The following is a 72,089-nucleotide window of genomic DNA, read 5'->3' as shown; positions in this document are numbered from 1 at the left end:
CCTTGTTTTATTACCAGGAGGAAAGAACCATACTTTATTTTTATCTCCTTCATAAAAGCACAGATTTTTCAAATAATCAAGTGAATCCCATATGGTTCTGAAGTCCAAGGAAATCATGTGTCTTTTCAGAGAATTATGCAATTAGTGACCACTCTCCACAGTAATCAGGAGTCAGGGTACTCATGATTCATACTTTTCATGAATTTCTGGTCCATATTTCATTTATAATGACATCTTTACCTGTCAATAAACAGTCCATTGGACCTTTCATACTCTAGTCTAAAAACAAATTTGTTTTTTTTCTCAATAATCAGAGGCATTTACAGCCGAGAAAATAAATTTTTAAATATAAATTTGAAATTAGGATTGGAATTAAAAGAATTCAGAAACTCAAGGAAAAGAAATTAAGTCAAAGCCATTACTCTTTAGAAGGCAAAAAATAAATCTCCATTTCACAAACTTCTTTTGTGTTATTTAACATCAGTACTTGGTTCCTGAATTTCTACAGTGGTTGATAATATCTACTCAACTACTTCAATGCCAATCCTTATTTTCTTAAAAGGCCTGAGCTGTTAATACTTATTTTCTGGTTCACATTTCACATTGCTGCAGGAAACAGGAGACGAATATGAATATTAACATTTCACTAATTTTACAAAACTACTGGGATAGTGACACAATTATACAACCACTAGTGATTGGATCTCAAATAACCCTTGGAAAATTCTCTGTTGCTTTATGCATCAGTCACTATTAATAGAATTACAAAGTCTTATAAATTTAGAGTCCATAGTTATCAATTGTAGTTATTCAAATGTACCTGGAAATGATGTTAAGCTACCAGGACATACCTAACCATAAGGAGATATGGATATAATGTAAAACTAGACTTGACAAAAATTATATATAAAGATACAGATATAGATATATATCTCACTTATTTACTCAACAAGTATCTATTATGTAAGCACTCAATTTCAAGCATCATTTTAGATTATTAGGTTACATAAGTTGACCAAATTTTGCCCTGAAGGAGATCTTATTTTCTAGATAGAGACAGACAGTAAAAAACATATAATAAACAAATATATAGTATCTTAGACGTTTTTAAGTATTTAAGTGCAATGAAAATTGGGCTACAGATATGGCTCACTTGCCCTGGGTCCAACCCCCAGAACCCACCCATCCCCTGCCACACACACACAAGAGGAAGGAGAAGCGGGAGGAGGAGATGAAGATCAAGATGGTGGCATAGAGAAAAATACTTGTATCTTGTCAATATATTTTTCACCAGAAAACAAATAACGCTTAAAAACCACTGGTACATGTATCATTTGCTTCTCTTAAATATCCATGTACTTTTACACTACAAAATTTTCCATTTTTATTGACATCCCTTAATTGTATTTGTAGTTGGAGTTCATATAATATACAGCTAAAAGAAGAGTAAGAAAGAGAAGCATGTTATCTTAAATCTGATGGTATCTATTTAGTTCCAAAGATGATATCATGTCAGTCATATCAATAAAATTGTGTTCTGACATTGTACACTAAAAAACAATATCTGTAATTACTCTAGGAAAAGCAGCTGCTGCCTCCGAACAGCTGTCAATCTAGTACAGGACCAATTTATTTCAGTGGATGTCATAACTATGATAGGCTTGATAAGGTTTCAACATAGCTATACAACCATATATATTTGTAGGTCACTGTTGCTTTCACTGCTTTCATTTTGTTTTACATGCCTCTAATGACTGCATTGTTATAAAAAAAATGGGTATTAGCAACACCTGGAAAAAGTTAGCCACTAATGCAGTACTCAAAACAACAGTTTTTCTACAAAACTGCTTTTATTTCTCATTTAGAATTCAATTTAAGAAACATCAATTGAATGTCTCCTAAATGACAGGATTTTGGCAATAAATGTGATGGTGAACAAATCATAAGCCCCATCCTCAAGGAGCTATCTCTTAGAAGGGTTTTCAGATAGCTATAAAGTTGAAAAGTGGTGAATTGAATACACATACTAGATATTCTGATCTGCATTATAATTTGGCAATTGTTACTTAGCATTCTCTGGAGCTCAGAGATTATGTCACTGCAAGATTTGGGGCCTTATATTATTTTAGTTGCTGAATTTTCCTATTTCATATCACATTTGCAAATTTGAAAATTGCAACAGGACTATAGAAAGGGTATATTCATATTCAGGGCAGGCAGGCATGCCACAGCTTTGGAAGGAACATCCTGGATACTGCTGAAGAATAAGGAAAAGAAAGAAGATAGGAAAAGAAGTCTGGTGGTGGCCTGGCAAGATTCAGGGCTTCTATGAAAGTAGAAATTCTTAATCGTTCATGCCACAGACCTCTTCTTGGAATAATGTTTTTTAAATGTAGGCAATAAAAAACATTATAATAAAGAATACCAATAAAATATAAATGTCAAAATTTTTATTGTCATAAAGTAATATATGGGCTTCTTTTACATCATAAGAGGAGGCAACATATCTAATAACACAAACAATTTTAGAAATAGAGTGTAAATAATATTTTGAAATATTTGCAACAACCATGATACAATATAAAAACACCTGTGGTTTATACTGATGACAAAGTAACAGGAGCTGTCAATACAGTGGCTTGTTGACTTCATTCATAATTGAAGGATGTGCTAAATTTAATCTTCATAACTTGTGTTATACTTTACTGATTGTAAAATGCACTGTTTACCCTCCTACCTTCAGATACTGGTCTGTGGTAGAGACCTACTTCCTACTGATGCTAGTAGCATTCAGAAATTTAATTTCCCAATGCCTTACAAAAGCAGCATTTTATCAACCTCCCACATTTTGCATAGAAGCATAAGCCTCATTATGCCCTTCAAACCTCCCTGTCATTGGTACTACTGGGCTCATGTTAATGTGCACTTGGATAAATCGTTCTATTTACCCAGTCTTGGGCCTGATAAATGCACCACCATTAACTGTCATTTTCAAAACCTCAAAAATCATATAATACTAATCATTACTGCAGCCTGCCAGAGACACACAAAAAGATACATGATATATCACCAAGACAATTCTATTAAGACACACAAAGCTTAGAGAGTTTACAAAATCAAGATCAAGAAACCAATTGGTTAAGGAATGCCAACAACAAAACAATTTAAGCACCAGGAAACTCCCTGAATTCTGTTTTTCCAGGAGAAGGCTGTCAAAAGAGAAAGAATCACCAAAGCTGTATCAACAAAGGCAGAACATCTGTTGGAATGCAGACAGACAGCCTGGCTTCATCAGAGCTCAAATAAAAGCAAGACACGCTGTTGATTCGCGTGTTGGTGTGGAATCAAGTGACATGTGATTGCTAGAATAGTTTCCTCTAAGACACCTACAAGAAATATTTATCAAATCACAAAGTAGAGTCACTCACTAGTTGAAAAAAGAAGAATCAAACCTATAATGTAGTTACATTCATTGTAGTTACACTCGGGTGTTAGTGAGATGGAGACCATGGGAACACAGCAGCCTGGGTGCCAACTCCCCTCTGTTGCACAGATAATCCTGCAACTGAGGGCAATAATGAGAGTTAGAGAGAGATTTTTGTCTTAAACATCCAGAGAGAGGCCAGCAATTTCCACACAACCAAACATAGAGGGAAGAGATATGGAAGATAAGAGTAGAAAAGGAAAGGAAGGAAGTCAGATCTATGGTACTTCAGAAAGAGCACTCCCAGAAAGGACAAAACTGGCTGTATGATGTACCCCAGACACGAGGTCCTTGCCCCCTGGGCTCCCAGAAATCCAAAGCTGCCTGTGCCCTGTGTGATGTTCAACAACAAAAGGTTATAAATTTTTAAAACCCCATAATGGGCTTGGAAAATGTGACCATTATCTTCTTCCATTTTCTACTAATTACCACACTCTCAGAATCTGGTGCTGCCTCATCAGGGAGGGAACTGAGACTGGATTTTCTATTTAAAGAAAATAAAAGTATCAATTATTTCTTGCTCACCGATTCTTAAAAACATCTTTGTCAGAAATTTTTGAAAATGCACCATACTTATTTCTGCCTTTTTAAGCTGCTCAATCCATTTAGGCAGCCATTTCAATGAAAAGAAAATGCTGGCAGACACAAACCATGTGAGTGACCAAACCTATGACAAGAGACCATACATAGTAAAAGGACTGAATGAACTTCAATAATACCTTAAGCTCATTATCAGATGATTTTTTTAAAGAGAGACAGACAGACAGAGAGAGAGAAAGAATTTTAATATTTACTTTTTCATTTTCGGCGAACACAACATCTTTGTTTGTATGTGGTGCTGAGGATCAAACCTGGGCCGCACGCATGCCAGGTGAGCGCACTACTGCTTGAGCCACATCCCCAGCCTCCTATCAGATGATTTTTTAATATCCAATATAAAGAAAGTTCTTCAGGCCCCTAAATCCAAATATTAGTCCATTTCTTAACTCAAATCTATACTTTTTTCTGGGACCTTTATAGCCATTTCCTAATATTAAGATCTGAAATAATTCTTTCTCTGGCAAACTTCCTCTTAGATATGTACACAGTTATTGTGTATCTCAAGATTTCTGAGTTGAAATTAATTTTTAATGTATGTGCAATTATGTGAATCATTAAGATTGCAAAGATATTATAAACAAAGTAAAACAAAAAGAATTTAAAAAGTTATGAGCTCATTAACCTCAACAGGGACAAATGAACTCCATCTTATTTCCTAAGACTGAATCTCAGAGAGCCCATGTTCATGCTGCTTACTTAATAAACTGTGAAAGGAGACAGACGTGAGGCAGAGCCTCCAGCTACAGCACTCTTTCAATATGCACCAGCCTCCTGATCCAGTCAGCATCAGTGTCAGTGACATCTTCCAGGAAAGGGGAGCATCCAAGAATGTCCCAGAGAGAAACTGGCAGAACACAGAAATACTCTATTTGGTGTGTTTTAAAATCCAAATAGTAAAACAAAAACAAAAAAATCTAAAACAAATATATGATATCATGAATTAGAAAAATAAGGAGAATTTTCTTTCTAGAGAGAACAGTTTTAATTTGGAATATAAAAAACACTCCAGAGAATTATTTAGGAATAAAAAAAAATCAGTAGATTTAGGGAGGGAGGGGCATGTAGTAGACCACATTTTTAAAAAACATAATTACACTTGTCCCTTAAAAAGACTGAATGTATCTACCCTATGGATGCCATCCTTGATTGAATGTCTTGCTTGTGCAATGAAATGGAAGCAGTGAGATGAACCAATTCCAAAGAGAGGTTTTAAGTATCACTTCCTCTTGGGCACTGTCATGAGATTAGCATGCCCCAGATGGGGACAGTTTCTCCAGTCCAGATACTGTAATGACGCTGACAGAATGCAAAGTACCAGTTGACTAAACGAGTAGTAGGAACAAGAGAGAAATTTGTGAAGCTGGGATATAGTTCAGTGGTATGTTGTATGTTTAGTCTGAGCAACATTCTGAGTTCAATAGAAAAAAAAAGAAGAAGAGAAGGGAAGGAAGGAAAGGGAAAGAGGGAGGGAGGGAAGAAGGAAAGAAGCAAGTAAGCAACATTTTTTTGTAATCTACCAATATGTGTGGGGTTTTGTTACTGCAGAATAACAGCCTAGGATGAATACTACAGTATTGATGAGATTCCCAAGGTCAAAATCAGAACCAGTGATTACATTCTAGTAAATACAACTACTTCTACTTGTAATACTACAACTCTTTGTTATTTCTGTACCAGAATCCCAAAATAATTCATCCACCTTTCATTCTTGCCCCATGAGTTAAGTTCAAGGAGATATCACCAAACCCATATTGCAGAATACAGCCCAAATTCAATGGTTTCTGCACCAACCAACCTTTTTGGAGCATACAAATCTAAGACTCTATCTCGTTAGTTTTGATAACTCTGTTGCCCAACCACCTAGCACTTGACTTCTCCTTCTTGTCAGAGAAAATGGGTAAAGTTTCATGTATAAACACTAGAGGGTCACTAGCATTAGTCCTTAAAATTTCTTGACATTTATGATTGGCAGGTGCTTCTGTGGCACACGAGGGCCAATCCTTCATACAGGTGATGATAAACCTCTTTGTCTGGTGTTCTGGCAGCAGTCCCAGCACAAGGACCTGGCTCTTCCTTGCACTGCCTGAGGACCATACTGCTCTGCTCTGATCACATTCACCTGTTCTTTTCACTGGGCATCTCTTAAGATGAGGAAGAATCCACTACCTTTATGACTGGGGACAAATTATTTTTATAGCTAGCAATAGATACCTTCCTTAGGTTTAAATCCTCAAAGCAAATGCCAGAAAGAATAATAGACAATTCCTACTCTCCATTTCTCCACACCTCTCCTCTGAGGGCAACAGGAAGAAGGCATGCAATCTCAGTGAAAGAGAAGAAAAGCAAAGAGTCCAAGACAGGAGGTAAATTGTAAATTAATCTTTTGCAACACACATGCCACCTCCAAGATTACAAAAGCGTTGCAATCATCAGGATTTCCATGAATGGCCCCTAAGATTCCACAGTCTAATCACTGGAACCTGTAGATGAGATTTCAGTTCCATGTCATATTACATTTCATAGTTTGCCTTAAAACTGAGAGATCATCCAAGTGGGCCTGATCTAATCACATGAACCTTTAAAAGCAGAGAGATTTATCTGGCTAATGGCAGAGAAGAAGTTTAATAAAGAAAGTTTGAGGTATTTAAAGCATGAGAAGGACTTACCCAGTTGCTTCTTTGAAAAAAAGGGAACTCAAGGAGCTGAGGTCATACAGTAAGAGACATCAAGGAAACAGGGACCTTGGAACTGCAACGGCAAGGGACTAGATGGTGGCAACACTGGAGTGAATTGGAAGCAGATCTTTCCTTAGAGTTGCTATCTAGATAAAAGCCCAGAGTACCAGCATCTTGTTCTAAATCTTATATATCAGGAACCCAGCTGAACCCAAGTGGGCTTCTGACCTACAGAAATGTGAACTAAGTTTGTGTCACTGATCATTTATTACACAGCCATAGAAAACCAATATTTTCATATTCCCTGGACCCAAATCCACTCTTACAAAATAAAGTTCCTAAACACTATAAATGTTCATTCAAGATCATTTTCCCTTAGTGAAACTGTTCAGTTAATTAACAGAGGCTGCCTCCTTTACCCTTCTTAGAACATTAAAATGGTGTTCATTAACAGGGTGATTGTGTGTGTGTGTGTGTGTGTGTGTGTGTGTGTGTGTGTGTGTCTGTCTGTCTGTTTACCTGTCTTTCCTTCTTAAGCTCCCCTTATGTGGGTTCACTCATTTTCTATCCTTGTTTGGGCTAAAACAAAAATGGAGACTTCTCCAATGTTGGGAAACTTTCTAACTCTATGCTTCAATGTCTGAGGATGTGCTTCTCCTTAATAGTTATTAGAACAGGAATTACAAAAGTTAAAAAATCGATTTTTTTCCAATGGGTGCCCCTATGCAAGAAGCACTGTAGTCTGAATTGCCATTGGCTTTGAAAATTCAAATTACAAAATTAGTTATTTTTTATTTTCTTAATAGTCTAATCTGAAAATCAAAATTTATATGATATGCCCCAATTTTGAATATATTAATTCCACCTTATTTCATTTAGTTTTGTATGTTCATTTTTCTTGGTTCTTATTAAATGACCCTGAAAAGGCAAGAATTTTTCACAGTTAAAATTTATTACTTTTGTTGTTTCTGGGCTTATGCTAGCAAAAAAACAAAAAAAATGGGAAGATCAAAATAGCTGTTTCCATCTTAAGTCACCATGTTGACTTAGAGTTCTTAAGCACCTTCAGATAAGATTTTCAGTCTTCACCTCCTAAAACGGACTAGCATTTGGAAGGAAGCACCTCCTTCAAGGAAGTCTGAAAAGCTTCAAAACTTATATTTGATAACTCAGGAACCTATCAAAGCCCTAACATGCTGTACAAATGCTTTGTGATTCTTGAAGTGTTGCTGCTATGTAATTCTGAGTCCCTCCTGTCAGTTTGTCAGCAATAAAAGCATTACTGGTTGCATTCACTGAAGTTTTGATCTTTAGAAAAATATCTTCTTGCAGTTTAGACAGTGTTCCATGACATGATTCTCCATCTAGGCAGTAACTAATGTCCTCTGGAGACAGTTGTAATTGTTCTTGTTGGATGGCTGGAAATTAAGTGGTTAATGTACACTAGAGCATTGTGTATGATCTATGGTTAACACAGCTACCCCCATTCCCTTACGGGATACTGAAGAGTCTGAAAATCTACTTCTGTTGCTCCCTTTTCTACAAATCAGTTTATGGTCAAATTTTACATACCAATATTCTTTTAAGGATTGTGATACCTAAAAATAAGGAAAAGTGGGTCTGAGGCAGAAAAGGAGGGAGAGTCTCAGCTTTCCACTCAAGTTGAGTGCCCAGTCTCCTAACACATCTTCAGAAAGGAAGTACAAATGACTGCTTCTCCTAACAGTCTCTCTAAGATGTGGGAAGGAGAAGGGGCACCCTTGTTTGCCCCATGGGACACCAAATCCCCTACACTTCCAGATTATACAAAAAGAGCTAACCTTCAGAAAACCAGACCCCAAGACAGTAGTGGCAACGTTAGTAGTGCCTACAGCAGACCTACAAGCAGGGCAAGTCCAGGGTAGATGCAAACTCGGCTACTCACCACCTTCCCACCAGCAGCTACTTAGGCTCAACCTACTGACCCTTTGCACATGATTGTTTAGCAGGTCCCACTTTCACTATCAACAAAGGCCCAGAGAAAAGAGGTGATCACTTAGCCTAATGCATAAGAAAAGGTAATGTAAAGTCATGCCCATGGGCAACCCAGGAACAAGAGAACGGCTGCCCCCAACAAAAGACAACAGTGAAGATCAATGAGACTCCCTCTTATGAAGGGTGACACCGCTACTCTAAGATCTGTACAATGCAACAGATTTTAAGAGCTATATTCCTGGAGATTCATCTTTAACATCAAGCAGAAAATCTTGGCTGAGCAAACCCAGGGGTCTGCTTAATCTGACCCAACACAGTGTACCTCTTAGGCCATTCATGTTCTCTCACATCTTCTTCTGAAAAAATACAAATAAAATGACATTACTTTTCTCTCGACAGTAAAGACACTTCTAAGGGTGGTTGATTTCAGTTACTGAAAAAGACATCAGGATATTTGGGAAACTAAGCTCTAGCACTCAGAACTATAGCTGATGGCAATGCTGCACTTGAAACTCATGGTTTTCCTCCTGCACTAACCCTCACCTGCAGCCTTCACTTCAGCTGGCCTGGGTTATTTACCTGGAAGATGATCCAGACCTTTATGATTGAGCCTGAGTCCTCAGTTGCCTTATTTGTCAGACCATGATTGTTGTAGCTGTCCATTTATAGTTATTACTGGGCATGGAATCACCTAAATGCACAGCCATGATTACCTTTCCTCCTTGCTTCTGTTATGTACCTGGAAGAGCATATGTGTAGAAAAGAGAGGTAGAAAGCTACTGCAAAGACAAATCTATCATTTGCCTAATGCATCATCACCAACAATAATAATAGCTGCATCAACAAGAAAATTGCTTTTGTAAAATTAAGAAAACCATAAAAAAGAAGGAAATTCTGTCATTTGCAACAACATGGATGAACCTAGAGGATATTATGTTAAGTCAAGCACAGAGGGACAAGTACAATGATATATCACATGTGGAATCTAAAAATGTTGAACTCAAAAGAAATTAAGCATGGAATTGAAGTTACTGAGATAGGGAGGAGGGAGGAAGGGAAAAGGGTATGACTGGTCAATGGGTACAAGGTTAAATTTAGATGGGAGTGGCAAGTTTTGGTGTTCTACTGCACAGAACAGTCCCTATAGTTAATAATAATATATTATATATTTCAGAATCATTAACAGTAGATTTTGAATGTTCTCACTACAAAGAAATGATGAATGTTTCAGATAATGGATATGCTAACAACTCTGAGTAGATTATTATACAATATGTGTGTGTGTGAATAAACATTACATTGTGCCCCAAAAATATGTATGCTGATTTTGTCAATTAAAATGATAAAATGAAGCCGTCTTAAGATATTGGACCCAAAGGCTACGTGGAATCCAAAAAAAATCAAACACACACATATGCGGTCAATTAAAAATAAGCAAATTTGTTCTAAAAATCAGTACAGCCTACCAATAAATGAAAGGTATTAGTTGAGATATTAACAGATAATACATACCTAATGTTATAAAACAAAATCATTATTTGCACAGAATCCAACACATATCTGCTGTCACAACAAATCATTTACTAAGGTGATCATTCAACTTAATACATCTTAATACACAAAATGACTACAGTTCTGTAAAAATCAAAAGTATTTCCATGTAAATCATTATGGACTGTGATAATGTACTTGACTTATTTTTCTTTTCTTTTTTTTTTGCATTTTATCAACCAGTAGAATAAAATTATAGCTTTGGTAATAAACAAATTTATGAAACAACACATAACTCCCTTGAAAATAGCTAAAATAGGCTTTGATGCCATAGTAAGTACAGAATGCATAGACAATGCACAGAGGTAGGGAGGAAAAAAAAGCATGTTTCAGCAAACTAATGTAAATTGTTCAGAAATAGCTAAGAATCCTTATTCCAGTAGCTAGCATCCTTATTTAGAATTCTAATCGAAAACCACGCATCTGCTTTTTTTCTTTAATTATAAGAAGTGAAATGCTTCCATTTTTGAAGTTGCTCCAACAAACTTCCATCAAACAATTCATGTTGTATGTATAATAATTCTCCAAACCAAGTGTGGGATTTTCGTTTGAGGGTTTGTTTGTTTGTTTTAATCATTGTCGTCAACTTCAAGTTTACACACAACATCCAGAAAGGAAAAAATCATTTAAGAAAAAAATTGTCTCAAATGCAACCATTATCAAACACAACATGCTGCAGCTTCTCCCACATGCACAAATTTTATCTGTGATAAGAATGCATAATAGGCCATTAGAGAAGAAGAAAAAAATAACTGGAACAGCTAAAACAATTATACAGTGTAATGGCTCCATCATCATCATTTCACTGACTCACATCTGCAACTATACTGAATCTGCTACTAATTAAATAGGGGCATCTTAGGAAATAAAACATCTGGACCACACCATGGCTGAGGGGCTCATCACAAACACTGTCTGTCCCTCCTGCTTTCTTTTCACTTGACAAGGGTTTGTGAGAGGATATTTCTTCTCCTAAATAAAAATCTAAAATGAGATGATTCTCATAAATACATAGGTAATCCTTCTCCCTTTATAATAGAACATGATAATATAGATAAATGTCTTCCAGTTACTTCTGTTAAAATATTTTTCCTCTGGTAATTTAGAACTTATTTCACATCTACCTCTGGGGACACCATTGAGTGGGTTTTTTTTCATATTTGTAATTTTCTTAGCTCTTATCCCTATAATTTTTAAGGAGGTTCTTCCCAGGCCATTCTTGAGCTGCCTGATGAGTTTTATCCCTAATAGATCTGAAATCATCTTTACTTAGCACAGACAACTTGGAATGTTATTAAGGTCTTTATTAATGTACACACACACACACACACACACACACACACACACACTCACACACATATACACATACACATAATACCAAACTATTCAGTGTAGAAGAAAGAAAAAAGCAAAGCCATTGTTCCTGATTTTATACTATAAAAAAAAAGTCAGAAATGGAGAAGAGCTTAAAACATGTTCAAGGAAAGAGGGGGTCCTATAGGATTCCTGCTTCTCAAACAAATCATTTAATATAATCATGAAATGTCAAAGTACTCAAAAAATGATCCAGTTCTTCCCCTCCCTCCTACATTCATTCAAAGGGGCAATTGTGACTTTTACACCTGTATTCCTCAACCAGACTTTACAAGGTATGAATTTCTTCTGCACTACGTTAGCAATGCAGATCCTTTGCCCAGAATTAAGTTGGACTGTCTTTTTGTTGTTGAGTCATGAGTTCTTTATATATGATGGATACTAAACCCTTATGTGATATATGATTTACAAATACTTCTCCATTCCATGGGCTGCCTTTTCAGTTTATCAAATATCAAATTTTATCTATTGAATGAAAATACTGAAATACCTGGCCTTGTGCTAGGAATACCAGTCAACACATCTGTCCTAATAGAAGACTCTTGAACTTAGCTGCACAAACAACCAAACACAGGTGGAATTTTTGTTGTTCCTGAAACTAAGAGAACTCAAGGGAGTATAAAATATAGTACCTAAACTTATGGAGTTCACATTCTAGCTGAGAGGAGGACTGATTCATAAATAAAAAGTTAAACTGCAATGTGACACAATGAGAAAGGGGATGTTCTCTGTGCTGTTTCTCAGAGTTGTGATTAAAAAAGAATTTCAATAATTGCAGTCATTTATAATGTCTATGAACAAGTAATTAGAAGGAATAGGTAGATAATATGTTTGTTACTCTTTAAAATGTTACCTTTGGTTTCCATCCAATGCCTTAATATTTTTCTATTGTTTTGTTTTTTTCCTAGAAATATGAAATTTGAAGACCTGATTTGTGTATACCAGATATCGGACTAGACAAAATAAGATTTTCAAGATAAAAACAGGAAAAAAACCCCAGCATACTGGTAGATAAATGGAGAGGAAATCATATGAAGTATCCAGATAAGGGGAGAGATTCCTTGACATTTTGGGCAAGAGAATTAGAGGACTCAGCCTGGAAAGAGAAGACAGAAGCTTCCCTTTGTGAGAACATGAAAGAACCTAGAGAACATTTTGTAAAGTGAAATAATCCAGATGCAGAATAAACAATACTGCATAATCTCATCTGTGTGTGCATTTTTTTTCAGACAAATACATAGAAATAGGGAGTAAAACAGTGGTTACCAGGCCAGGGGAATGGGAAGATGTAGATCAAAAAGCACAAAGACGTAGTTATATAGGATGAATAAATCTAGAGATAGATTGTACAACATAGGACTCTTGTTCATAGTGCTATACTGTATGCACATTGATGATCTGTCAAGAGGGGTTTTAAGTACTTTTACCACAAAATAAAAAGCAAATATATAAATGATGGATATGTAATTTACTTGACTGAGGAAATCACTTCTCTATATTATATCATTATATTATATGAGTACATCAAAAAACACCATCTTGTACACCTTACAAATAAACAATAATTTCTTAAAAAAAAAAAAAAGAAGAAGAAGGGGGAAGAGAAGACGGTTAACAGGTGCAGGGCCTCATTGGATAGGAAAAAATTTTTCTAACATTCTGTAGCACAGTAGGATAACTATGATGACAACAATAAATTGAATATTTAAAAGTAGTTAGTAATGAGGATTTTTAATGTTTTCATCAAAAGTAAATGATATATATCTGAGTAGACAGATATGCCAATTACTCTGATTGGATCATTACACATTGTACACATGTATTAAAATATCACAAAATAAAAATCTTCTGCACAGAAAAGGAAACAATCAACAGAGTGAAGAGACAATCTATAAAATGGGAGAAAATATTTGCCAGCTATTCATTTGACAGAGAGCTAATAACCAGAATATATTTTTTTAAAAAACTCAAAATCTTAATTAAAAAATAAGTAATGTGAATTTTTAAAATGATCTGAATAGAGACTGCTTAAAAGAAGAAAATAAATAACCAATATATGAAAAATGTTCAATATCATTAGCTAAGGAAACACAAATCAAAACTACAATGAGTTTCCATCCCACCCTAGTTAGAATGGCTGTGAGAAGAACAAAAACAACAAATGCTGGTGAGGATATGGAGAAAAGAAACTCCTATATGCTATTGGTGAAAATGTATGTTACTGCAGCCACTTTGGAAAGCAATATGGATGTTCTTTTAAAAAAAACTAAAAATAGAATCATTATGTGATCCAGCTATCCTACTCTTAGGTAGATATCCAAAGAAAAGGAAATCAACATACAAAAAATATCTGCATGCTGGTGTTTATTGTGGCACTATTCACCACAGCTAAGACATGGAATCAGCCTAGATGCCTGTCAACAGATAAATGGATAAAGAAAATATTCTATATGTATACAACAAAGTCTTGTTTAGCCATAATGAAGAATAAAATACTGACATTTTTCAGCAAAATGGACGATACTGGAGGGCATTATTTAAGTGAAATAAGCCAGACACAGAAAAGTACCTCATGTTCTCCTCTGTGGAAACTAGAAAAGGTCTATAATGTGATTATTAGGGACTGGGAGAGGTGAAAATGGAAGAAGGGTAGTTGAATACAATCAATGCCCACTGTACCCAACCAATGTATACAATTACAGTATGCCAAATAAAAAATATATTTTTAAAAATGGAAAAGAAAGTTAAACGGCACCAAAAGAAGAAAATATTGCTTCTCAGAAACATGCTACCTCCTGGGAAGCTGGAGTCTGCTCTATCAGATCCAAAATATGTAGCTAATGATCTCAACTTTCTTAGCTTCCAGTGGGACAAGACACTCAGCTGAATTTGAAAACTCCTTACCTGTATAGATCAGTTAGTCAGAAATTCAAGGTCTCATCTAGCCATTGCCTCTATTTTCTTCCTTATTTCTTTGGCCTAAGTGGGTTTTTTTTTTTTTGGTATTTCTCCAGACTTACTGGATTCCTCTTGGATACTCTGGCTGTTCCTGTAACCTTCCTAAGGGGAAGTCAGCTCCCCCACAGAGAGAGGATTGTCCACAAAGGTGTTGCTGCCCACCTCTCTTGGCCACACCTATAACTCCCCTACCAGATGGGAACAGTTAGTCTGCATTAGTCTGCTCCTCAGCAAGGTCCTGCCACCCTTTATCATCGAGGCTCCCTTCAAGCCAAGGAACTCTATATTTTCCAAACACTTTTTAAAATCCGTTCGGAGCCTTCGCTGAGTTTGCCATAACTATTTATCAGGATAATCAACACCTACATTTATCATTCACTTGCATTATAAAATTAGACAATGACAGCCTTGTGTTTCTTTTTACCCTTCCTTTCCCTCAATTTCTGTTTTTAAATATGCTTCCCATTTACTATCTTTAGTTAAAACTAAAATGGAACTTGATGGGTGTACAGCAGTAAATCTTCTGAGAGATTCTCAAATCTTAGTAGGTGACAGGACTGCTAAGATCTTGGGACAAACATCAGCAAAAACAAAAGTTTTCTCAGAAGAGATTTTGACCCACCCAGCCTCACCCTAGATGTCAAGTAAGTCTAGGAACTCAGCCAAGATGTTCTAACTGGAACAGAAGCAAAGAATCATTATTCCACATGCTAAGAAACAGTCTTTGACTCTGTAGTCTACAAAATATATTTTGCCCCTTTTCATATGTTCCCATATGAATTAGAAAGGCTCCTGGTCTTTTTCAGATTTCTTTACATTGATGTGTAAAGAGCTATCACTCTTCCTCAGTGCAGGATTGACCATGTCTCTGCATCTACTAGTGAGATTGTCTTTGGCCATCCTATTTGATGTGACACAAAACTTCTCATAACTAACTTTATTTCTTGACAGAGTTTGTTTCCCTCCCCACTTAAAAAAAAGGAGGTGGGGTGTCAAGTTGTCTAATTATTGAAGGAAAAGATGAAAGAGAAAGAAGGCAACACTCTCAAAAAAATAAAAAGAACTCAATACAACATAGGGACTTTTAAAAAGAGGACAGTGGGCCTTTTACAAGACATACTTTTATCAACCTATTCATGAGGTCTATATGAATCTAAGTCTACAAACTCCAGTGTTGAAAGGTATTATCTAAATAGTTTAACATAGTTTCTCTTACCAGGAAGGCGGAAACTTAAGCCCACCAACTGAGGGTTCTACATTCTCCTCCAGGTGCCTTTTGAGGTTCCCAGTGGTGTTCAGAGTATCTGGACACGGGGGATGGCTCTTGAGCAACCTGACCAAGCAGCATCTGCTAAGGGTTCTGTTCAGGCCTTACCTGTCTTTCTACAGATCCTCCTTAATCCTGTCCAAGGCCTTCTACAGTCCTGTAGCTCCCTCGACTCAACCTGTGTGCTGCACCAGGAAATCTCTGTTGTTTTCCAGCCATGTTGTGGGAGGCTGTCTAATAGCACCTAGACAATCTCTAACTGGAAGCTTGTCCTCCTAGAACTCCACCCCAAAAGAAGGGCACAGGACTTCTCTACTCTGACCACAGCTTTTTCTGAACTCCCCATTTCCTGATAGCTATTAAGCTCAAGGCAGACAGTGATAGGAAAAAAAAAGGGAAAGATAAAGCTAAAGGAGAAAAATCCTGAAAAATCATCAGTTCTACTGCCAAAGTGGCTCAGACTTCAGAACATATGTTAACACAGAAATTGTCCAATTTGCAAACTGCATTGCATCAGAATGATTCGGGAATGCTCAACTGCACAGAGTAAAATTTCAAGTAGGCTAATGGCTTTATGCTTACGTACTCAAGAGTCACTTTAAAACAATATGAGTGGGTACAAAGCTCTGAAATAACAGAGGTAGAAATGATTGAGGACAGAGTTCTCGTGGAAATTGTAAAGGAGAGAGAGAAGCAAGGACCCCCAAACTGCCAACAGGAAGAAATGAAAGTCCACTCTCCAGTGAGGGCAAATTGACTAAAATCATGCGCAGAAGACTGGCCCTCCAGCCTGACCTGCAGCCAGAAGGGTCTGCTAAGCCCTAATAATTTGTATGGGTCTTTCTTCCCCTCGACTCTAGCAAGCCTAAAAGCAAAATAAATAACCACAATCATAAAACATCAGAAACTGTGACTTGATAGATAGTTAAATGTTTGGGGAAACAGTGAGAAAGGTGATTAGTGGTTTGCCAGAATATGTCTGGTTTCTTTTCACTCACTAAAAACCAGGAAGGGAGGTTTAAAACAATTACACATGTGACATTAATATCAGACTTTGAGGCAAACACACACAGCTGACATAGCCTTGGTGCAAAGCTTCAACTACTGTTCCCCCTGCAAAAGGCCAAAAAAAAAAAAAATGGCTAGAGCTTTGCCCTGCCAACTAGGGTGTGTGACTCTCATAGACCAGATTTTCTAACACTACTGCACACACGGTTCCAGATATCCCTGATAAAAGACCACCAAAGGCTTAGAGGGCCACGCTTGTCACTGCTTAAATAATTACTTCTCTTTGTTCATTGATCATTTCAGAGTTTGATCCAATTACTGCCCAATTTCTTCTCTCATTCAGGAAATTGACAATGCTCGTATAATATAAGACTGACAGAATATAGGGCTACCTGATCTGCAAAAGCCTAACAGGTCTTTACTTCTTTTCAAGCAGACTATTTTCTGATTAAAAACTTTTGAATTTCTAGTTAAATACTCAGGAAGTATCTTCTGAGAAAGACTGTAATGTATCCGGTGCCATTACTGTAGCTGCTGATCAGCTCATTGTTGGTAGAGCTCCTTTGGGCTCAGTTAGAAGCCTTTAAAAAAAAAAAATTCTATACAAATGTTCAAGGCCTACATTTGCACACAGTTAATTTGCATTTTTATGGGCATGAACCCATTTTGTATGCCAGGGAGTCATCTGTGGATTTTGCACAGGGTACTTTTTTTAAAATGCATTTAACATAATGAAGGATAGATTGCTAGATATTAAAGTATAGAAGTTAGTACAAAATATTTGAAAATGTGGTTCATCTACATGTATTAAACTCAGAACTATTATATCTTTATCCTTGAAAAATGAAATCTATGCAATTCAGACAGAATTTATATTTATGAGTGTGTGTGTGTGTGTGTGTGTGTGTGTGTGTGACACACACCCTTAATTAGCTCTTTTATAAAAGAGTGGTTGTTTTGTAAAATTCAATAAAAAATGAATTTATACAGAGTATTAAAAAAATACTAAGGTTGCCAGAATCCTACAACTGCTGTGGAAACCCCTTAATTGAAGATATTGAAAACTAACCAGGAAATATCATAAGCTCAGATAACATAGAGGAAATTAGAGTGCGTTCTATTGTAGAAGGAATGGGGGTGGGGAGAAGAAAAGAACTGGGAAGCATGACGAGAGCTGCTGGAAGGGAGCTAGAACCTTTGTTTTAAAAAACAAGACAGAATTAACTGTAAGGAAAATATAGTTCATGGGAATTATAGAGTCCCCATGAAGGACTGTCAAGGCACTATAAGAATAGAAAAATGATTAAGACATGGTCCCTTTTCTGATTTTATGAAAACTTGGAGCATAACTGTCAGTCCTTTTTATTAGCTTGTGTTTCTTGAGGCTCAGTTTTCCCATAGCGAAAAGTCTGACCAGTCGTGCCTTGCCCCTCAGTGGCCTGTGGATCAGCAGCCTGAGTGTCACCTGGAAGTTTGTAGAAATGCAGAGTTTCACGCCTTGCTCAGAAGTATGGAATCAAAATCTACAGATTAACAAGATCCCCAGGTGATTCATATGCACATTAAAATCTGAGGCACACTGGTCTAGTACACTGTTTGCCAACATTTTTAATTCTGCCAAAGCTCTATTTAGAACCAATAAATTTCTAAATGATGTTTTATATCTTTGAAAAACACACTTTGATTATAGCTCTTCGTTATTCAGAATCCTTCAGTGGTTTCCCAAATTTCTAACCTTGGCCCTCAGGGCATCTCACAGTCTGACCTCTCCTCATCCTGTCTTCTGATAGAGGGCCCACATATGTACACACATACACACACACACACACACACACACACACACACACACACTCAGAAGTCTAGTATCACCATTTTCAGACATGCCTTGTATTCGTTTTTACCTGGCATCTTTGTTCATTCAATCACCCCTGCCACAATCAATGCTTTTTAATTTAGGTTGCCCATTAGAAATCCTTGAGAAGGTTTTGAAAGTCTTGACACCCAGGTTTAGCCCCAGACCAATTAAATAAAACCTCCGGAGGTCCAGTCCACATGTTAGTATTTTTTACAACTTCCTGGAGTAATTTCAATGAGCAACCAAGGTTGTAAACCACAGGCTTATGAAATCTTCCGCTCTCCCATTCATGTTTTGAAATCCTACCCATCCTTTAAAACAGAGATCCAGTGCCCTATGTGCAGCCCCCTGATTGGGCCAGCCTGCTGTGATCTCTTCCTCACAACTCACAGACATATTTTAGCAGTGCTTTCTCTTTGTAAACTGCAACACAGAAAATACTACACAACTGCTTTACAAAGGAGAGGCTCCATTTTGGTTTTAATTAAAAGGTTGTTCAACCTCAATCTGCCACGGGATATCTGGAAAAAGACCGAAGGCAAAAAGTAACTTTCTTCTTTCACTGATAATAAACCTGAATGATAGAGCAGAGCTTGTGGGGCTCTGAAGAACACACAGATGATGACAGTTAAGGAGACAAAAGGGAGAAAGAGAAGGTGGAAACCATAGGGTTCCATCCAGATTCTGGCCAGATTTAGCCCAAGTGACCGTGGTTTAGCACAGTTGTCAAAGCCAGGAAGAATCTCCGTTCCCTTCTTGTTTTATCATTTGTCCCTCTCCACTAGAACATAAGGACCAGGAGGGTGGAGAATTTTATTTTATTCACTGATATAATTCTTCATTGTCTAAAGAGTGTCTGATTCTTCAATGACACAGAGAAAATCTGATAGTTAACTTGATTTTCAACTTGACTGAGCTCTGGGGTGCCCATATATTTAGTTAAACATTATTCTGTGTGTGTCTGTCAGAGTGTTTCTGGATGAGATGAATATAGGAAGTGGACCCAGCTATCTATTGAAGCCCTAAATAGAAAAAAAAAAGATTAAGGGATAATTCATTCTTTAAGCCTATTTTTAAGCTGGTCCTTTTTCTTTTCCTACCTTTGGTCTCAGTCTCAGACTAGAACTGATAACCTTAGCTCTCCTGCTTTTGGGGCCTTCAGACATAGACTAGAGATATACCATTGGCTTCCCTGGATCTCCAGCTTGCTGACTGCAAATATTGGGGTTTTTCATCCTCCATAATCTTGGAATTCAATTTATTAAAATAAATATCTCTCTTAACCCTCTGTGGTGTATGTGTGTGTGTGTGTGTGTGTGTGTGTGTGTGTCCCTTATTGGTAGTATTTCTCTAGAGAATCCTGATACAAAAGGCGTTCAATAAATAGCTATTCACTAAAAATTAAATGATCTAATTAGTGACTCCTTAGCTTTCCTTAGTTCAAGTTTTCATTGTCTCTACCTGAATGGTTCTATAACTTATCCTAACTTAACACACACACACACACACACACACACACACACACACACACACACACACACTATCATTTATTCTTGGATGAATTAGTATTACTCTGTTATCTGCTCATATTGGCTGTGTAAGAGCATAAGGTGAACAGCCTGAACTCTGTGTTGGACATACCTGCTGATGAAATTTAATATGCAAGGTTCAATCAGGAGGATCGGCAACTCAGCCATAACATTACTGAGCACTCTATGTGACCACTATGACCACTATTTCTTTCCAGCTTAATATTAAGTGTTCCTATATAGAGCCCTAAGGTCTAACCCCACTACATATTCAGCCTCATCTTCAATGCTTCACACCATGCATTTTAGATTTCAATACACAGACACACACACAAATTGCTTTACTGGCGGTTTCTCTAGTATCCAAGGACCATGGTCACATCTGCCCTTACATATCAGGCCTTGATGGTCTGCATTTACTTCCTGACACTATTTACCTGGAAATGTCCTTTTCATCCTTCAAAATCAAATTCAGTGACAACTTCTCCAATGCTTTTCTTGACCTTCCAAAATAGGATTAACTACTATCTTCTGTATATTGACCCTAAACCTTTAACTTATTTCTATATTCTCTTCAATTCTACTTTTTTCCACTTTTATAATTATATGGCCTACAGAACCATAATGCCAATGAGTAATTTTTAAAAATAAAGACATATCACTATATTAAGATATAATACACCTAAATACATTGAGAAGTTCAGACAATTCTAGCATTTGCAGTAGGTTAACTAGGCATGATAGGTCCAGACTCTTTCCCCACCATCATCCTCAATATGTCTGTGATGTTCCTTATTAGAACTACAAGATGGCCTTCATGCCCTCAAGCATCATAACTTCACAGGATGGGTCCTAAGAGGGGAGGGGGAAGAATGGCTTTCTCTTTAATGAGAAAGACACTAGTTTCAGGATACCACCTAGGACTTTCTTCTGCATTACATTGGTTCAAACTGGTCATCAGACCATACTTGTACCAATCTCTGTCAACGAGGAATTGTCAACAAGAACATGTTAGACCAGTCATGATTCATCACTCAGGCCTGAGCCAAGTGGCACATGAACCAAACTGAAATTTTGTAAATTGAAGAAGAATGGGCTATGATGATAGAATATATAACCAGTAGTAGCACCATGTTAGTTTGTATGTCCTTCTCCCCAGTAAAATGTGGCAGATTTGAGGCCAAAGGCCATACTATTTCATCTTCTAGCCTCTATCTACGGGACAATGTGTAGCATTAAAATGAAATTGAATTCTGAAGCTCCTCTAGGAAAAGTCCTAGTTAAAATAATTACACAAATGGCCTTTAAAAAGCTCCCAATTCTCTTTGTCTCAGTTTTCCCATCTATAAAATAGAGTTAATACCTCTTCAACTCTTAAAAAATTGAATAAAAAGGCATTAGGCTAAATCCAGTAATTGTTATGATACATAAGAAACAAACAAACAAACAAAAAAGCATGAAGAACACACCAAAAAGTCTAAACTGCTTTTTTCTATCAACAAGAAGAAATTCTTATTATATCATTAATGTACCAATATTTATGGAGCAAGCAAGCTTTACATGCTAGATTAGTTTCCTAGGGCTGCTGTAACTACGTCCATACAATGGGTGGTTCAAACCATAGTAATTTGTCATTTTACAAATCTGGAGGCTGGAGGTTCAAAATCAAGGTCTCCACAAAGTTGTTTCCTTCTTAGGGCTACAAGGGAAGGATGTGTTCCAGGCCTGTCTTCTTGGCTTGCCTACAGACATCTTCTCCCTGTGCTTCTTCACATCATCTTCCCTCTGTGCACACATACCTCTATGTCCAAATTTTCTCTTTTCATAAGGACACCAGTCATAGCAGATTAGGGACCACCCTAAAGATCTCATTTTAACGTGATTAACTCTGTAAAGTTTCATCCTCAAATAATACAGCATTCCGAGACACAAGAAGCTAGAACTTTAACATAGTAATTTTAGGAGTACACCATTCAACCCATAACACATGAATGATCTCATCTCATTCTCACAGCAACCTCTGCAATAGAACTACTGTCATTCTGATTTCTCTGAGGAGGGTACAATAATTATAAGGTCAAGTAAGTTCTCCAAGGACACATCAGGATTGGTGGAGCAAATCCATTTTATCTTATTCATGAAGTAACCATAATTTAAGGTGACAGGGTTATTTATAAAACATATATACTTATTTTGAGATATTTGGTAGAGTTACCTAAAATATCCACTTAATCACATTGTAGAGGTAAATGGCATTATGACTAAGAACAATAAAACTAGAGTAGCTTGTTTGCAATCCCTTCTTTTCATACATATGGAAACTGAGGCCCATATATGTAAACTTACTAACCTAATGTCATATAGTCTGTTCATGGAAAGATCTAACCAGAAGGCTGGTCTATTAATACAGGGTACTTTCTATATTGTGCCTCTCACCTGCAAAGCACAAAGCAGGCTCACTGGACTGACAGTGAAGACACAGTCCTTCCCAAACTCTGCTCCTGAATGCATGGCACTGATTAATTATATTGTTAGTCATCCAAGAACAATACAACATCCATAAGAGGTAATACATACTATGGTTAAAAGCATGGGTTTCAGGACCATACTATTTAGATACTAATTCTGTCACTTACTGAATGTTATGGTTTATATCTTTAATGTCGGCCCAAAAGTCATGTGTTAGATAATGCAAGAATGTTCAGAGATGAAATGATTACCTTATGAGAGCAATAACCTCATCAGTGGATTCAGCCATTAGGTGGGTTGATTTGAACAGACTACCATGTGTTAACTGTAGGCAAGTGGGATGTGACTGGAAGAAGTAGGTCACTGGGGACATGCCCTTTGGGATTTTATCTTGTCCTTGGCTCCTCAGATGCATATCTCTCTCTCTCTCTCTCTCTCTCTCTCTCTCTCTCTCTCTCTCTCTCTCTCTCTCTCTCTCTCTCTCCTCCTTCCCTCCCTCCCTCTCTCCCTGCTTCCCCACAGCAATTGATTCATGGACCAGGGACTGAAACTCTCAAACCATGAGCTAAAATAACCTTTTTCTCTTCTAAGTTGTTCTTGTTAGGTATTTTTATCATAGTGACAAAAAGCTAACACACTAAGTGACCTTAGAAAACAGACCAAATCATTATCTAAATAAGGAGATTACTCTTGATTCAAAGGATCATAATGAGAATTAAATGAAAGCATGCAAGGGACTTTGTAAGGTATCTTGCATATAGTATTACTGAACATATGTTAGCTCCTAGTTTTTGCTCTGTTCCAGGGACTATGCTAAGCCCTGGAGACAGAGATATTAAAGGTAAATCAATAACTAGAAATAGAAATACAGATGGATAAGCATAATGTTATAGAATACTGTGACAGAGTCCTTTACCCAACCTGGAATAAAGTCTGTTATATCACATCATATTCTGACTAAATTTGGTGAGATATTAAAAAGTATCTCTCCTTAAAAATGTGCTTATTTCAATTAATTCTGAGGGTTAGTCAAAGAACGCTTCCAAGGGAGTTGTCACCTAAGCTCTGGTTAGAAGTTAGGAAAAGAAAAAAAAATCCAGGTGAAGGAGGAAAAGAGACAGGATAGGCAAGTATTTTGCCAAGACTGGATCTTAAGGAATCTCTTGGGTGGGAGGTGGGTGGAGGGGTGGTGGGAGAGGAGGGTGGAGAAGCAGAGTAGACTCAGACAGTGGAAGCCTGGGCCAACATTAAGGAGATTCAGCTGAAAAAAAAAATAAGTCTGTAAAGGATTATAAGAAGGAAAGTAAAATGATTCCATGTGTTTTAACATCTGTCAGCCTCACTTTTCACATCTGTAAAATGACCAAACTGGAAAAAAAATATTTTAGATATTAGATATTGAAGGATTTTGTCCTCTTTAGTTTCAGAATTACTTTTACTCTGTAACAAATCTCTGTAAATTCCAGTACCAAGAAAACTCCATGTCATTTAGAGATAATACAAGTGTAATGGTTGATGGAGCAAGCTATGATAATCTGTTACCAAGACAGTCTAGTGTAGAAACGAAAACCCATTTTAATACTGGACACCCAAATTGAAAATGCCTGTCCTAATTATAAAGCATGGCCTGAGCCATAAATAGCAAGGCTACAGATCATCAGCAACAGCTATATCCATGTGCTTTTGAAAATGAAATGGCATCAAAGAAGCTTGTACAAAACAATAATGAGTAGCAGGATAGTACATAATTAATAACATCTCATTTTGCAGGGTATGAAAAGTTAAGGACTAATGGTTAGTATACCATTAACCTTTAACTAGTTCTAGTAAACCTTAAACTATTTTGGTCTGTCTGAGTGAGGGCCCATCCATTAGTGTCAGCTACAAGTCTTAGAAAAGAAGACTTGTCTAAATATGAAATCTGTCCCTGCTGAGAAAAACATACCAATGGCTGCAATTACTACTGCTGTAGTTAACTGGTAGCTTTGTTCTTTCAGGGTTTTGTGCTTTCATTCTTTTAGTACACATTCTAATTCCTTTCAGCACCTTTTGAATAATATGCAACTTACCTATTTTTCTTAGTGCAACTTAATTTCAATTATATATGTAGGTCATATGTTTTCACAGTTAAAACTGCATTTAAATTGAGACCAGCCCCGCTTTCTAAATTGCTTCCTTAATTAACATTTTACTGATGATGACTAGTGTATCCAGCATACAAAATTACACTCTGAATTTAATTTGGTGAAACATTAGAAAAGGAAACACCACCCATATTCCTAAATTAAATATCAATAAGAGAATGGAAGAATAATAATAGCAATCAAAACTTTAGAGAAAATAAAAAATGAGTTAAATTTTAAGATAATGGCAAAGAACAGCATCTGATAGGTTTAAAACTTGATCAACATTTATTTTGGTAACGAATATATATCAAATAGGCAAAAGTTAAATTCAAACAGCTAACAAGCAAAGTCCTTGAAGGCAAATAAAATAGTTGGTCTCTATACTCACATCCAGGGCCTACTTCAGTGCAGCTGTTCAGAAAATGTGCCAAACTGTTAACAACAGGATTAAGATAGAACCCAACTAATGATTTATGTTCACAACGTGACTTTTCTTCTCAATGAAAAACAACACCTTAAAGAATAACTGGAATTTTTTGAAAAAAACAGGTATTGCTGGCTTCCTCTCTATGAAGCTTCTGATATGCTTACTAGATTTATTATCACAATAAAACCTTATAATTTTAGGCCAGAAGCTCTAATTCTGTTGTATTTTATGTGTCTCACATTTATATATTTTTATTTTGTGGGATTCTATTACCCTGAATAGCGAGGGCTACATTTTTATGCACATCTTTTTAAATCACCCCTTAGAGTGCCTAACATAGTAGTGACTAAAATAGGCAAGGAAATGTTGGCCAAAGGAATGAAAAAAATCAAGCCATCTAAGTCATTCCTTCTTCCTCCTGGACCCCCCCTGTTCAGCTCATCATGTTACACATAAGAAAATTGAGGCTTTGAGAAAGTAACTCCATTGTTCAGGGAGACATAGCTGGTTATTGGCAGAGCTTCCAAACCTAGCTGCCTTCCTTGTGCTGCTATTTCTAGACAAGAAAATTGCAAAAGAAATATCCTAAGAGAGAAAAGCTTATTGATACCCAAAGTTGTAAGTAATGTGCTACAAGGGAAAAGCCAAGCCATTACAAATGTAGCAACAACATTGTAATTTGGTCAAAGCATAGAAATAGACAATCTGCTATCACCTTAATGTCAGTCTCCAGTTTGAATTGCTTCCATGTAACATTGACCAATTGCTTATCATATGCCAGGCCATAAAGCCTAATTGGTGATTTTCATAGGTTATTTAATTTACTTTTCAAAGCAAGATGCCAAACTGAGCATCATTATTCATCTTCTTATGGTTGAAAAACAAAAGCTCCAAGGTAGAACATCTTACTCAAGATCACTAAGCTAAAAGTGTAGTGGATCTAAGATTCAGATGTTTATCAATTCCAAAGACTCTTCCCTTTTCACTATACATGTTACTTTCTTGCCCATAGAAACCAATGAAAGTATTTTAAAGAATTTCTAATGTTATTTAAAAAGTGCAACTATATATGTCACCTCTATCACTGAAAGCTGTACTGTGATTTTCACATTACGGTATCTCCTTCTATAGATGCCTACAAATTAGAGAGAGAGAAAGTCAGGAACAGCATCCCAAGAATACCTTTCCTCACCTGGTTCTGGGTTACAGATGCCAGTGTGGAGCCCGTTGTGTGAGAGCTGGAAGGTAAGGGATAGAGAGAAATCATTATTCACTAGAGGCAGCTACAAACAGATGTGGTGGTTTCTAGGCTGTGAAAGGCAGCCGAGAGAGTGGGCTGAGGGTCCTTGAGGTTTTTGTTCCAGTGCTAAATGCTGAGATGTTATCAGGAGCTTGCTAGAGTTCTTGAGATCGTCAGATGCCTGCCAAGTACACCTAGGAAGCCCTAGTTACAAAACTATACAGCTGTTGGTGGTTTCCTGGATCTCAGCCTCTCCAGGCTAACTTCCCCCTTGTCTGGTGGCTCGTACACGGAACGCCTGAAGCTTGGGGGTAAGTGAAATTGCTCGCCCCTGAGGGAAGGTGAGAGAATGGGTGACCATTTCAAAAAACAATGTGTTCTCTTTTTGATTTATTTTGTTTTTGTTTCAAGCTGCCTATCCCTAGAAATTTCTCAGGCAAACTGGAAAAAATGGTTGACTAAAGGCTTGAAGTTTGTCGGCCCTGAGGAAGAGAAAATTGATACAATGATTTTTTATTCCGTTTTTGTTTCATTCAGTTTCGGTTTCGTTTTGTGTTACCTTATTGGGTTGCGTTATCTTTATAGTAGATTAAAACAAACTGAAAAGATGTTAAGTAAATTGTTAGAGGTTCAGAACATGGAGAAAGACATTTTAGATCAAGCAAAAGAGAAGGTCTCTCGAGCTAGTCAGACAGAGGAAGAAAATTTAAAGGAAAAGGGGCTGTTAGGAAAAAGGCCACAACAGGAGGCTGTTACTAACTCCATTTTATCACAAGAGGGTTTAATTCAACCAACAGCCCCACCGATAGAGACAGCTGAGTGGCCCTCAAACCCCTTAGTTGATAATTGGGATCCTGAGACAGGACCTCGAAGATTAGCATGTCCTGTACTTGAGCAGGCAGGAGGGCAGCAAATTCACCGTGCTTTAGATTTTAAAACAGTGAAGCAGTTAAAGGAGGCTGTAACAACCTATGGTCCCCAAGCTCCCTTCACGGTAAGCATGGTTGAGTCCATTACTAACTTGGACATGACGCCAGCAGATTGGGCTAGCATGTGTAAATCTGTGCTAAATGGAGGACAATATTTGTTATGGAAGGTTGCCAATGAGGAATTTTGCGCAGAGACAGCTAGGCGAAATGCAGCAGCCGGTTACCCTCAAAGAAATCTAGAAATGTTACTAGGGAAAGGACCTTATGAGGGTCAGCGGCAACAAATTGAATATGATCCTGCTATATATGCACAAATTGCTGCAGACACAGTTAGGGCATGGAAGACTTTACAAGGACATGGAGATTTACAAGGTCAGCTATCTAAGGTAATACAGAGAGCTAATGAACCTTACGCTGACTTTGTAGATAGGCTAATTCAAACGGCTGCCAAAATATTTGGGGATACGGAACAAGCAATGCCATTGATAAAACAACTGGCTTATGACCAAGCAAATCGTTGCTGCAGAGAGGTTATTAGACCATGGAGACATGAAGATTTAAACACATATATTAAATTATGTAGAGATATTAATGAACAAGGGCAAGTCTTGGCAGCTGCAGTACAACAGGCTTTAGATGCCAGGCCAAAAACATGCTATGATTGTGAACAAACAGGACATTTTAAAAGGAGTTGCCCCATAGGAGGAGGATTTAACAAAACTAGGTATCAAAGAAATAGAATACCGGGTATTTGCCCACGATGCTGTAGAGGGAGACTTTGGGCTAATGAATGCCGTTCTCAAACCACCATAGAGGGTACTCCCTTATCAAAAAACGGACAAGGACCAAGTATTTACCCACGATATCGTGGAGAAAGGCATCAGGCTCCATTGCCAAAAAACAGACAAGGGGGCCCAATGCTCCAGGGCCCACAACCACAAATATATGGGGCAGTGGAGGAACCCAGCAACACCATCAGAGTAGTGCCCAGGACACATTGTCCATTAAATCCCTCATCAGACAAACCCGAGGGAGCGCAGTGTTGGACATCTGCACCTCTGCCAGAGCAGTACTAACTCCAGAGATGGGAATTCAAATCATTCCCACAGGAATAAAAGGACCTCTTCCCCAAGGGACAGTAGGCTTATTATTGGGACATAGTTCATCTACATTAAAAGGACTTATGATAAGTCCTGGGGTAATTGATCCCGATTATGTAGGTGAAATAAAAATTATAGCTAGTTCTCCAAGAGGTATATCAGTAATTTCACCTGGAGATAGAATAGCACAGTTGTTAATAATACCCAGCCTACATAATAAATTTCCTAGTCATAGTGTAAAAAGAGGTCCCAGGGGATTAGGCTCCACAGGTGTAGATTGGGCTATGTTGTCTTTAAATTTAGATTCTCGCCCAATGTTAAAACTAAATATTCAAGGACACGACTTTAATGGGCTACTGGACACAGGTGCAGACCTTAGCATCATATCTAGTAAGGAATGGCCAAAACATTGGCCATTACAACAAGCCACTCAAACGCTTCGAGGCCTAGGAGTGGCTACTAATCGCCATAGAAGTGCAATGGTATTAGATTGGAAGGATCCTGAAGGTTGTGAGGGAACTATACAGCTATATGTATTGGATCATCTTCCTATAAATTTATGGGGACGAGATGTCCTAGATCAATTAGGTTTGACGTTAACAAATAACATCAATCCTAATGCGCCCACTACTAGGGCTAGACAAGGTTTTAGGAAAGAAAAAAGATTAGGAAAACAAGGAGAAGGTATAGCAGCACCAATTCAAATAGATCAAGGAACAGACAGACATGGGTTGGATTTTCAGAAAGGGCCACTGAGACAATAAAAATTACTTGGAAATCAGAAAGACCAGTGTGGGTTCCTCAGTGGCCCCTGACTAAAGAAAAGATACAAGTAGCCCATGATCTGGTCAAACAACAATTAGCGGAAGGACATATACAACCTTCCATATCTCCCCATAATACTCCCATTTTTGTCATTAAAAAGAAATCTGGTAAATGGAGATTATTGCAAGATTTAAGAGCCATTAATAATGAAATGGTTATTATGGGACCTGCTCAATCAGGGATTCCTCAATTGTCTGCTTTGCCTAAAACCTGGCATGTTTTAGCCATAGATATTAAAGATTGTTTTTTTTTCAATTCCAATTCATCCCGAGGATAGTCCACGTTTTGCATTTACTATCCCTGCATTAAATCATGAAGGTCCTGATCAGAGATATGAATGGAAAGTACTCCCTCAAGTGATGGCTAACAGTCCAACTATGTGTCAAATATATGTTAATAAAGCAATCCAGCCACTTAGAAATCAAAATCCTGAACTACAAATATTTCACTATATGGATGATTTATTATTGGCACATAAAGATAAAAACATATTGCTGGAATGTTATGCCACACTTACAAACTTATTAAAAAATTATAATGTAGAGATAGCAATAGATAAAGTACAATTAAATTTTCCAATTAATTATTTAGGAGTTCTATTATCCTCAACCATGGTCCGTCCACCAAAAATTCAAATACGAGTAGATCAGCTCAAGTCACTTAACGACTTTCAAAAGTTATTGGGAGACATAAATTGGATAAGGCCTTATCTAGACATACCAACAGGAGAGTTGGGACCTTTATTTGATATTCTAAAAGGTCCATCAGATCCAAACTCACCTCGCATGTTAACTCCTAAAGAAAGAAAGGCATTAAAAATTATTGAAACATATATGGAAAATATACATTTGGATAGAATTGATATAAGTTTGCCTTTATTATTTATTGTACTACCAACAAAAAATATTCCTACAGGAGTATTTTGGCAAGAAGGTCCATTATTGTGGATACATTTATCTTATTCTCCTAACACTATTCTTACTAGGTATCCTGAGGCTGTAGGACAATTAATACTCAAAGGAATAAAAGCAGTGAAGGTAGTGTTTGGAATTTCTCCCAATAAAATTATTACTCCATATACTATGGATCAAATTGATGAGTTAGCTAATGAGTTAAATACTTGGGCAATAATCATGTGTAAATCTAATGTTTCATTTGATAATCACTTACCATCTAATCCTTTGTTGTCTTTTTGGTCTAAGCATCCTGTATTTTTTCCAAAAATGACAAGAAAAACCCCTATCATGAATGCTCCAAATATATTCACTGATGGGTCAAATAATGGTACAGCAGCAGTAGTTACCCCTGATCAAACTTTTACATTTTTAGTACCCAAACAATCAGCTCAAAAGGTAGAGCTTAATGCAGTATTACAAGCCTTTTTAATGTTTAAAGATTCTGTATTTAATTTATTTTCTGATAGTCAGTATGTAGTTAATGCTATAGTATCTCTTGAAGATGCTGGTAGGATTTCCCCTTCCTCTACTGTTTTCTCTTTGTTTTCCACTATACAAAGTCTAATCTGGGACAGAAAAGATCCATTCTTTATAGGACATATTAGAGCACATACAGGATTGCCTGGAGCCCTTAGTTTGGGCAATGATTTAGCAGATAAAACTACACATGACATTCATAGTTTCTCTACACTAGAAGAAGCTACGAATTTTCATAAAAAGTTCCATGTCAATGCTAATACTTTACAAAAGCGTTTTAAAATAACTAAGGAACAAGCCAGACATATAATAAAACAATGTCAAAATTGTGTGACCTTTTATCACAAGTTAATCTTGGAGTCAATCCTAGAAGACTGATACCTAACCATATTTGGCAGATGGACGTCACACACTTGCCAGAATTTGGAAAATTAAAATATTTACATGTTACAGTTGATACTTCTTCCGGATTTTTGATGGGCTCCCTTCATGCCGGAGAAAAAACTAAGATGTTATAGCTCATTGCTTACAAAATTTTGCCACTGTGGGCGTTCCTAAACAGTTAAAAACTGATAACGGTCCTGGCTATACCTCTACCTCTTTTAAACAATTTTGCTCATCATTTGGTATTACTCATATATAACAGGAATTCCATATAATCCACAGGGACAAGGAATAGTTGAAAGAGCTCATCAAACTATTAAAATGTACTTATTAAAGCAAAAAGAGGGAATTGGAAAGGGGTATATATCCCCCAAAGATAAACTTAAAATAACGCTTTTTACTCTAAACTTTTTAAATTTGGATTCATCAGGACTTAGTGCTGCGGAAAGGCATATGTATCAAAAAGATGTGCATAAGCCTAAAGTTCTTTGGAAAGATATTCTAACAGGACAATGGAAAGATTCTGACCCAGTGATTGTCTGGAGTCGGCGGTCTGTCTGTGTGTTTCCACAGGGAGAACAACAACCGATTTGGATTCCAGAAAGACTAACCAAAACGATTTCTACAGATCGAAAAGAAGATGATTTGACTCAAATCCATAACAGCTGATATCCAGAACTCCAGCTTGGCCATTCTTACATCTGCGACAGTGATTAACCAAGATGCTTTTTTCAATATCTATTTTATTATTGCATTTTTTTCACATCATAAGGTTCTATTTTTATTTTTTGAGCTCATACAAACCTAGGTTAATGTTTTTCTGATCAGTTTTATTTTTTGACTGGAGTTTTTAAACATTGCAATGGAGATTTCACCTAGGTAAAGCTACAAGGCCTTTATTATTATCTTATGTGTTGTACGTTTGTTTGCACATTTGTGTTTTGTGTTATATGTCTGTGTGTGCGTATGTCCATATTTCATATATGAGGAGCGCTCATGAGAAAATGGATCCGAATTATTATTTTTTTTATTCACGTGATTTAAATGGCTTAATTTAAATTAGGTAAACAGCTGTTAAGGATTGTTTTTAGAGGTGGTTAACAGATCTGCTTGTTTACTAATTTAAATCAGGTAAACAGCTGTTAAGGATTGTTTTTTAAGGAGGTTAACAGATCTGTTTGTTTACTTTCACCTTTCCTTTTCATTATATTTAATAATTCTTTTCAGGATAATGTCTCTTTAGCATCAGTGCCAGAATTCCTATCTTCATCCCAATGAATATAACTCAACAAGTATGCTCAATCAAGGAGTCAACTTACTTTGGGAGGCAATGGACTTTGGGAGGAGATGGACAGATTGATAGATTCCTCCACTTTGAACTGCTTACAGAACTTGCCTAGACTATGTAACTACGTTTAGTGCAGCAAATTGTGGTAATGCTGGCATATCTTTGCTGATGGTGTCACCAGTGATGCAATTTTTATTTCCTTGCCAGCGCACCACATGTTAATTGTGGTTATGCTGGCATATCTTTGCTGATGGTGTCACCAATGATGCAATTTTTCCAAAGGAACTGTCAATTGGCTTGGTGTCGTGGCATTTCTGTATCCTCCTCCCCTCTGCTAGTGATGGTCTAAATTTGGGGGCCAATGGCTATATGCTGGACCGGTAGTCAGTGACGGGTATGATCCAATTGCAGTGGTATCCACCTAAGACAGGAGGCTGACGCCTAAAGGTCAGTTGCCTAAAGGTCAGTTTTCCGATGATGGGTAAGAACCATATGTTGAATTGGACAACCTACCAGGCACGGTCCTTAAGCCACATTAACCTCACTCCCCCACTGGCACCAAGGCCAAAGTTGGGGGCCAACAAAGGTGAGGCAAAGAACCTCACCCCCCCACTGGTGCATAGACCTATCCACAAGTATGGCTGTATGCTGGACCGGTAGTCAGTGACGGGTATGATCCAGTTGCAGTGGTATCAACCTAAGACAGGAAGCTGACGCCTAAAGGTCAGTTTTCCAATGACGGGTAAGAGCCATATGTTGAACTGGACAACCTACCAGGCACGGTCCTTAAGCCACATTACTTGTTGTTTAATTAATCAGAAGGGGGGAGATGCTGGGAGCCATCAGCCAAGTAGGTATGACAATCTCCTTGCCAGCTTACTCCCATGCTGTCTAGTGGAAGGACTTCTGAAAGGTGACCTTGCTCAAGGACTAGTGCAGTTTAGCATAATAGGAGAGTAGGGTGTTCCCCCTTTAGAATAGGGCAGTTTAGCATAATAGGAGAGTAGGGTGTTCCCCCTTTAGAATAGGGCAGTTTAGCATAATAGGAGAGTAGGGTGTTCCCCCTTTAGAATAGGGCGTATCCTGCTGCTGAGTTCCTCTTGAGTTCTTAGGGTCAGACAGTATATTTTAGGAGACAGAAGCCCATGTGGAGTGGATTAGGGCAGAGAGTGGATTAGGGCAGAGAGTGGATTTGGGCAGAGTAGTGGATTTGGGCAGAGTGTGGATTTGGGGCAGAGAACGTGGATCTCCCCAGAACGTGTTTGTAGACGGCCGGTGTGAGTTCGGGAATAAAGAATTGCTGTTTGAATCTACAAGCTGTGTGGAGACTCGTGATTTGTGCCCAGCCAGAGACTGCGGCATGTCCCTGTAGTATGCACTTTTTAGGTCTTTAGGGAATAGACTCAGAAGGGGAATAGCTGGGTCAAATGGTGGTTCCATTCCCAGCTTTACAAGAAATCTCCATACTGCTTTCCAAATTGGCTGCACCAATTTGCAGTCCCACCAGCAATGTACAAATGTACCCTTTACCTCACATCCTCACCAGCACTTGTTGTTGTTTGACTTCATAATGGCTGCCAATCTTAATGGAGTGAGATGGTATCTTAGGGTGGTTTTGATTTGCATTTCTCTGACTGCTAGAGATGGTGAGCATTTTTTCATGTACTTGTTGATTGATTGTAAGTCCTCCTCTGAGAAGTGTCTGTTCAGGTCCTTGGCCCATTTATTGATTGGGTTATTTGTTTTCTTATTGTTTAATTTTTTGAGTTCTTTGTATACTCTAGATATTAGGGCTCTGTCTGAAGTGTGAGGAGTACAGATTTGTTCCCAGGATGTAGGCTCCCTATTTACCTCTCTTATTGTTTCTTTTGCTGAGAAAAAACTTTTAGTTTGAGTAAGTCCCATTTGTTGATTCTAGTTATTAATTCTTGTGCTATGGGTGTCCTATTGAGGAATTTGGAGCCCGACCCCACAGTATGTAGATTGTAGCCAACTTTTTCTTCTATCAGACGCCATGTCTCTGATTTGATATCAAACTCCTTGATCAATTTTGAGTTAACTTTTGTGCATGGCGAGAGAAAGGGATTAAGTTTCATTTTGTTGCATATGGATTTCCAGTTTTCCCACCACCATTTGCTGAAGAAGCTATCTTTCCTCCATTGCATGCTTTTAGCCCCTTTATGAAATATAAGATAGTTGTAATTTTGTGAATTGGTTTCTGTGACCTCTATTCTGTACCATTTGTCCATCTGCCTGTTTTGGTACCAGTACCATGTTGTTTTTGTTACTATTGCTCTATAGTATAGTTTGAGATCTAGTATCGCTATACGGCCTGATTCACACTTCGTGCTTAGAGTTGATTTTGCTATTCTGGGTCTTTTATTTTTCCATATGAATTTCATGATTGCTTTATCTATTTCTACAAGAAATGCTGTTGGGATTTTGATTGACATTGCATTAAACCTATAGAGAACTTTTGGTAATATCGCCATTTTGATGATGTTAGTTCTGCCTATCCATGAACAGGGTGTATTTTTCCATTTCTAAGATCTTCTATTTCTCTCTTTAGGGTTCTTTATTTTCATTGTAAAAGTCTTTCACCTCTTTTGTTAGTTTGATTCCCAAGTATTTTATTTTTTTGAGGATATTGTGAATGGAGTGGTTGTCCTCATTTCCTTTTCAGAAGATTTGTCGCTGATATACAGGAATGCCTTTTATTTATGCATGTTGATTTTATATCCTGCCACTTTGCTGAATTCATTTATTAGCTCTAATAGTTTCTTTGTAGACCCTTTTGTGTCTGCTAGGTATAGAATCATGTCACCTGCAAATAGTGATAATTTAAGTTCTTCTTTTCCTATTTTTATGCCTTTAATTTCTTTCTTGTCGAATGCTTTTTCTGCATCTATTGAGATGATCATATGGCTCTTATCTTTCAGTCTATTGATGTGGTGAATAACATTTATTGATTTCTGTATATTGAAAAAGCCTTGCATCTCTGGAATAAATCCTACTTGATCATGGTGCACAATTTTTTTTCATATGTTTTTGTATCCGATTCACCAGAATTTAATTGAGGATTTTTGCATCTAGGTTCATTGGAGATATTGGTCTGTAATTTTCTTTCTTTGAAGTGTCTTTGTCTGGTTTAGGAATCAGGGTGATGTTGGCCTCATAGCATGAATTTGGAAGTTCTCCCTCTTTTTCTATATCCTGAAATTGCTTAGAAAGTATTGATATTAGTTCTTCTTTAAAGGTTTTGTAAAACTCTGCTATATACCCATCCAGTCCTGGGCTTTTCTTAGTTGGTAGTCTTTTGATGGCTTCTTCTATTTCCTCAATTGATATTGGTCTGTTTAGGTTGTCTATATCCTCCTGACTCAATCTGTGCAATCATATGACTTAAGAAATTTATTGATGCCTTTACTATCTTTTATTTCATTGGAGAATGAGGATTCAAAATAATTTCTAATTATCTTCTGTATTTCTGAAGTGCCTGTTGTGATATTGCATTTTCATTCCGTATAGTAGTAATTTGAGTTCTCTCTCTTCTTCTCTTCATTAGCATGGCTAAGAGTCTGTCAATCTTATTTATTTTTTCAAAGAACCAACTTTTAGTTTTGTGAATTTTTTCAATTGTTTCTTTTGTTTCAATTTCATTAATTTCACCTCTGATTTTAATTATTTCTTGCCTTCTACTTCTTTTGCTGTTGTTTTGCTCTTCTTTTTCTAAGATTTTGAGTTGAAGTGTGAGATAATTTATTTGTTGTTTTTTTCTTTTTTTAAGGAATGAACTCCAAGCAATGAATTTTCCTCTTAGAACTGCTTTCATTGTGTCCCATAGATTCCGATATGTTGTGTCTGTTTTCATTTATCTCTAAGAATTTTTTAATTTCCTCCTTGATGTCTTCTGTAACCCATTGATCATTCAGTAACCTATTGTTCATTCTCTAAGTGATGCATGATTTTTCCTTCCTTCTTTTATTGTTGATTTCCAGTTTCATTCCATTATGATCAGATAAGATGCATGGTATTATCTCTACTCCTTTATAATATCTAAGAGTTGCCCTGTGACATAATATATGATCTATTTTTGAGAAGGATCCAAGTGCTGCAGAGAAAAAAAGTGTAACTGCTTGTTGTTGGGTGGTATATTCTATATATGTCAATTAAGTCTAGGTTAATAATTATATTATTGAGTTCTATAGTTTCTTTACTCAACTTTTGTTTGGAATATCTGTCCAGTGTTGAGAGAGGTGGGTTGAAGTCTCCCATAATTATTGTATGGTGGTCTATTAGGCTCTTGAACTTGAGAAGAGTTTGTTTGATATACATAGCTGCACCATTGCTTGTGGCATCTATATTTATGATTGTTATGTCTTGTTTGTATATGTTTCCCTTCAGCAGTATGTAGTGTCTCTCTTAATCCCTTTTCATTAACTTTGGCTTGAAATCTATCTTATTTGATATGAGTATGGACACTCCTGCTTGTTTCTGAACTCCATATGAGTGATATGATTTTTCCCAACCTTTTATCTTCAGTCTATGTTTGTCTTTTCCTATCAAATGAGTCTCCTTTAGGCAGCATATTGTTGGGTCTTGTTTTGTGATCCATTCTACTAGCCTGTGTCTCTTAATTAGTGAGTTTAAGCCATTAACATTTAGGGTTATTATTGCGATATGAATTGTTCTTCCAGTCATATTTGTTTATTTATGTTACTTAACATGGTTTGTTTTTCCTCTTTGATTATTTTTTCCCTTTCCTGTACTACCTCCCACTGTTGGTTTTCATTGTTATTTTCCATTTTCTCTTCCTTTAATGTTTTGCTGAGGATGTTTTGAAGAGATGGTTTTCTAGCTGCACATTCTTTTAACTTTTGTTTATCGTGGAAGGTATTAATTTCATCTTCCATCCTGAAGCTTAATTTCGCTGGATACACAATTCTTGGTTGGAACCCATTTTCTTTCAGTGTTTGAAATATGTTATTCCAGGATCTTCTAGCTTTCAGAGTCTGTGTTGAAAGATCAGCTGTTATCCTGATTGGTTTACCCCTAAATGTAATCTGCTTCCTTTCTCTTATAGCTTTTAAAATTCTCTCCTTATTCTGTATGTTGGGCATCTTCATTATAATGTGTCTAGGTGTGGATCTCTTATGATTTTGCACATTTGGTGTCCTGTAGGCTTCTAGGATTTGGGATTCTGTCTCATTCTTCAAGTCTGGGAAGTTTCTCATATTATTTCATTTGACAGATTGCTTAATCCTTTGGTTTTGACCTCTATTCCTTCCTGTATTCCAATGACTCTTAAGTTTGGTCTCTTTATGTTATTCCATATTTTTTAGATGTCTCCTTATGGTTTCGTAACAGTCTCGCCAAGATGACTATGTTCTTTTCAAGTTGAAATACTTTGTCTTCATTGTCTGATGTTCTATCTTCTAAGTGTTCTACTCTGCTGGTAGTATTCTCATTTGAGTTGTTAATTTGGTTTATTGCTTCCTGCATTCATAGTATTTCTGGTTGTTTGTTTTTTATAACCTCTATCTCCCTGAATAGTTGATCTTTTGCTTCTTGTATTTGTTTATGTAATTCATTGTTGAAGTGATCTTTCATTGTTTGATTTTGCTGTCTAATGTCTTCCTTGAGACTCCAGATCATCTGAAGCATGTAAATCCTGAATTCTTTATCTGACATTCAGTCTGCTGCAGATATTACCTCTTCTAAAGTTGAGTTGACCTGCATTGCTTGTGGTCCTTTCTTTCCTTGTCTTTTCATACTGCTCGCATTTTTTTTCTGCTTGGTGAAACTGTTGTGTTATTGAATTTCCCCCCTATATATCTATATTGTTCTTGTATAGTTGCAAATTTTCCCTTGCAGGGGCAGACGGCGTCTGTGCTCCTCCTCCAATAGGGGTGATCAGTCTACCACACTGGCTGGCCGCTAGGCCTGTTCTCCAGGTTGCAGGTCTGCCTACCTTTCAGGCGCAGGTGGTGGCTGTGCCTCTTCTCCAATTGGGGTGATCTTTCAACTTGGCTGGCGGGCCGCTGGGCCCCTTCTCCAGGATGCGCCATCTGCCTACCTTGCAGGCAGCAGCTGGGCCCTTCCTCCAATTGGGGTGATGTGTCTACCACGCTGGTGGGCCACTGGGCCTTTTCTGCAGGTTGGTCGCAGGTTTGCCTACCTTGCAGGCACGGGTGGCAGCTCTGCTCTGCCCCTCCTCCAATTGGGGTGATGTGTCTACCACGCCGGCGGCGGGCCGCTGGCCCTGTTCTCAGAAGCTGGAAAGTGAAGAGACTTTCCTGAGGAGTAACTGTGTGGAGAGTGTAGCAGCAGCTGGAGGTCTCGAGAGCAATTCCATATGCAGGGAGTTGGTATATTTCTAGGTCACACTGGTGTACACAAGCACGCATGCATGTGAACTCTGCCATCCTGTGCATGCCCAGCCTCAGAATGTGGCCACAAATTTACTGCTTGCTGAGCCTGCCCCGCCAGGGCACCGGAGGAGAGGGCCAAGTGGGCCCGGGGCTGAAACCAGCAGCAAGCCAAGGTAGGGTTTGGGTTTGGGTCGGACCCCAGCGACCCGCAGGTATCCCTCTCCTCACCCCCGGGCCTGACCCTGGCACATGTCATGATTTCAATTTTAAAGTAAAGATAATAACACTAATAAACCATGCAATTATTTTTCCTGAAATTAGTTTTTTTCTGTTATGTTAGTACAAATGCACAGTATTTGAAAATGACAAGAAACTAATTTATATATATATATATATATATATATATATATATATATTTGATACAACTGGATTATCTATGAGTATAATACCACTTTATGCTTTATTACAGAATTAATTGAACAGATTTACTCTTTATTTATTACCATGAGAGTCTTGGAAAATAGGTGAGTGACAAAGCTCTTTGGAAGAGCTGTTTCTAGAATATTATGTCATTTGCTCTCATAAGTTCTTGACAAATAGGCATTGGGCTATATCTTAGTAATTTACTTTGTTTTCTCTTAAATAATACAATAGTAGAAATATCATTTTTATATGACACTTCATGTAACTTTTTTGTACTACCCAGTAATCATGTTTCCCAGAGAACTTCAGGTTTATTATCTATAATAATCATAATAACAATATCATAAATAGAACATAAATGTGTAGCATGTACCAAAATATATTACACTTTAAAAAATCATTAAGTGCAATGAGGTACCTTCTATTGTTCCTAGAACCTGAAAAAAAATGTTAATGGAAAAACAGGAGTTTAGTTCAAATAATGAATCAATTTTAATTTCTTAGGCCTCACAAATGTTGCTATGATTTTGTAAGACGTGAACTTTAGGGGAAAATGGGTAAACGATGTATGGAAATTCTATACTATGTTCATAAATCTATTTTGTTAATCTAAATTTATTTCAAAATATACTTAAAGTAAATAAAAAACAACGTTTCTTGATTTGAGAATTATAATTTGGAGGTAAAATTTCTTTGTAATGGGTTTTGAAAAAAATAAGAATTATTACCTTTCAGAATCCAGACTCCATGAAATGGAGATGTAAGGAAATAATGTGGTCACAGAAGAGTGGCATTTCAACTTTGAACACTGGCATGCTCTTCATGAACTCATCCTAGTACTTAGTATAGGCTTTCTTTTTTATTCCTTTAAGGCATTTGTATATTTTTTTTATCATTTTGTATAGCACCTTATTTTAATACAAGCAGGCCCTTTAAATTGTTCCCATATCCACTCTTTCCCTCCCCCTTTGTTAGTGTACTAGAGACAAAAATGTCAATGTTCTGACTCAGTGGTTTGGAATTAAGACATTGTTGAATATAGTTTTCTTCAGTTACTGGAGCTTTTAGGTCAAATTGTAGACATGGTTAATCTCTTATTAATTAGTATAAATAAAATGAACATACCTTAAATAGCCTTTCTGAAATTGAGCTAAAATAATTTAGAATTGATTACTGCCTATTAATAGAAATTCTGTGTCATAATAGACTCTAGTATGAGAACTCCAATTTCTATAAGTAATAAAAAACTGTAAGGAGAGAACTCTGTAGTTTGCTGAAACTGGTATGTAATTTCTCATTAACAAAATAGCCATGCTAGTCTTATGAATGGCTTTTTGCTTCTGTTGCCAACCTTTGTAATTTTAGTTAACATTGTAACTAAAAGATACAGACATTTAAAACCATGGTTCCATCTTGAATGAATGTTTTAAAAAAATACTTATTTTTTTAATTTTAGGTGGACACAATATCTTTTATTTTACATTTATATGGTGCTGAGGATTGACCTCAGTGCCTTGTACATGCAAGGCAAAATCTCTACCACTGAGACACAACCCCAGTCTCTTGAATGACTCTTGTTGAATAATTTTTCAGACTTAGAGATTGTTGTTTTGCTTTTATTTATTCAGAATTTATGTTGTTAATCTTATGTTAATAGGATTTACAAATCTACTTTATTGTTGCATAACATTATTGGTCCAAATTTGGCAGGGGAGTTTGGAAAAAATGATAATTATTTTAGACCAATCTTAAAATCTTTGGATCATCTAATATTTCACACACACACAAACACACACAAAAAATGAAGCTATTTTTATTCTGTGCTAGAAGAGCATTAAAAGTGCTGTTTTTATGGACATGCTTACCATTTAGCTAGTTGTCATTTTTGTGGTCATAAAATCAAGAATACATAATATATATTACACACTTTTTATGAGCCAAGCCCTTTATTTTTATTTAATCATCACTAAACCTATGAGATAGATTGGAATTCCCTTTATAAATGAGATAGGGAGAGTACCACAGGTATTGCTATGCTATTCCTGAGGCTATGGGGCAGAAAAACAAGAGTCCTTTGTATGCATTGCCCATGGTTTGGTTCATATTTTTAGCAGATTCCCAGAAAATGCTGACACTTTTTTATGGAAAGATGGCAATCTTCAGATTACTTCCACTTTTTTTCTGTGATAGAGTACTAGATCTTACTCTATGACTTAGAGCAGATTCTCTTGGGGAGACCAGCCTACATAAGTTCCCCTTGTCCTTATTCTAGCCTTGACATGGCATTCTACAGAGCACTAACATGCCAGTTTTTCTCTGTTACCTGGTATTTAATGTGTTAACTGATTCACTGCAGAGCACTCACCAATTGTGTGCTTCATTGATCATATGCCAGGAACTTTTGGCAGCTCTGGGGAACATGCTCACAACATGCCTTTGGTCGATTGGATAGCTAGAAGTTCTTAGTTGGTATGGAAACTTGGATCCAGAAAAACTTGCCAGAGCCCAAGATAGAGTGGTTGTGCATCTGACTCAGTCAGTTGGGCTGGAATGGAGTTGGCTTGTTAAACAGTTATGTCAGTCCCCTTTGTAGATCACCTCACTTCAGATTCCTTCCACTTTTTCTACCATCACACTCAAGATAAAACTCCAAGACTTATGTTTCTTCTAACTTTCTGCTTGCTTACTCTGTTTTTACACACAGTTGCCTCCCTGATGTTCCTTTGATACTCCAAGCCTAATTATAGTTGACTACTTTCACTTCCTTCCAAATGCCAAACCCTTATTCCAGGCAGTTTAGTCTCTAACTTGGACCAATTTTGGTAAACTTTTTTTTTGGTTACCAATGATTGAACACAGGGGCACTTAACAAATGAACCTCATCCCCTGCCCTTTTTTATATTTTATGTGGAGACAGTGTCTCATTGAATTGCTTAGGGTCTTGCCTTGCTAAATTGCTGAAGCTGGTACATTGAACTCACAAACCTCCTGCCTCAGCCTCCTGCGCTGCTGAGATTATAGGAATGCACCCTTGTGCCAAGCTACTGGAGGCAACCTTAAGAGAATTTTTAAGGAGTGGGGGTACTAGGGATTGAATTTGGGGAAAGTCAACCACTAAGCTACAGCCCCAGTAGTATTTTGTATTTTATTTAGAGACAGGGTCTGAGATGCTTCATGCCTAGCTTTTGCTGAGGCTGGCTTTGAACTCACCATCCTCCTGCCTCAGCCTCTGAGTGGCTGGCATTTCAGGTATCCACCATGGTTACTTTGACTTAACAAATATAGTTTGAATTACCTCCTGTATTGACGTTTTTATCTTGACTTGAGCTGGAATCCTCCTAGGAGGAGAGATTGTAGATATGATGATTGCACATGTGTCATGGTTCTTGATCTCTTGGTTCAATGCAAATTGAGTTTAATTTTTCACCTGCATTTAACAGAAGGCTAAAATATTTACCCATCCCTTAAAACCAGTAGTGAAGCAATACATGAAGAGAGAAAAATTCGCAAGTGTAATACACATCTTTCTAGAGGCTTAAAATTACATACAGTTATGTTCATAAGTTCATGTCTTAAAATGGTATCTTTGGTTCTGTAAAGCCACTTTATTTACTCATATTCCTTTTTAATGGTAATAGCAAACATATAAATGGCACTTAGTGTATTCCAGATGTTTTATGTATTTTAGTTAATTCTCATAGCAATCCCTTGAGGTATACCATTATGATCCCCAATTAACAGATAAGGTAAATAAATTAAGACCCATTTAAGTAATTTGTTCAGAATTATACAGCTTGGTGTGTCAGAGATGGGATCCAAACCCAAGTTATAACCACTAGTTGTATTGATCTTTGAATTCTTGAATTTATAATTCTAAGCCTGGTTTCTCACAGCATACACAGCAAGTCAGAAGTTGAAATATAAGAGAGCATGGTGACCTAGGATTCCCACTTTGATGTATCTTCTCCTAATGAAGTAATTTCTTAAGAACACAAAGCTGCATATGCAGGGGAGTTCTGTACAGTGTTAACAGTTTATGATAGCAAAATAATTGAAAACAATACAAAATATTAGTGATGGAAGAGATGACCTGAAAATGATAGAGATGATGAAATTAATGGACAAATGTGTTAAAACAGCTATTGCACATATGATCCATATACAAAAACATGGAGAATGAAATTGAAGATACCAAAAAGTAAACATTGGAACATCTAGAAATAAAAATTAAGTAAAATTTTTGCTAAAATTGTCTTTTAAAAGATCAGTGGACTTAAGAACCTGTTGAAATTTTAGATACCATGAAGCAAAGAAAGAAAACAGTTTTATGAAGATAATAGAGGCTCTGTTACTTCAGGATAATAATAATCAATAGTCAAATATATAATGTATTTTAATAAAATTGTAGAAGTAGCTATGTGATGAGATGAAATATAAATATAAGCAAAGATACGCAAAATATTTTTTTTCACTTTAAACAAAAACAAAATCCAAAACCAGCTTTTATATTGTTATTTTCTTAACATTTAAAATATGATAATGTTGATAGTTCCACATAGTCATGTGAAACAATTTATTAGTAGTGAGAAATTGATAAAGAAAAAACCCTTATTCTCAGATCCACTAAGCTGGGGAACTTTCAGAGAAGTGATTTAGTAATAGATGCTTATTTAGCCACTTATTTTGTCTTCAGTTTTCTTTCTGTTTTTCCCTATATTTTACTCTTAATACTAGGTAAAACACATAATATTGTATGCTGACTTCTTACATGCAATGATATGACTGTGTATTAACATTAAGTACCAATTTGCAGAGTTCCATTTTCCTGAATAACAAAGAGAGGTAAAAGGAATTTCATATTAATCTAGTTCCATACTGTCATGTTCCCTTCTGACTTGGCACATTATGTCATTTCTTAGATTTAGTTGTCATGAAATTTTTTAATATCAATTATTTTTTTTAAATATTTTTTAGTTGTATATGGACACAATACTTTTATTTTATTTATTTACCTTTTTGTGGTGCTGTGGATCAAACCCAGGCCCTCATATGTGCTAGGTTAGTGCTCTACCACTGAGCCCCAGCCCAAATATTCTTTTAGTTGTTGATGGACCTTTATTTGTTTATATGCAATGCTGAGAATCGAACCCAGGGCCTCACACATGCTAGGCACGTGCTCTACCACTGAGCCACAACTCTAACCCTAATATCATTAATTCTTAAGCGCAAATATTGAGAGCAAATGCTGTGTGTTTTTGAGAACGGTTCATAAAAAAATTTCATACAATATTATGTGCTTCACCTAGTATTAAGAGTAAAATATAGGGAAAAATAGAAAGAAAAACTGAAGAAAAAGTAAATGGCTAAAAAAGTATCTATTACTAAATCAGGTGAGCTGTGTTAGGTTGATGTCTGTGGGAGATCCAGCAGTGAGCAGAGTAGGCAGAGTCCTACCTTCATGAAGCTTGAATTCGTATTTCTGTAGAGCAAGAATAGTTGAAGTAAATAAAACACATTAATTTCTCTTGTTGCTTTTTCATTGTATTTTTAACTAATTTTGGAGTTTCATGATTTTTCCAGTTCTGTTGTTAGTGCAACTAAGTTGAAACAATCACATTCTTGGACTGACTTCTTCCATTCCTGCCCCTTCCACTTCTGTAAGGGCCTTGTGTGTCTTGTTGGATGGCCCTTGTCTAGAGTTGGCTTAGAGTAGAGCTCCCTGGTGACCTGGAACTGTAAGGTGCCTTCCAGTATCCAGGACCTGGGGAGGGGCTGGAGGGTGCCTGAAGGTTGGGTCTGGTTGGAGCTCCGGGTAAACCTACTCTTGGGCCTTGAACCCTGGGGTCTTTGTGGGAGGTGTCTGGCACAGAGCTGGAACTCCCGACCCTCACCCTGGTCATGTTAGAGCCTGTGTTCATTTCAGGCCAACATCTGCAGGACCAGGAGTGAGTCTTCTGTGTGTGGCATGGCTTCCTGTGTCGCCCTGTGGAGTAGGAAGAAAGAGTGTCTCCTGGGCACACCATATGAAGCATAGACAGAATAAAACTGTGATGACAATTTAAGATCAGTTGTCTAGATTTTGAGAGTTCAGCAGAAAACTAGAGTCCATGGTGGAAGGCAGCGTGGCTTGGTAGGACAAGATGGCAAACTGGGAGACCACCCTGACACTTGTTGTTGTGTCAAATAAGAGTCCCTCAATGATGGACTGTTCTTTCCCAGCTTTTTATCTGTTTCTGTAGCATTGATGGTTCTTCACTTTTCTCTCTCTCGACTTCTACCTTGAGTTGTCCTCGAATCCCTTCTGTTAGGCATATGTTGTATCTCGTATCCCTTCTGTTAGGCATATGCTTCTTTATGACATCATTTCTGATGAACTTTTTATATGGACCCTCATGCTTTGTGTGGCACTTTACATACCATAATGCCAGTTGTCCTCTGAGGGAGAGCTGCACACAATGCTGCTGCCCATCTAGACTGTCGCAGCCTAGCTGAAAGAATGCCCAAACTCTTCATGTGTGCAGCTGTCTTACTTCATGAAGCAGTGCTATGCTGCTGAGAACATTGTCAAGCATCCTTTTGAACCTGTACTAGGAGTAAAGGAGGCAGAGGTACTGCAGCCCACTTGCTGGGGGCCAGATTGCAGGGCCGTGGGGTGTGCATTTTCATCTTCCACTCTGCCACAGGCCTCCAACTGCCCTTGGAACTTCTGTCCATTTATGGGCTTGTAGTAGTGTGTATTGAATTTTCATTTTTCCACTAGGCCACCAGCTTTTGCTTTGTTGTCAGGTTCTGTGTGTCGTGAGTTTCCGTTCTGTCTGTGTTGTAATCAGGATAGTAGTAAATGCATCCAGAATCCCTAATGTCTAATAATTAATTATGTTCTTTAGTTCTCTTATGGAATTTTCATTGCTGATTTCTGTAGCTTCCATTTGTTGTTGGAATTCTCCATCTTTCACCCTTTTATATACATCTATTTTCTCCAATATTTTAATCACAGTTATTTTTACCTCTGGGTAATTTCTCAGCCTATATTAATTATCTTTTTTCTCTAGATTACTAATCTCCTATTCTTTGCCTTTTGCTATCTAAAAATTTTTAATTGTATGCCAGATGGTGATAGATGATCACGGTGGCAGAGAAGGCTTTCCCCCTCCCTGCTTGGCCAGGCTGGTGAAGAACTGGTGCAGGTGAGGCAAACTGGGCTGGGGTCCTTGCTGACCTTGGAAAGGCCTCTGCTTCCTGTCTGTGCTTGGCATGGTTTAGCTGGTCAGCTCTGCTCAGCTCTGATGACTTGCTAATTCACTTCCCTGGGAGATGTTAATGTGTGGTGCTTTTGGCCTTGATTCCTTACACATCCTGGAGTTTTGTGTTTCAAGCAAGCATTCTGGCTTAGCAGAATTCTTCTCTCACATGCTACCAGTGGAGCCCTCAAGGTGGCTTTAGACACACCTGGCCTGGTCTCTCAGGCTTCTAAGCACAGCCCACAATTTAGCAAAGTCCCTTAGGAAAAATGAACCTTGTGATCAGGACCCATCACACATGCACTCTGCTCCTTAAAAGGGACACACTGACTCCTACAAACCTTGCTGGCTTGGCCCCCTTGGTAGAGTCCCTTAAGGCAGCCCAGTCAAAATTCTTAGTCTGCACCTGTAGAATTAGCACGTGTCCCCAAATCAACAAATGACCCCTGAGAAGAAACCAGCAGTCACTTTGTTCCTCACTTTGAAAGAGCTCCTGCTCTGGAGTTCCAGTTCATCTCATTTTCTTGTGTTAGCAGCCCTCTCCTGTCAGTAAAAATACAGTTGTCATTTTTCTCTGTCAGTTGCCACTTGCTACAGGGGAGCTTGGTGCTGGGGCCTACTGTGCTTCACCCTGCAGAAGGCCCTTGACTTTCCTTGTTTTACTGGATTTAGGCCTCTTCTCATTAAGTTATTTCCTTTTTAAAAAGTCAATTTTGCCCCTCCCCTTATTTCTCTGAACAATACAAATGCATGTTTTAAGCCCTTAGCAATTTTTTGAGTTACTTTAGCTTAGACGTGACTACACGCTTCTGGGTTTGCTGTCTTCTTGCTGAGTGCTGAGTTTTATTCCCCCTCTTGGAACTCTGTTATTCTTACTCCAGGGGTTATTGATCACCTTACCATTCTGTCCCCAGGGTTACCGACTATGAGGGTTGCAAATGGGAAGGTAAAGTTTCTCCTGCAAGCTACTGACTTCTAGATTCAATATTGACTTGAAGTGGTCACTTGCTGTCTCCACTGCGGCTAGCTCTGTGTGCTCCACTGAGCATACTTCCCACGATTTTAATTTCATCTTTCTTTTATTGTTGTATTGGCCCAGCCCCTGTCTCAGCTCTGGTTTCAGACAGTGAGTCCTAGTCTGGAGGCTGGGGACTCCTAGTCCCTTTACTCCCACCAACAAGCACCCAGGTGCCACCGCACGCTTTGGGGCAAGCAAGACTCAAAGGATGTGGCTTTTCTGTTTCTGACTCTTCTTCTCTTTGGTTATATCTTTCTTTTTGTTTTCATGTTCCATATCTCTGGGCTATGTTTTAGCAAGGACTAGACAGTTCATAAAAAATGTGAAAGTTGGGCTGAGGATGTGGCTCAAGTGATAGCACACACACCTGGCATGCTTGTGGCCCGGGTTTGATCCTCAGCACCACATACAAACAAAGACGTTGTGTCCGCCGATAACTAAAAAATAAATATTAAAATTCTCTCTCTCTCTCTCTCTCTCTCTCTCTCTCTCTCTCTCTCTCTGTCTCTCAAAAAAATGTGAAAGTATTGTAGTCACTAGGCAAAAATTCAGGGACACATATTATCCCACATTTTGGGTAAATTTTTTCCTGATTTTAATTTTCTAGTACTAGGTTCTTTTGGTTTTTCTTTTAAACTAATAGGTAATATTCCATCCCAAACTGGTTGAAAGTACTAATGATACTTCTTTTTCTTCTTCTTTTTCCACATGCTTTAGATAATGATTGGGATAATTTTGTTTCTAAGAAAAGAAGATAGATCTAAGTTTGTTTTCCAAGAGATTACATGATATATTGATGGAAAATTACTAGTACTTTAATTTTTCTGCTTTACTCTCATGTTCTGTAGGAACTTAATTTTTAAAGTCTGGGTTTTTTATAGAATTTAACAATTTGTTAATGAAAAGATGGTTAATGATTTCAGAAAGTACTCAGTCCTCAGAACTGCTCTTTAGAGCAAGCGGACCTCATGTTCTGGGCAAGTACTCTGCCACTGAGCCCCCTGCACAGCCCCTAGATTTATACTGTTTTGATGCTAAATTTCACCAGATGATAATGACATTTCAGCTCCAATATTCAAAATAGATAATCTGCTAATGCTACTTGGTGTCAGTCAACTGTCACTATAACAAATGTCTGAGCTAATCAAATTTGAAAAGATTTACTTTAGCTCACAGTTTTAGAGTATCCAGTCCCTGATGAGGTGAACCCATTGCCTTTAGGCCTCAGGTGGGACTGATGGCAAAGTAGAAGGACTCTTCTCATGGTCTGGTGGTGAAAGAGGACGAGGAAGGGGCAAGGGTCTCACTATCTCCTTCAAATTCCCCCTTCGTGACCTGAAGACCTCCAAGTAGGTCCCACCTTTTAAGGTTCTGTTACTTCCCAGTAACAACAAGTTGGGGACCTGACCTTTATCACATGGGCCTTTATGGGACATTTATCCAAAACATAGCCTAAGTGTAATCTGATTTTTAAAACTTCTTAAAATCAAGGTAATTGGTGATGAATGTAGAAAAAAGTATAGATACTTTAAACAGTGTCTTATCTGAGGGTACTTTGGGTGGGTGCACCTTGGTGACTTTGCAGTAACTAGCATGTATCATGCAGCAACAAGATGAAACCTGCAACAACAGTCTTTGTGTATTGAAGACACATTCTGATAAATCACAGAAGATCATTGCTGACACTTTCTTGCTTTCTCTTCGCAAGATAGCAAAAGGATGAGGCAGCTTCTGAGGTCTCCTTTACAAGGGAACTAATATTCCATTCCTGAGGGCTCTGCCCCTCTACCCACTCACTGCCTAGAGGCCACCCCTGACACATTGGAGGCTAGGATTAAAGCTGTGAATCTTGGGAGAAATGCAGACATTTGGACCATAGCTAGATGGTTGTTTATGTTCAAGTTTTAGGTGTGTTTGAAGGAGAAAATGAATTAGCATATACACCAAATATATTTGATTTATGAGACAAATACCTTACATCCCTGTAACCATCACATCCAAGGAGAAAGCCACTGACTAAAAACAGCTGCCAGTTACATCACTCCTTAGACATACTTTTCAGGGTTTGAATATGATTCCCTGTGTTTATTACTTGAGAATTTTGGTTCTTTATCCACTTTTGGAAGTAGAGAAGCTTGAAATAATACACTGCTTTCAAGTAGATCAGTAATTTTGGTTTGCTATTATTATATTCAAAATTTTCTCTTCTGCCCCCATTTAATTTCACCAGATGCACACAGTTTTTCAGATAAAATCTATTTTTCCTTCTTACTGCACTATTTAGGAGACTTAGGAAGGGGTAAACAATTGAATGACAAATCAAAATCTTTGTATATTTAGAGCAGAATGAGAAATCGCTCCTAAAAACTGTGTTTCAGTAACATTTCATGATTATTGCATCAATATTGCTTTGCTCATAGGTCAGGGAAATAACTGGAATTTTAGCATTCAGGGAGTTAAATATTGAAGTATTCTCACTTTTAGAATCACTGGAAGGCACAGTGTGTGTGTGTGTGCGTGCAGGAAACTTGAGGAGTTCTGAGTCTCAAGTGCAGTGCAGTGGGAGAGTTACCTTCCTGTTCAGAGTATGAGTCCCAGAACCTTTCTCTGCTCCTTTCCACCTGGCTTGTCCTCCTGTCTGAGTCCTGTCTGGTTGCTCCTCCTCACATTCCTACACCGTGTTCTACCAAGTCCATAACAAAGAAATGCTTTGTGTTGAGTCAGTGCATGTTGGTGCTATTTAATAACAAACATTATTGAAGAGTTTATCTCAGAAAAAATGCTGGAGACATACATTTGCTTAGGGTGTGTGGTCTTCAGTAAATTCTTTCTATCTGTATTTTTTTATTGCTTTCACATTCTCTCTCAAAGATCAATGAATTTAATAAAATATACCTTTGCCTCCAATTGAAAATGAGTTCTCCGGTACTACTATTTGAACAAAAATAATGGACCTAACAGCATTCGAGGATTGGGGAAGTGTTGGGAGCCTAAGGTGGTTAGTTAGAGTAAACTGTGACCTTCAATTGAAAAAGTGTTTAAAGAAGTAATGCTGTTTATTTCAAATAGCTGCAAATATTTTTAGTTTTTTTGTATTGTCCAACTTTTTTAGAATTTTTAAATCATTTACTTTGTGTTGTTAGGGGACAAACCCAGGGCCTCACATGGTAGGCCAGGGCTGTACTGAGCCACATTTTGTTCAAGTTTTAGTTATCAATATCTATTATTTTTAACTTTTTAGTTGGAAATACATGGTTTGGGGAAATGCTCTTGCTGGCATGAAATAGAACTATTATGAATATTAAAAAACAGACTTTTCTCAGAAGGTGCACTTCCCTCGATATTACAGTGGGCCAGAGACAGTGACGGTGAGGTCGTGTGTGGAGGGAGCTTTGCCTTTGAGATTTTTATGGTGACACGCTGAAATACTCACGAGGAGCATGGCAGCTAAGGAACGGTGTGACCCCTGCACTCGGAGTTGGAATACCAGGTCGGTACAGGGTTGTTTCTTTAGAGCACCACTGAAGTCTAAAGAAAATACTGAGTCCCCACTATTCCTCTGAAGTGACCACACTAGGTTTTGCCATATTTGAAAAGAACCCTTTTTCTAATGATGACACATTTTTTTTGTTTTATTTGTTTTTGTGTAGGTTTAGCAGGTCCCTGGAGAGCAGTTTAGTTTGTTTCTTCCTAGAACCAAAACCAAAAAGTCACACAGCGGGCCATATTCAGTCCTTGTGCACAGTGAAGTGGGGGCAGCACGGCAAAGATGGTAGGAAGCAAAATGGATGCGTTGTGGGTACAAGATACAGAGTGTACCTAAAAAAGTCCAAGTATGTCAGGAATTTAAGAAAGTAACTAATGTAAGGGAAAAATTTTATAGGAGGTCCTATATTAGAGTTCTCCTGAGAAACCACTAACAAATAGATTATTATAAGGAATTAGCTGACAGTTATGGAGGGTTAGAAGTTCCAGCTTCTGTCATTAGCAGGCTACAGACCTGGAAAACCAACAGATAGTTCCAATCTGAATTCAGAGGCCTAAGAATCCACAGAGCTGGTAGTTGAAGTGTTAGTCTGAAAGTCGGCATTCTCTAAACCCAAGAAGGTCTGAGTTTTATGAGTCTGAAGACAGGAAAGGCTGGTATCCCATCTCAGGCATCATGTGGCCACATCAGCTCTCTCTTCTAGGCAGGGCTTCAACTCCCCCCACAGGAGGGGAGCAGTCTGCTCACTGGTCCACTGATTCAGAAACACCCTCATTGACATGCCCAGAGCAATGTTTGACCAGTGCCTGAGCACCCCCTGGCCTAGTCAGATTAACACATGAAATTAACTAAAACAGCTCCCTTGGAGCTGAGTGTGAGCCAGCAATGAATTGTTGAATTTACTTTTAAAAATGTGACCCTGGAACGAATGAGCACTGTTCTGGATATCAACACTAAAATAAACCTACTTGTTCATTAATTCAGTCAGTAAGTATTTATCGATCCTCACTTTTTTCAGGGTCCTTTGCTAACTGCTAAAAATCTAATGGTCAGTGATATGTAGTTGGCTCCTTGTTCCCCAGTTCTTTGGTTCCTTAGTTAATTACAGTTGTTATGAACCTTGATGGCTGTTCTAGCAGTATAGATGTTGAGATCCTTACCTGGTAGCTTTAGAGCAGTGTGTCGCAAAGACCTGCCTGGTAAGTGACTCCTGGGCTGAGCTCCAGGGAGTAGAGAAGAGGGGTGAACACTGTAGCAGGGAGCAGACAGCTGGGCAGGTCCTAAATGTGAAGGACTCTGTGCCCAGAGAAAGGAACTCTCCAAGGAGGTGAGTATGCTCACCACGAGCCAATGGCTGGTCCTGTTCTAGAAGACAGAGATGCAGGGTTTTGACTCGGTGTGCTACTAGGAGCAGATGGCACCTACCATGGAAATGAGCTGGTCTAAGAGCATTGGAACCTCCAGGTACCAACTGGGAAGAAGACATCCCATTAACAAGTTTCTTTTCTAAATGAATTGCTCAGTGGTATACAAATTAAGGATAGTGTCAGCCCCTGAGTTCTGACTCGGATGACTTCTTGCTGCTCCGCAGTGAGCTGCAGGTTTTGTTTTTTCAGAGACAGATTAACAGTAGTAAATTATCAGTTTTATTTGCATTCAGTGAAATTGACTCTCTGTGGAATACACTTCCGTAAGTTTGACAGATACACAGTCATGAATCGTTCCCAGTGATGATAGAGAGCAGCTGTCACCCCCACATTCCCATTTGCTTCTCTTTTGTAGAACCCTGCCCTCATGCCAACCTTTGGAACCACTGACCTGTCCTTATAATTTTGTTTGTCTATGTGTCATATACATGCAGTCTTACATGCAGTCTTCTGAATGTGGGTCCTTTCATTTACAGAATGCATTTAAGATTTATCCACATTGTATGAGGTATTGGGGTTTTTTCTTTAATGACAGAGTGACCTTCTCTTGTATGGATACTTAGTTTGTTTACCCATTCACCAGCAGAAGAAAATCTGGGTTGTTCCCAGATTGGAGGATTATAAATAAAGCTACTATTAACACTTATGTACATTTGTATGTGTGAGTGTGTGTGGCTGCAAGTTTCAGTTAGTAATATCAGGAAGGGGCATTGCTGAGCCCTGATAGGTGCATGTTAGGAAGCTCTAACCTCACAAGTGATTGTGCAGGTGGAGGTGGCTGTGTGCATGCTCTGTAGTGGCCCAGATCCTTTCTCTTTTCAGGATTCATTCAGTTCAGAGAGTCTATGGTATCTCCTGATAGTTTTGATTTGAATTTCCCTAATTATAAATTTCCCTAATTATAAATTTCCCTAATTAATTAATAATGTTGGACATTTTTATGTTTAAAGATGTAACACTGGAATGAATGAGAACTGTTCTGTATATCAAGTATAAAGTAAACCTAATCTGCCTCTGAAAAACCAAGCCTTCAACTTACTGTGTAGCAAGGAGTCAATCTCCTCAGAACTCAGAGGAGTGACACTGCCCTTAATTTGTGTAGCACTGAGCGTTTTATGACACCTCTGTATATTTTCTGAAGTGTCTGTTTTAGTCTTCTTCCTATTTTAAAAAAAGTAGTTTTTTTATTATTGTTTGAGGGTTCTTCATGTATTCTGAATATGTCTTCATTCTGAAATATATTATGTCAGTCTTTTGTTTAACTTTTTATTCTATCAGTGTCTGAAAGTTAATTTTGATGCAGATAAAAGTTTTCAATTTATTTTTCTTTTGTGGATCCTACTTTTGGGGTAGGGTCTAAAAACTTTTTACCTAACTCAAAATCACAAAATTATTTTCCTAGATGCTTTATAGTTCAACACTGAAGGTTTTGATCCATTTTGAGCTGATTTTTGTATGAAGGGTGAGATAGGTATTCAGGTTCATCTTTTTTTTTTTTTTTTTTTTTTTGCATCTGGGCATCCAGTTATTATTTGTGGAAAAAACTTCTCCTTATTCAATTGACTACCTTTGTAGCTTCATATAACATTACTTTCCTGTGTTAATGTTGACCTGTCTCTACAGTCTCTGTGTGTGTCTATAGCAAATACCAGGCTGTCTTGATCACACTAGATTTATCGTACACCTCAAAAATGGGTAGTATACATTCGTCAATTTTTGTCCTCTTTTGCAATAATTTTAATCATTTTAGATTTTTATGATTGCTTGTTGAAAGCAGAATGTGTTATGGAAACAATCGAGGTAGAAGTAAGTCATTCTTGAACCTGTAGGTGAGCCCCTCATATTTTCCTGTGGGGCCTTCAGTGTGGGGATGAAGGGGGAGGTAGGCGATTTGAGGGTTGGTATGGTTGCCGGCTGCCCCCTCTGGTGATACCTTGTGCTTGGTGTGGGGTAGATTTCCAGGTGGTTTTACTCCTTCTCTGTCTCCTAGCTGCTCTCAAACCCTTCTTTCCTCAAACCTCCCCTCAGTGGGGTAGTGGAGAGGGTGGGGGCTTCTTTCCAATTAAGCCAACATTGTGCCTTTTGCTCTTGGGGGTGGGTGGTCTTGGCGGTCCTGCCCACTCCCTTGCTGTGGCTGCCCCGTATTTGATGGTTCCCTGGGGCAGTAGTTTTTTCTTCCCCCTTCCCCCTAAGGCTTTTCCATGGGGTGTGGGTGGGGAAGAGTCTGAGGAAGAAACTCATTCCCAGTGCTTCCCAGCCAGGACTGTTGCTGTTTAACCAATGAAGACACAGATGAAGCCTGCGGGGTCAGTAGAGAAGGTCAGGTGGAGGATGCGAACCCTCCGCCTCCCTTTTATCTGAGGCCCCTGGGGCTCCACTCTGCTCTTCCTCCTCCAGTCTGTATCTCTCCCAATCCCTGTGGTCTCTGCCCCAAGGACAAGTGCTGGCTTCTCTTCACAACTGCAGAGAAGTTGGGTCTTCATGGTGGCCCTGTGACCACAGCGCTCTGATAGATTCAAAAAAGTCTTGAACTTGTGACTTGTCTAGCTTGCTTTGCTGTGAAGCCAGGAGAAATGTCTTTCTAATTCCCCAAACCTGAGGAAGTGACCCAGAGTGTGTGTGGAAACCTGCAGTTCCACAGTGACAGTTTGAACTCCGAGAAGATTATTGTCCTGTCCATCTGAATATGTATCATCTATTAGTATATTCCTTATAATTTATTTCCAGCAGCTTTTAAAAAGCTAATTAGCCTCTTTTTAAAAGGCAGTAAGTAAATTCATCATATCAAGAAAAAAAGAGCAATGAATGTATTTCCTTTCAAAATCTTCCTCTGTGCTCTTGGCTGCCTCAGTCTGGAGTTGCAAGGCACCTATGGGCTGGTCAGCATTCAGACTCAAGGCAGGAACATCTAACTCAAGCACTTGAAACTGAATGAAAGAAAATATTAAGAATATAAGACTGAATATTAATGAAACTGAGAAATGAAAAATACTTAATAAGATATATTCAAAGTAATGAGCTTCTTAATAAGATATTTAATAAGATATATTCAAATTCATAAGCTTCATTAAAAGATATTTAATAATATATATATATATATATATATATATATATATATATATATATATATATTAAGTCAGACCCATTAACATATTGCTGTTGTTAAATATGTTGATTGATATTTTTGTCTGAGTTTGATAACCTACACTGTTGCATTATTTCAAATGGAATATTATATGTATACACACAAACACATATCAACATGTAAAAATCTGTTCTAGACGTTCTAAATTATTCATTATTCATGAATGTGTACTTTGGAGGAGTTTTCTTTTTATAGATTATAAAATAAAATTGAATAGAAATGTGGATCTTGTTTTACTTGGTCTAAGTTTTCCCAAATAGATGACTTTGAAATAATGAGAGGTACCTGAACATGGGAATTCTGAGTTTACTAAAGTTTTCATCAAAGGCTTTTTTTTTTATTTTTTGGGTACCTGGGATTGAACTCAGGGGCACTGGACAACTGAGCCACACAGCTGCCCTATGTTGGATTTTTTTAGAGAGAGGTCTCACCAAGTTGAGAAGCGCTTGACTGTTTCTGAGGCTGGCTCTGAACTCACGATCCTCCTGCCTCAGCCTTCTGAGCCGCTGGGATCATAGGTGTGTGCCCCTGTGCCTGGCACTTACCTAATGCTTTAAAATATTAAAGCAGCATCTTCTTTAATCAGTGCCTTTCATTCATGATGCAGATCTACGGCGTCAGTGTTTTGTGAAGACCGTTTTGAGCACTGGAAACCTGCCAGTGTACGGCATTGGCTCTCTACAACCCTCAGGGTCAGGTCCACACTTCATTGAAAAGCTCACAAAGCCCAGCATTTACTCTTTTCCACAGTTCTTTCTTCCACACTTTGCTCAAGGGTATTTCTACAAGCCCATGCAGGTGCTGTTGCCTTAACTAGGTTTTCTTTTCCCTTTCTATGGGCCCCAACCCTTGACCCTTGCTATTCATCCTCTCCCCTCTCCTGGCTTTGACCCCACCAGCCTCAACCTCCACACCCTGTTCCCCTGACCTCATCCCACACCTATTAGATTTGTAACTTGAAACTTACTTAATGTCATTTTTTTTCTTTAAACTATAAGCATCAAAAGAGCACATCTGTAACTGGATACGTGGGAAGCCAAGGTAGGAAGGTCATTAGATCAAGGTTAGAGCTCAGTGGAGAGCACTCTCCTAGCATGCACAAAGCCCTGGGTTCTATCCCCAGTACCGCGAAAGATTTACAAGAGCAGGTCAGGACTGAGGCAGTTTTGCTCTTCAGCACACACCCAGAGTTTGGCATGGTGCTCACAGTAGGTCTTAAGTCATGATATTTTGGCAATTTGGGATGGGAAACACATAACTTCAATACCCTGTGCTCATTGATATGATAAACAGTGATAGAATTGCTAACATAGAAAATTAGAGTTGATCATTTCTTATTGACACATTAGTAAGTGCAATGGAAGAAGACTCACTAATGCCATGACAGAATTTAATAAAGATTTGACCATAGAAAGTGACTCAACCTTGAAGACCAAGGAGAAGCCAGGCACATGAGAGAAGGAGTGTGCAGACCAGGCACAGGAGGCTGGAGCAGCTGTCTGGGAAGGGTTACCGGGTAAAGCCACGCATGGCTGGAGTCCCTGGGGAAGGGTGAGTGGCAGCAGTAGAAACTCCCTGGAGGGGCCATAGAGGCAGGTGGGCCACCCTGGTAGCTTGGGGGAGAGAGAGTAGGAGTCTGGACTTGAGTGATGCTATTCCAATGGGGTGATATGGAGTTGTCAGCTCAAACTTTTTCCCTCTGCTAATCATTAGATTCAGTCTAATGGGAGCAAAGATGTGCTTTATGGAAAGGAATATATACATATATTCATTCATCCTCTTTCTCTCTGCCTATCTGTCTGTATCCATCCATCCATCCATGTATGCATGTCAGCATTGGTGATCCAGGGGTTTTTAGGGGCTCCCCTTGCTCAGGGACAATGGAGATCTGTGATCACTGATAAGTGAAGCACAGGTCCTTGCGGCAACCCTGTGGAGTCAGCGGATGCTCCCCATCACAGCTGCAGGCCTTGATTGGCAGCAGCCCACAGTGTGGGCCGTGTTTTGTTTTCTGTCAACAGTGTATCACAAGTATTTTCCTCAGTGGGCTGAACATACCCTGAGTGGGAGGCTGATAAAAGCAGCCCCTTCTTCATGCATCACCCTGAATGATTTCAAAGGGAAGAGGAGCAGCTGTGGCAGTGTTCACATTAACCACTGGGGTGGTCTCTTCTTTGTAGTCTAACAATAATATTGCACCCTGGCTTGCATTCCTCAGTGGAGAAGAGCAGAGGTGCCTAAGCGAGACATGCTTCCTCCTTGACAAGTCTTAAAACCGCATCTGCCATGCCAAGGAAATGACATCCTTGCCCTTCTGGGGAATTTCTCTTCAAAGTAAGCATGGAGAAGTCATCTTCATAGATTTATTACATGTCTGAATCAATATTTATCTCATACAGTTACTTGAACTAATGTGTAACAGCTTGGTATTTACTTAAACAATCCAAAGGGTTTTTATTTCCCTCCCAGCTGCAGGAATATACAAAGAAGTCTTGTATACATGCAGAAGACCATCGTATTAAGAATACTGTGCTCCACAAGTAGGTCTAAGTATTGTTGTTCCTGTTTTGTGATTTGAGGGTCAAGAGCCATCTTTGTGTGTTTCTGAGTGTCCTATGAAAAACTTATCTTACAAAGGGACTTTGTAATACATGTGACGTGACCAAATATATTAGCAAGATGTATTGAGTTACAAGATATAATTGAGTCTAATACAATGAATATCTGATGAATGTTATATAGATAAGCATGTCAGTAGATATCATATCCATATCAATGTATAACATATAACATATATCATAGTATTACAATAATAGATATAGATGTCAATATATCAATAAGTATATACTACAAAATAGATCATGGGACATGGTACTAAAACTCTAGTAGTTTAATGTTGAACACTCATGATTTTAAAAATGTGAAAAATGACATTCCTTGACCGTGTGACTATCTGCTGTTCTATTTTATAATATCACCATAGCTCCTTCAACAGCTCAAATTACCTCTTTTCATACAAAACATATAGCAATTATAAATGCACAAAATAAAAGTGAATGTGCCATATAACATTATGCACAGTACAATATAGAGCAAGTTCTGCATGAATGAAATCCATCACCATGTGCTTGTCCGTGTTTCTGAGAACCTTAAACAAAAGAAAGCATTAAGACCATCTCAGGGGTCACAGGATATCAGAGTCAAATGCCAAATTTGTTTCTAGAGAACAAATGTGTCTGAAAAAGCTATTATAGATGGTAAATTTAAGCAGATGTACATTTTCTAGATCCATAAGAAAATTGTCATTTGTTCACTTAAGTTGACACAGATTTCTACAGAGCAAAGAGTTTTATGAAATAAGAGATGGTACAGATTGGTATCTTAATCCACACATTACATAGACAGCTTTGACCCTTTAAATAATGACAAAATGAAGGGGTTGATGAAATTTTACTAGTGTGTCCACTAGCATCTATCTAAATGAGATACATATACCATTTCAGCTGTATTTGCAAACATGAGGCTTTCACACAGACACCCAAGATGTTATTTTAACTGCTCATTTTACAGATTTTATTTCTTTCATCAAAGAGAAACAAAATGTTTCATCTCCTTATTGCAGCAAAGATTAAGTGTAACAAGTGAAGTGTAAGCCAGGCGCCCTGCAGCTGGGTTGAATCAGGGGTTTTCACACAAGGCTCACCTCCTAGGGGATTCTTGCTTGCCTGGGATGCTATTGTGCCCTGCCATGAGCGACACATCCGAGCAGTGCCCCTTGGGCTCCTGAGGTGCCCGTGCCTTCCCCTCCCTGTGGAAGGGCTTGCTGGATGCTGCAGGGAGCCGCAGGTGGTTTCCTCTGTCCCTTTAGTATTAGTGTCTTTGTACTCACTTAACCTCTAAATACTAAATGCAACTGAAATTCTTTTAAGTCAGCTATCAGGAGGGATAAAGCCTACTATTACGAGTGTGTATTTAGGGAAAAAAAAGAAATGAAACTTCAATTGACTAATACTAGCCAATTTTTAAAGAAAATTATGCTTAATTTTAACTGTATTTTTGAACAGTTGAGACTTGTTATTATAGACAAATTGCCTGTTGAACAGTGAGATTGGTGAGTTTGTATTGCCATCTATGTTCACATTTTCTGTCCTTGGTGAGGATTGGGTGAGGGGTCATGGGCTTGAGGAGTCATGATTCACAAGAAGAAGGAGGGCAAAGAGAGATGGGAGGGAAGGTCCTGTGCAGTCACTTTCTCCAGAACTTGCATTCCCACACTGCAAACCAAATAAACATCTTTGGTAATAAAATTTCCTGAAGCACTCTGTCGTGTTTTGTGTGGCAGAAGCAGCTGTGCATCAGTCTTATCATGATTGCTGATTTGTCCATAGGAAATTTGTGACCAGGGTGAGTAGCCAAATGTCCCATGGATAATAGAAGCAGCAGCACAAGATCCACTTGGCACCTCCTTGGTTCTGCTCTTGGAAGCAGAGGAGCATAGTTACTGCCCCCCACAGTCCTGGGAGCAAACTCTTTATTCTCCCCATGTCTGAATGAGGAAAGTGAGTCACAGGTGAAGATAATTTGCCCAAAGACATTAAGCCCAAATATGAAAAATCCTCCTCTACTGTTATTTATTAAATAGACTTGACTCTGTAGACAATGTTATTTTCCCAGCAAGTGAGTTACCTAGAACAGAAGCCTAAGCTAGCAATGCCAGTTAAAGACAAATTTGGTCCCGCAAAATACCAGGGTCATGCATCCCTGCTAAATGGAATCTTTTTTTACAGGATCTGCTGCTTATATATTCAAATGCAAATGATCTACTTCTCTGTGACATTCTGCTACTCCGTAGATGGACTGATGGGTAGTGTACGATTTATCAGTCCTAACAATGAAACTGTTTCTTACAATTCTATTGTTTTCTAATTTTCCTTCTATATGGAAAACAAGAACTTTCATGTTGGTATGAATATGGTTTTTCATAAAAGAAGACCGAGTCTTAAACTAGAACACAGAAACAGGGAAAAGTACCTGTCAGAGGAAAATCGAATTTGATTAAGATTCACACTGAAACATAACTATGTGACACAAGTCCTCAGGGAATGAATGTGTGTGTGTGTGTGTGTGTGTGTGTGTGTGTGTGTGTGTGTGTGTGTCTGTCTGTGTGTGTGTTTTGTGCACACACATGTACACACACATATGAATGCATGCTGCTTCTTGTAGTTTTTATGTTCTTGTCTGTTTATCTTTCCTTTGCTCATAGGCCCCAGCATGGATCTCTGAGAAGTAGTTCCAAAGTTCACACTCCTGAAGTCTTCCTCTGCAGACTCTCCTTCTGCCTCTCACACTGGGTTCCACACACTCAAATTCCCTATATGGATTTTTCCTTGGAACATAGAACCCCAAATTTCTAAAGTCGCCCCTCTCTCCCTCCTACCAGACCTTTCCTTTGGTTCCTCTCTGTTAACCAGTTCTGTTAATCAGGTCTGACCTTCTGAAACCTCTCACTCCTCCCTGGTCCTCCCTTTGTAGCCTCAGCTCCAGCCCCAGGAATTACTCTGGGCCCCAGGAATCCCTGCCTCTCTCCCTCTTCCCTCAGTGCTTCAGATGTCTGAGTCTCAGCTGGGTTCACATGGCACGTTCACAGTTACTGACTCTGTGACCTCAGCTGGCCAGTTCACTTCATCTCCGAAATAGGGATGATGATGTCTCTATCACAGGCTCCTAAGGGGGACAGAATTATGTGGTGACTATAAAATTCTGAGCACAGAACTTGGCACCTAGGTTGCATGTTAGCTATTCTTAATTATGACCACCTCAGTGTGACCCTGTGGTGAAGTCATTGTTTCTCACATATTTAGAAGATTCATAAACTGCTTCATCAACCTATTGCATCTCAAATCCTCTCCAACCTTGCTATCATCTGTCTTGGATTAAAACTATTCATTCATTGATTTTGATGTTCAGATCCTTATTAACTAATGGTTTGAACATCTTTCATGTGTTCTTTATCCATTCATATGTCCTCTTTGGAGGAAAGTCTGTTCACATTCTTTCCATCATTCTAAATTGGGTTATTTACTTTTTATTCTTGAATTGTGAGAATTCTTTATGGAGCCTGGATATAAGTCCCTGTTCAACACATGATTTACAAATTTATTTTCCTATTCTGTAGTTTTTTAATTATTTATTTAATGTTTTTCTTTGATGCAAAAAAGTTTTATATTTTGATTAAGCCCAAAGGGTTAGTTTTTTATTGCCTCTGTGTGTGTGTGTGTGTGTTTTCCTAATGAATCTAGATAGATTTCTACCACTGCAACCTGTACTAGAATTTTGGTTTACGTGATGGGTACTACGAAATAGTAAATCTGAACACTTAGAATTGGCTCTGGTTGAGTTTTAGATTCTAAGCAGCAAGCAAAGGCCTGAGACATAGTGAAAGATCAATGAATTCTTGTTGAATAGATTAATTCATTCCTTAATACTCTTTTTCAATAAGAACATTTAAAACTACCCAGAACAAAATCCCGAATAATTCAAGAAATAACAGTTTTTGCTCTTTGAATAATTAATTCTGGAAACTTTTCGTTTATCAAAAATGCTGATATACACTCCTTAAATTGAAATTTTAATTCTGCAAGCATGCATAAAAGTACATTTCAACCATAACATCAGGAAAAGTGAGTTCCTGATTTTGTTTCGAAAACACCAGGATGAGTGATAAGAGATGCTTCATTTTTAAAATTAAATATTTATTTTTGTAGTTGTAGTTGAACATAACAACTTTATGTTATTTATTTATTTTTATGTGGTGCTGAGAATCAAACCCAGGGCCTCGCATCTGTGAGAAGAGTACTCCACTGCTCATCCACAACCCAGCACCTTTGTTTTTTTTTTCTTTTTTAAAAATGTGTTTGCTGGGGCTGGGAATGTGGCTCAAGTGGTAGCGCACTCGTCTGGCATGCGTACGGCCCCGAGGTTTGATCCTCGGCACCACATACAAACAAAGATGTTGTGTCTGCTGAAAACTAAAAACTAATTATTAAAATTCTCTCTCTCTCTCTCTCTCTCTCTCTCTCTCTCTCTATCTATCTATCTATCTATCTCTATCTCTCTCTCTCTCTCTCTCTCAAAAACAAAATCAAAAAAATATGTGTTTGCTGCCAGGTGCAGTGGCACATGACAATAATCCCATGGCTCATAGGGATTGTAAATTCAGAGTCAGTGAGGCCCTAACCAACTTAGTGTGACCCTGTCTCTAAAAAAAGGAGGGGGGATTGCTGGGGGTATCACTTGGAGGTTAAGTTCCCTTGCATTCAATCCCCAATGCAAAAAAAAAAAAAAAGAAAAAAAAGGGATTCCACCTCTTGGGTCCCCTTCTTCATCTGGGAGAAGTCTTTTCTGCTGTCTTTAATAAAGCTTCTACTTTCCACTCTGACCTTGCCTCAGCATGCTTCTCTGGTGTTATGCTTCAACATTGGGGAAGCAAGGATTCCTCACAGGTAAGCACCAGTAACACCATGGCTTGGAATGTCATTGTTAAATGCATCATCATACTTGGCAATTTGTAACACATGCTATTTTATTAGTTTGTGTTCAACTTCAAGGCAAAGCCCTGCTGAATAATTAACTCCCATCATGGCCCAGTTCAGTACATGGTTTAACTCTGCTCAAATTTGCTTTTTTCCGTTGTACATGGACACAATACCTTTATTTCATTTATGTACTTATTTTTTTTGTGGTGCTGAGGATTGAACCCAGTGCCTCAGATGTGCGAGGCAAGCGCTTGACCACTGAGCTACAACCCCAGCCCTCAGATCTACTTTTTGAAAAACATCAACAGGTACAAGGATAAAGGTGGGTACACAAGTGCAAGAGAGAATGTGGCTAAGCAGAGTGAATTCTGAAAAAAGTCAGGCAAGCAGGAAATGAGAGATGTCAGTATTGGATGATAGCAATCTTAAGGTTCTAAAAGCCTGCACCTCCTCACAAAACATCCCACTACCCTTTCAGAAGATATTTCATGGGGAAAAAATAAAACGAAACTCTGGAAGCAGACATCAGCAGCTGCCCTGCCCTCCGGGAGCCCCACCTACTCCTGTCCTCACTCCTGCCTGGAACCAGCCTGGGCCAGTGACGTCAGGACTTGGCCATGCAGAGCTCAGGAGGCGGCCAAGGCGCTGGGGAAGGAAGCAGTAGGGTGGCTGCCTCTTCTGCGCCTGCCTCCCACGGTCTCTCTGGGCTCGCTGAGGGGCGGAGGTCTCCAAGGCTGCCTCGCGCTCTTCTTCTCCTTCCCTCCATGTGCCCTGGCGACGCTGCTGGTGCCGGGGTCTTTGGAAGTCATGGAAGCATCTCTCAACCTGGCTCCTCAGCAGAGCAGACCGTTTATGAGCTGCAGGGAAATACCAAGAGCTATTTCTTGTCACAAAAATGCTCTACGGCCTATCTTTCTGATGCTCTGAAGCTGACCAAGTCTGAGCAGGCTCATTTATCACTGCAATTAAAAGGGGATAGCCACATGGAACAGCTCATCGTCATCCAGGAGAGGTGGAAAAGGGCAAAGTGTGAAGAATGATCAAAATCTCAGAACACAGAAAAGGATGTAGCCACCCATCTTCAGGCATCTCACAAACCCTCTGATGAGGATGCAGAGGGTCAGAGTCCCCTTCTTTCTCAGAACTACAGCCCTTGTACAGAGAAACCCTTCTCTGAAATTCAGGGAGTCTTTGACAGGAATACAGAAACACTACTATTTTTACTTCAGCAAAAGAGTGAGCCAACACAGCCATGTATTGGAAGCAAAGCCCCAAAGGATGATAAAACAATTATTGAGAAGCAGGCAACCAAAATTGCAGATTTAAAAATGCATGAGGAGTTCCTTGTGGCTGAGAATAAAAGATTAAGGAAAGAAAATAAAGCACTAAAGGCTGAAAAAGCCAGACTTGTAAAAGCTCCAGTTGATAAGGAGCTGGATGTGGATGCTGATTTTGTAGAAAAGTCAGCATTATGGAACTTGCCACCACGTTCAGACACTGCTACACCTTCAACCTGGCAGGAATTTGCAACAAATACTGGGAAAGCCAAGGATATTCCAATACCCAATCTTCCTCCCTTGGATTTTCCATCTCCACAACTTCCACTTATGGAGCTGTCTGAGGATTTTCTGAAAGGACTTATGAATAATTGAAATGGAAGGCTTTTGGAGAGATCAGAAGAAATACAGCAACACAGTTAATCCAGGAAAGAAGAAAAAATAAAAAAGGGAAAACCACATACAAGGGTAATTCCAGATGTGCTTTACCATCTGGCTGATTGGCAGGAGCAGCATTGCCAGGATGTGGGAAACAGTCACTGTGAAATACATTGCACATCTGATCTACCCACCAGAGCTAATGGTTCCCACATGGCATACAGTAAACTCTTGGAGGTTCACTTTCTTCCGATGCAAACCAAATGGCTACCTAGAATAATTTTCTCAAGCACCAATTATTTTTCTTCAGGGTTAAAATGTATAAAAGTGTGTTATGTATAATTAATCTATAATTGCATAAATGATAATGTAAAACCTAAATAATATGGTGGCCTGAGGGGCTGCCATGTATTTGAAACATGCTTTCCATCATGCATTGACTGTATGCCTTTGTTATGCACACTTTGTTTGTTTAAGTAAGGTGTATAGGATAGACACCTTTCTAGATGAAACCATAATACCCTCATTTTGCACTAATAACATAATGCTGACCTCAAGACTATCAGGAGAAGTATTTAAATTTCCATTTTATGAAGAAAGGAACCAAATTATCAGTTATGCTTTTTTTTAAAAAAAAAAAAATACCAGTTTACGTAATTAATCAGGGTGCATTTTAAGTTCTTTTTTATATAATGCATGACTTAAAAATACTAAGGAATGATCCTTTGTTTTTAATGATGCATAAATGGAAGTAATGTTAGTTGGCAGTATTTGATTATAAGAAATTAATAAAGTAATTGTGTTTTATATAAAAAAAGAATCATCCATTGATGTCATCCTACTTGTGGTGAGGTAGGCACAAGAACATATTGAGAAAGAGTAAGAACGTATTGGACCAAAAGTCAACCATGTTACTTCAAAGTAGTCAATATACGTTTTAAACTAACCTGGTTTAACTAACGTCATGTTTTGCCTAAGCACAAAGGTGTTGTATCTGATTATGCACCATTTTTTTTATTTCTATCAGGAGAGTACACTTTTTTAGTCATTGAAATATTTCTTCAACGTAAAATATTTTTTTAAGGTTTGAGGGGTGGGGCCGGCGTCGGCACGGGGCTGGGGAGGCCGCCTCCCTGGGCCTGCCCAGGCGGTCGCCACTGCGATGCTGCTTCTGGTCTGCAGGCGGCGACTGCGCCTGCCGCAGTCCGCCAGGGAGCTGGTCCGAGCCCACCCGTCTCTGGAGGAAAGAGCCAGACTTCTCAGAGGTCAACAAGTGGGACCCCAGGGCCTTCTGTATGTTCAGCAAAGAGAGCTTGCAGTGACCTTCTGATCACGCTCAAAGTGGAAGGCTGAAAGTGCACCTCGTGGGAGGCTTCAGTGATGAGAGGCAGTTGTCACAAGAACTTACTCACCAACTTCTTAGTGAATTTGACAAACAAGAAGATGACATTCACTTGGTGACATTATGTGTGACAGAATGAAATGACCGAGAAGAAAATGAAAACCACTTTCCAATAATTTATGGCATTGCTGTCAACATTAAAACAGCAGAGATATACAGAGCCATATTTCAAGATTGAGACCCCGAGGAGGAGCTGCGAGCTGCCTGAGCTTTAGCTGGAGGCCCCATGATTAGCATTTATGATGAAGACTGAGCAACTTCGGATAGGCCCGTATTCCTGGATTCCATTTCCATATGTGGATTTCTGGTTGCAGTAAGATGATAAGCAAATACTAGAGAACTAGAGAACCTTTCCACTTCCCCTTTGTCTGAGCCCCCCCACTTTGTTCAACATATCAGATCTACCTTGATGTTTTTAAAGAAATACCCCTCTCCAATGAATATGCTGTTTCCTGGAAATAAAGCTCTCCTCTACAGGAAAAATGAAGATGGCTTATAGGAAAAGATATCTCCTCCAGGAAGATAAATGTAGGAATTACCAAAGAAAGCTACTTTTTGACATGACAAAGACCATTGGTGGGTTTGGAAAGAAGATAAATTTGGAATATACACCATTGAGTCTTAGGTCTCCTTCCTTCCTCAGCGTCCTTCAAATGACTTTCAAAATAAAATGTTATTTTGGAAAAGGCAAAAAAAAGAAATACTTAATGTATATGATTTTTGTCATAGTTTTTCCACTAAAAACTTTAGTTCAGAAGCTTCAGCAATGAGAATTAGGTTAAAAAAAATAGCATCCCATGTAGAAACACCTTTTAAAAAAATAATAATTTTTTAAATATTTTGTTTCTTTACTTTTGACATTTAGACTTTTTTCCTCCTGCTAGTTTTCTCTTCACCCAGGATTTATTCTGAGGATTTTCATTACTTGAGATGGGTTTTACTAGTTGTCGGTTTACTCCAGCTCTTCTCTGCTGCTCTTTATTTGTGTGTGTATAACAATAAAATGTGCTAGTGCAGTGGGCCAATCGGCTTCTAAATCCTCCAGGAGGCATACAGCAAGTGCTGACTCTATGGTAGGCATTACACTAGAAGCAAATCTAAATTTTCCTTGTTTGAAACTTCTAAAAGAAACCTTCTAAGTTTGCTGAAATAGAATTTCTGAAGGTAATTAATGGACAGAGCACTTTAAAAGGTTTTTATTCTGTCACATGAGTTAAAGATTTTCTCAGAAGACATTTTACCATTTAGATCCTTTAAAAGTGGTATTCATTAATTTTTATGGATGAACATGTATATGCATTTTCATGTAAATGAAATCTGTTATAGTTTGAGATTTAAAAAAGATAAAAAACTCTACAATGAGATTTTAAAGTTTGTCATAGCAGTTTAAAAGTATAAGGGAATAGAAGTGATTCTATTTGTCATGTTTTAGTTGCTGTGACCAAAATACCTGACATAAACAACTTAAGGGAGGAAGGTTTCTGTTCTGGCTCATGGTTTCAGAGCTCACAGTTCTGGAAACAGGACTTCCCCACCTCTTCATTATTTTCTACTTTTTAGAAATTCTAGAACACAGCCTCTTATTGGTTCTTCTTGGGTCAGATATTCCCACTGGCTGCTGATCTTCACACTGTGTGGGTCGGGCTCCATGTACCCTGTTTTGAGTTGACAGATTGGAGAGGTGAAGTGTGAAGTGGAAAGTGGGAAGGGGAGGTTCAGGGCGAGGGAACTTATCTCACAGGCACACCACCCAGGGTGTAGATAAACTGTCCCCCCTTGTTGTGACTCTTACCTTAGAGCAGTAATTCATTGTCTAAAACACAAAAATTACATAAGATGTTTGGTTAATGAATGCATCACTGTGGCCTGTGTAATAATACTGTGTAATAAAGAGCCAGAATGTCTGAAAGTCCCTCAAGGGAACACGTGCATTGAGGTATCACATTCAGGAAGTTCTAGGCTCAGGTGTTAACTGGGAAGCTCTGATTTGGGCTGCAAATCTTTCAGCTGGTATTCCTGAACTAAAAACCCATGGTCCTCTTTCTAGAACTAGTGGGCTAGCAGGGCCATATTGTTTTAATGATCATGACAGAGATACACAGCAAACACATTTCAAGCCTCTACTTTGTCATATTTCTATATCCAAAGCATGTGTCTTGGGTGAGTTCCAAGTCAAGAGGCAGGGAGGACCCTCCACCTTGAGTGGGAGGCACCCTGCTGGTGCTCCAAGGGAGGGGGCAGACCATCTCAGCCTGCAGCTTCAGTACAAGTCAAGCAACTCTTCTGTTTTCAGCAGTCTTAATAGAGCTTTCTCCATTTCATCATCTCCAGTATCTATTAAGCGAGGAAACAAATGAAGAAAACATTGATAAACTGAGACTACATAGTCAATAACCTCTATCCTTTCCCTCTGTCCATCTCACAGATTCTAACAGATGGAAAGACTGCTATCATGGCCTTTCGGATTGGGCTATAGAAAGAACAAACCAGGAAGTAAACAAAGCATGTGGGGAAAAACTCACATTCAAGTTTTATTTTTAACACGCCTTTTCCTACTTTTTTTCCATTTTGTAATTTTAATAGCTTTTAAAATTATTTCCATTTTATATTTTTTTGGTAAGTTTCCCAATATTTAACTAAATTAAATATATTTTAAGTTTTCCTCTGATTTTATCATTGTGGATGCTATTACCTCCTCCCTCCTTTTTTCTTTTAAATATGGGAAGGCAAATTAATCTCATTTGCAAATTTTCTGTCATGCTGCTCTGATCATATTATTTCCTTGCTCATAGACTTTCATTGGTTCTTTATTGCTTATTGATGTAAGTCCAACTACCTAGCTTTTTAGGAATCTTGTATAAATTAAATGTAATATGAGATGTGATCTATTTTGTGGTTCACGAGGGACCATCAGGTCTATCAGCAATTATGATTTTATTGAGACTTGACTATACAATTTTCTTTTATGAGACATAATTATATAATTCTAAGATTTATAATCAGGAGAAATAGTTAATACAGACAACAAATACTTTTTTGGTGTTCAGCCTAAAAATAATTTTGATCAACTTTGAAAAAATTCAGTAATTTGTCATTGCTAAGAACATGGATCCAACTTTTCATATCCATGTTGTATAAGGATAAGGATCTTTTCTTATATTTAATTGTTCTCTACTATTGATTTTGAAGTTATAAAACACTGGTAATATACTTTAGAATAATGATTTCTCCTGTCCTCTGTGTCAAATCAAGACATTTGCTGGGTTTTGAAATTTTCCTTCTCTTTTTATATTTGCCAGCTTGGCGTTGGTGCTGTTGATCTCCACAGCTTTTGGTGCTGTCATTGTTGTAGAGCTGGGTTATTTAAGGTTTTGATTTTGTTTCTGTTTTGATTGGGAATGGAAGGTGATTGTGTTCAACCTCTTAAGTGCCTGAGCAACAGGTAAGGGAACCCCCAGTATTCTTTTTTGTTTTGAAGAATTTTAAAGAAAAGAAATATAAATTGCTTGTGAAAGTGTTAAATAAAAAACTAAGACATGAGAAAAATGATTCGTAGTGTATCTATCTGTACAGAAAAATACATTTTAACTTATAGATTTTGTGAAAGTTTCAGCCTCTTCCATTATAACTTAAGTTTATCCGGATAAAACCATTATCTTGCTCATTACAATATTACATACCTCTTTGATAAATCAGTTATGGATGATTTTTTTGAAAGTTTATAGTTCACCAAGGTGCTTAAGTGTAAATATAATTTTTAGGGATAAATCTTTTTTTTGCCATGCTGGGGACTGAACCCAGGTTCTCACACACACTAGGCAAGTGTTCTGCCACTTAACTCCATCCCCAGTCTAGTGTAGATAGAGTTTTTAAAAACCGGTTGAAAAACCCAAAGTCTTAATGATGAAATATCTAAGTATTCTGAGGCATAAATTTAGTTTAGTAAGTGCCTCATTAACATATTTGTCAGGCATTAGGATTTGTTTTTAATAGTACAAATTTCAGAATCATAATAAAAGACAGTAAGAATATTCTTTTGTATCTCAGTGGTGAGTCTTGACTTTAATTTTTTAAGTAACTGCATAAATATGAATTACTTCTGATATCAGTCATGATTTTCAGTTCTTTATTAATCTAAACATTTTGCTTTCTCTAATTCTTTTCTTTTTACATTTCCAATTTTATGTAATTCAATAAGTAAAAACTATTGTGAAAGTTCTACACCTTATTTTAATTGATAGTTATCTAAAATTTTGGAATGGAAATGGTGTAAAAGTTTTATCTCTAAGAAGAATGAATCATTTAGAACAGGTCTACTATGGATTTGTAAATAATGAATGAAAATCTACCACTTTTAATATTCCCTGATGAAATGTAGATATTACTTGTAAGAACAACTGTTTCCTGCCTTGAAGATATGCCATTAAGAAATAATGAGAGTTCTATTTTGAAGAATCTCTATTATTTTTATTAATAAGTAAGTTTCAAATTATCTGAAACCATCCCCAAATTCTAAGTGTTAGTTATTGACTAATTTTAGTTCTGCAAGATATAATAGCTACTTGTATATTAAAATAATTTCAATAGAGAAATACAGTCCTGTGTACAAATTATTTTTAACTCTTTGTTGTTCTTTGGCTTGGAGGCGGGGGGAGAAAGAACTACTTACTATTTTTGATGTATAAAAAAGCTGTCTAGTGATCAAATAGAAATCCAAATGGCTTTCCTCATAGAAATAGAAAAAGCAATTATGAAATTTGTTTGGAACAAAAAGAGACCCAGACTAGCTAAAGCAATCCTTACCAGAAAGAGTGAAGCAGGTTGTATCACTATACCAGACCTTAAATTATACTTCAGAAGAATAGTAACAAAAACATAATGGTATTTGAACCAAAACAGACTGGTAGACCAATGGTACAGAATAGAGGCCACAGATACTAACCCACAAAATCACAGTTATCTTATATTAGACAAAGGTGCCAAAAACATGCACTGGAGAAAAGATCGCCTCTTCAACAAATGGTGCTGGGAACACTGAAATCAATGTGCAACAAAATAAAATTAAACCCTTATTTCTCACCATGCACAAAACTCAACTCAAAGAAGATCAGAGACCAAGGAATTAAGTCAGGGACCCTGCATCTAATAGAAGAAAAAGTAGGCCCTAATCTTCATCATGTTGCATTAGGCCCCAACTTCCTTAATAAGATTCCTATAGTGCAAGAATTAAAATAAAGAATCAATGAATGGGATGGATTCAAACTAAAATGTTTCTTTTCAGCAAAAGAAACAATCAGTGAAGTGAATAGATAGCCTCCATCTTTTTTTATATATATATATATTTTTTTTATTGTTGGTTGTTCAAAACATTACATAGTTCTTGATATATCATATTTCACACTTTGATTCAAGTGGGTTATGAACTCCCATTTTTACTCCGTATACAAATTGCAGAATCACATCAGTTACACTTCCATTGATTTATATAGTGCCATACTAGGGTCTGTTGTATTCTGCTGCCTTTCCTATCCGTTACTACCCCCCTCCCCTCCCCTCCCCTCCCCTCTTCTCTCTCTACCCACTCTACTGCAGTTCATATCTCCCCCTTGTATTATTTTTCCCTTTCCCCTCGCTACCTCTTGTATGTAATTTTGTATAACCCTGAGGGTCTCCTTCCATTTCCATGCAATTTCCCTTCTCCCTCCCTTTCCCTCCCACCTCTCGTCCCTGTTTAATGTTAATCTTCTTCTCATGCTCTTCGTCCCTACTCTGTTCTTAGTTACTCTCCTTATATCAAAGAAGACATTTGGCATTTGTTTTTTAGGGATTGGCTGGCTTCACTTAGCATAATCTGCTCTAGTGCCATCCATTTCCCTCCAAATTCTATGA

General features: G+C 38.0%; 2 pseudogenes; both read left to right on the top strand.

Annotated features, from left to right (window-relative positions):
* The first annotated feature begins 50,989 nt into the window (after positions 1–50,989).
* LOC143387323 (nuclear receptor-binding factor 2 pseudogene) lies at positions 50,990–64,795 on the top strand (annotated as a pseudogene).
* A 1,165-nt stretch (positions 64,796–65,960) lies between these two features.
* On the top strand, positions 65,961–66,726 carry LOC143387321 (protein N-terminal asparagine amidohydrolase-like; annotated as a pseudogene).
* Positions 66,727–72,089: the final 5,363 nt, after the last annotated feature.

This window comes from Callospermophilus lateralis, unplaced genomic scaffold (genome assembly GCF_048772815.1).
Source record: "Callospermophilus lateralis isolate mCalLat2 unplaced genomic scaffold, mCalLat2.hap1 Scaffold_959, whole genome shotgun sequence".
NCBI classification, from domain to species: Eukaryota; Metazoa; Chordata; class Mammalia; order Rodentia; family Sciuridae; genus Callospermophilus; species Callospermophilus lateralis.
The sequence above is the reverse complement of the archived record's forward strand: the minus strand, read 5'-3'. Positions and strand labels throughout refer to the sequence as shown.